Source organism: Triturus cristatus, chromosome 1_1, assembly GCF_964204655.1.
Source record: "Triturus cristatus chromosome 1_1, aTriCri1.1, whole genome shotgun sequence".
NCBI lineage: Eukaryota > Metazoa > Chordata > Amphibia > Caudata > Salamandridae > Triturus > Triturus cristatus.
Window position 1 is genome coordinate 17,936,152 of NC_140579.1, and position 72,089 is coordinate 18,008,240.

Below are 72,089 nucleotides of genomic sequence, written 5' to 3' on the forward strand. Positions count from 1 at the left end.
AGGGGATTGTTTAAAAGATATAGGGGTTTCTGAAGGGCAACCTTTCGTTCCTTCAGGCAGACCCAGCAGCAACAACAGCAGAGCTCTCTGTATAAGGGATACAGAGGCAGAATCACGGATCGCACACATGGCCATCAGCTCTCCTCAACCTCCTCTTCCTCTTCCTCAGCCCCTCCCACCACCACAAAGCAGCCCTAGATCCACCATTCTGGATCATGCTGGTTGTAGGAGAGTAGGATCTGCTATCCTATGGTCATCCCAAATTTTTGCTTTTTGCTTCACTGGTTTTTTTTTTTGTGGTTCAATTTTTTATTGAAATTTACAAAAGAATACACATAGTATAATAACTGTTTGCATTATCATACAATAAATATATAAGAAAATTGTTATATATAAGCATATAATAAAACTTTCTGAATAATTAATCATATTATATAATTTAATAAACACATAAACAGATCCATGCAAAAACAAATATTTGACTTTATATTGAGGCCATAAAAGATGGAATTACGGGAAGGGGGGGAGGAGAGAGAAAGGGAAGGCAAAGAAGGGAACACAAAAGAAAACGATAAAAAACAAGAAAAAGGAGGGAAAGGAAAATAGAAGAGGGGAAATAAAGGAGAAGAAAAAGAAAAGAGAGGTAAGGGGATAAAAAGAGGGATAAAGAGAGAAGAAAAAAAAAAAAAAAAAAAGGAGAAAGGACCTTGGACCGTAACAAAGATCAGGTAAATAATAAATTAACCAAATGGGTAATGCTGTTTGATGATGAGAGAATATATGTGTGGAGATAACTAGAAGTGTGTTCAACAGAAAGAATAGTATGTAGTATAAATGACAAAGGGAGAGGTAGGGAGGAAAGAGTGCCAAATATAAAAAATGGCACAAGGGACCTCAGGACTTTTAACCACGGGTCCAAACACTAATGGACTGCTGCCACGAGGAGGGGCCCCATCAGGAGAGTGAAACAGTGGTTGACAAATATAGATCCAAATATGTCCTTAAAACGTATATAATAACAGATATTCTTATTATGAATAAGAAATATAACAATATATTGTAATATTGTAACATTAAAAGCTATGGATGATCTCTTGAATTAAGGAGGATTACTATGCTTATAAATAAATAAATAATACATAGAGATAAAAAAGTAACACTACTAACAATTAAAATTAATTATTTGATTGAAAAGTATAATAATAACAATTTTAAAAAGCATTAATAAATTCAGAGAATATATACTATATGTATGGGAAAAGGTATACCAGTAAATTTGGATTTAAAAACAGTATTACTAACATTACGGAATCAATAAAAGAGAAGAACTAAACAATATAGACCTATCATTAATCATAAGGCTCACGTATCGAATGTGAAATGTAAAAGCAGGAAAATTATTATAATTCATTTAAAGACATATCAAAGTATTATTAAAGAACATAACTTCATAGTATAATTGTGAGACATATTATTGAACCATTAGAATATTGAATTGAAAATAAAAAATAAAATAAAGATGAAATAAGGGAAGAGGGTGTTGTAACCTTGTAGATAAATAGGTAATATGTGAGGAATTAAAAGATTGAGATAGTCAGCATGAAGAGTTGTAACAGTCACAATCCTAAAGTAAATTAATAAGTACCAAGAATGTCAATCAAATATGTGTAAAACAGTGAGAGGGATAGACCAAATGTTTAAAGGCAATATAATTAATATAATAAATGTGATGAAAAAAAAATGGAGAAAAAAGAAAGGAAGAGCAATAACAATAAAGAACAGTACAATAACTGTATTATTAAACAAACTGATGACGATATACCTTCTGTTCCCCATTTGTATCATGAGTTCTTTAAATTTGATCTAACACCTAAAAGAAAATGGGTGTGCAGACAAAGCTAAATCTGAACAAAAGTATATTTAAACATTAAATCATCCACATTCTGCGTCTTAAGAAGATTTTAATACTCATCTGTCCACAGGCGAGGTATCATCTTCGTTTCTCTTATGTTATGAGTTCATTAAGGATGATTAATCATCTAAAAGGATGCAAGTATGAGCATAGATTAATGGTGATCAAAATTGTAGAGAGGTACTGAATCACCCACATTCTGCATCCAAAGTAGATTTTAATGGCGATCGGGATTTATCTCTATGTTGTGCCTTAGTCAAGGTGGATACATTTTGAAGAGCAGCATTCTTGTCCTCATGACTACGAATAGTCCTTTCAAAATCCCTGCCTCTCTGTCGAGGACTGCTGACATTATGTCGTGGATTGCTTGATGCTTGAGGAAAAGAACTGTGATGTGATAGTTCTGGAGTGGTCTGCTGAGTTTCCATTTGTTGCGGTTTCCAATTGTCTAAAAATAGACGGAGATCCTCAGGGTTATAAAAGTCTTTGGATATTCCATCCTTAGAAATTCGGAAACGAGCAGGATCGAACAGACCATATTTAATGTCTAGTTGACGTAATTGAGGTCTAAATGAAAGGAAGGCCTTGCGTCTCTCGTTAGTTTCTCTGGAAAAATCAGCTGCAATACGGATTTCATACCCATTGTATGAGAACGGACCATGAGTACGTGCTGATAGTAATATTTGCCTTGTCTGCTCATGCCTTAAAAAACAAGCAATGAGGGGACGTGAGTTTGTTGCAGATTCCTTGCGTAATGGACCAATTCGATGTGCGCGCTGTATCTCCAATGGAGGGTCAAAAGCGATGTTCATAATTTTTGAAAGGATATTTTGTAGGAATGTTCTAGCATTTGAACCTTCAATCCTTTCTGGAAAACCGAAAAAGCGAACATTATCCCTCCTGCTTCGATCTTCCAAATCGATCGTCTTACTTCGTAGAAATAACAGCTCTTGATCTCTGTTTTGTATTGAGTCTAGGCGAGTTTCTACATTTATTAGTCTGTGATCAAGCTCCTCTGTCTTGGCGTGAAATCCTGCAATGTCTGCTCGTATTGTTTTAGTTTCTTCTGTTAATGAGGAAATATGGGAATCCATGCATTCAAGTCTATGACTGACTGCTGATATCTCTTTTAGAATGCGGTCCATAGTTTGCCCTTGCATTTTAATGTTAGTTTGTAGAGAATTGTCTGTTGTAGAGGAAGAGCTGTTGGCATCTGAATTTTGTGACTGCTTAACTACATCCGCAAAAAGAGGCTGTTTAGAGTGTTTATCTCCATACTTGGCAGTAGACATTTTGATTTCTGCTTTATAGAAAGATGGCAAAGCATACATGGCTGCCATGTTTTTAAATTCAGACCACACCGGGCCAAGAAAATATATCTCAAGTGCCAATGAGCAAATGTGTGTGACGCGCAGGCCCTAATGCGCCCAAAAACAAAATTCCCTCTGAAACAGCGCTTCGCAATAGCCAGAGTGAATTAGCAGGGTGCTGAAGTTAATATCAAACAAAGCACTCACCCACTGTAAAGCTGTTGTTTTTTGAAAATTTCGGTTTAATTTGTGTCCTCAAATCACTTCACAGCTGTCAGCTAATAAGCGTGTGTGGTGGACAGACCAAGGCGCATGAGGAAAAGCCAGGAAGCTCAGGTGTGACCAGTGGAACGTTGCGATCGGGAAGCTGTGGAACTCCAGGCTCAAGTTTGTAGGCAGGCTGACAGGACTAGAGTCTTTCAGCACATAAGTTAAAAAAGCAAGGCTTATTATACAAAGTTGCGTCCTGCACATATATCCAGAGAATTACCTTAAAGACAGTTGGTGCATTTAAACAGTTTAACTGTGTGCTGAACAACACTACAGCTCAGTCTCATAGGGCAGACTTCCCAACACCACATAAACTTCCACAAATCCTTATTGTAAATTAGTGAAAGCTGGAGAGGACACTTTTCCAAAAAAAACAGCGCATAAACTTCTCCAATGTCAATTATATTTCAGCTGGGATTGTTCACTTTGATAAAAGACACCACCATCTCTCTCATCAAGGAACTCCTGTCGACATATCAGACCCTTCACAGCAAAAAAGGACAAGCCCTGGTGTACAATGTTTCAGCCTGTGCGGATATTATTCACATTTTCCTCATGAAAGGGTAGAGCCTTTGTTCAATTACAGATCCTTATTGTAATTTAGTTAAAGATGAAGAGGACACTTTTCCAAAACAGCGCATAAACTTCTCCAATGTCAATTATATTTCAGCTGGGATTGTTCATTTTGATAAAAGACACCACCATCTCTCTCATCAAGGAACTCCTGTCGACATATCAGACCCTTCACAGCAAAAAAGGACAAGCCCTGGTGTACAATGTTTCAGCCCGTGCACAGATTATACACATTTTCCTCATGAAAGGGTAAAGCCTTTGTTCAATTTAATTACGTAACTCAGCACCACAAAACAGCCACATGTAATTCCTCAGAAGAATGCAAACTTCACATGCATAACTACAGCTGGAGCCCCTCTCAGCTTCTTGAGGTAATTATTTTAGTGAGCGAGTATATGAACTCCCAGTGAACTTTACCTTCATTGAAGTCAGCTGGAGTCCTGTTTCTCTTTCAAAAGTCTGTATTTCAAATCCAGTCAGCTTATTTCTTCCTCCAGAATTAGCAAAACTCTGTTTTCAAAATCCAGTCAGCTTTTTTCTCTTCCTTCAGAATTGCATTGCACATTCCACAGGTCATGAGCAGGGGCAGCTGGCTTCTGTCAGAGGCTGAAATGTTGGTGCCTTTCCACAGATCACGAGCAGGTGCAGCTGGCTTCTGTCAGAGGCTGAAGTGTTCCCGCCAAAATAACAGCACCACTTCTAAGAAACTCTGAGAGACTTCAAGCTTGTGAGCCTACCTGCAACACCAAGCTCAGAGTTTGAAGGTATCCTGCGTGCAGTGCTCAATTTTTTACAATTTAACTTCCCGATCTCTCTGTAATATACCTGGGCTGTGCGCCACATAATTCTGACACTGGCAATTGTGTCATGTTTTGTTGGCCCAGTATAGTCTAAATCTTGCAGATTAGCAAATTAAAAGTGGAGCTTTTTTTACCGGATGGAGAGGAACCAATCCTTGATCGTCTACTTTATTTTATGTGACTGAGGGATATTGGACATTTCCACTCCTTAAAGACCGCCATCTCTGCGGTTGTCCTGGTTTCGATGGGTGTTGTTATTGGAAGCGTCATAAGAGTGTGGGAGAGAGAAGATTGTGAGCTGGTTCCCAAGTGCTCTCCTTGGGTCTGAACCCTTTCCATTCTCCCAGGTAATATACTTGTCTCCTCATCAGTTTAGAGTCCAGTATTTGCTTTACCTCAAACTATAATTCTCCTTCTACTATTTTCAATTTTGGCAACTAGTTTGGACCCAAATTAACAAAATATTAAAAACTAATATATCCTTCTCTCTAACTAACATTTTTTTAGGCTCCTTGTCACCTCAGTGGCCCCAGGCACCCTCTAACTTAAAATTGATAGATCTATTACTAGCAGTAGCCTAACATTTAATAACCTCAAATTCGAAACAAGCAGACAGTCACCTCTAGAGCATGGTGGAATGCTGTATGTTTCCATCACAGGCTTGATACTAATTATGTCACCCCCATATCTTTATCTATTAAAAGAGATCTTTAATGGCTCCCTTTGACTACCTACTTAACCTGGTCCGCTTCGTCTACTATTCAACCTATAAATGCCTCGGATGAAGTCCGGAAACCACCATAAATGCACCATTTTGTCTTTTTCTTAAAATAATAAGTCATTATTATCTCTTACACATATGTGTTCTATATCATAGCATGTTATTTATTCCTAAACGTTTTTATGCTTACAGTGATTATCTCTATATACTGTTTTTCTTCTACTGTTATACAGTTATAACACATTTTTCATCCCCTTTTTCTCTCTCCCCTCCTCCCCCCTTTCCCTTTTCTTCTTCTTTTATTTTTCTTTTCTTCTTTAATTTCGCTCCTTTACTTCACACAGCATGTTTCATGATAGGCATTGTACTTTGTTTGTTTTAAATTTTTCTTTTTATAATATTTGTAATGAGATATATTATACTTATATATGCTGTTTTACTCCTTTGACTTTTTTGCTCAATAAACTCAAACTTAATAAAAGAGAAATCACAGCTGTGTTCAGGCAACTGTGTTCTTTGGTTGTCGGCATTGGCACCTTTTTTTTCCTTTTTATTTTTGAAAATCTTTTTATTAAACAATTGTCAGTTTCAAGAAAATACAGCATCGTCATCAATAACACCGTGTATATATCTTCTGCACCGTACTACTTCAACTTTAATCAATAATTATACTTGACAACCGGTGTGTTACCCTTATGTTTTCAATCCTTTGTACATCTCTTCCCCTCCCTCCACCCTCAATTAACTCTGTCAGCACCCAGTTGCCCCTGTAAGACTCCCATTGTTGCCATTTTTCCCCCCATTTCTTGGGGCATCCCCTACTTTCGTATATTGTCTTTTCTGTGGCCGAGCACCAGTCCATATCCGTTTTCCATTGTGTTGCCGTTGGTGCCTGTGCCGCCCCGCACGCTTTGGCGATATTTCGTTTGGCAACTATTGTAGCAACCAATAGCCATATTTTTTGGTATTTGGGCCACTGCTGCTCCCCCGAGACACAAAGTACATGCCAGCGGTCAGCATTGGCACCTTTGAAGAGTCAGAGGAGTTGGTATGTGTAAGGAAGATATTGCCCCACCTCCTCCCCCCTTCTCGTGCATTGTCATGCAGGAATGTCTGCTGGGCACCAGCCAGGTCTGTAGAAGAGTTTTGTGAACAGTGTAGTCGATGGCTCTCTGCTGCGAGAAGGGAATAATTACTTTTTTGGCTGCGTCGGTATTAACATACTGTGTCACTCAGCTTGAGTGATGCTGATGAGAAGTGATTCACAACTTTATTTTCTACTTTCTACAACAGTAAACCTTTGCTTCCATGTTTGACGAGTGTAGCCTGAAAGTTCACCTCCTTTAATAGTGTGTCCATTTTATTCTCGTAATCCGAGGCAGCAAACTTTCTGTAATTTAAATTGTACCACGCGGATCTAAAGTTATTGAAAGACGGCGGTATAATTATCCTGTTTTTTTGCTAAATTACCTTGCATTACAATAAGACAGAAATCGGAACACAAACGCATGCAGCCTGAAAATGCAATAACAGGTTGTTATGGCAACCAGCAGTGTACTTACTACATTGTATATTTACTGGAAAAAGAGCAAAAGTACTAACCAATGGAATGCGCAAGTACTTTGGCACAGCTCTGTCATCAGCTAGAAAACCTAACCATTTATAACAAGCATTTGCAATGCAATAGGTCTCGCATTTACGCGAGTTTGAGCTATTGGCATTGTAAATGACAATGCCTTTTATTTATGTTTCGGTTTTTAACCCCTTCGGCGCTTATGACGGAGCGGTTCCGTCATGCACGTCGGTTGGGCTGTGCTTATGACGGAACCGTTCCGTCATGGCCCCGCCCGCGCTCAGAACCTTCAGCACCGCGCGGAAATCCGCGCAGCGCTGAAGGGGTTAAATAGGAATCAGGATAGACTGAGACTAGGCGCTGGGGAGGTCCATTCTAACTGCAGCGTTAAGAACCTGAGTGACTAAAGGGACCCAAACCAAGTCCATCCGTGCCGGGTGCTTTGTACTTCGCTAGACAAACAAGGGCATCAGAAACTTCCTCAAGTGAGAAAACAATATGTGAGTCCTTGTTCGATAATCCTGGAACCAGCTCGGAGGCAGGAGTACAACCACCGCTATCAGCCCCTTTAAAATGCTTAACCCACACATCAGACAAAATGTTAAAGCATTCAGTGTGGCCGGCGTCATGCGCAAACAAACGACGATGTACGATTTCCCAGAAGAGAGTACTCTGGGAGAATGTACAGGCTGAGAGGAGTTGGTACCACACCTCCTCTTTCTGGGTTCTTTTTCTCTCCTTGATGGCTCTTTGATAGGCCTGTCAGCAGGCTGGAGCCTGGCTTCTGTCCTAGGGATGCAACCTTAAAGCCGTCTCAAAATCTCTGTTGACCTTGGAGCACCTGTCGTCAAACCACCTAGGGTAAAGGGGAGGAAGGCTTGAAGCGTTACTAGTCACTGTGGAGTTCACTTTACAAGGTTTGTAACTTTTGAGGTGGTCCTTAGGGAACAGGCACACTCCTGTCAGCCCCACAAACAAATAGGAATATACTTGTGGTGTCCCTGACCTCACTGGGGCACCGCAAGTAGAGAATACAAATTACAACTAGCCCCTCAAGGGCTTATTCGGCTCTCCAGGCCCCAGCTGATCCGATGTGGTTCTTTAATGCAGCCTCCATGGACAGAAACTGCTTTTTTTCATCTTTTTGTGCTTCATAGAGGGTGCTCTGGTCCCACCCACAGCATACATTTTTCATTGGGAGCTGCGGGAGGAGGACACCCCGGCCCCTTTATTACCTGTTGACTGCCCACATGCTGCGTAGGAGTTGACATCCTTCTCTGGTGTTCTACAAGTTTTTTCCCAAGACCACAGGGGGATGATTTTTTCCTCTTTCCTACCACCAAGTTTTTCGATGGTGGCAGATAGGCAAAAATGTATTACACTGTCCACTCCAAACAGGGCAGACATGCTTATGTCCTTCCTCTGACAGCTTTTACTTTGTTGCTCTCTCGGAGGAAGAATACATATGGTCTGCCCATCTCAACATGAGGTGAGCGGACTGAGGGATTTTCCGGCAGGGGACTCCAATTTACAATGGAGTACCCAGTCAGCCAAACTCTAATTGAGGTCCTAAGTGTTAAAAGCTTGCACACGCAAACAAGCACCAACCTGTTATGTCCTGGCCCAGCAAAAATGATGGTGTGAAGACAGTCTGACCACTTAATTTAGTGTTCTACACTGGGAACAGAATACACTGTTCATCTGTGAGCGCACCCAAGGGAATGCGGCTGTGGATAAAATAATAAACAAGCATTTACAATGCTATGGTCTCGGCAATATTATAGGTAGAGCTATTGGTATTGCTCATTATTTTTTTATCATTTTTGTATCCCTAAATAAATGGCATTGTCATTTCTATTGGCATTAGCTTTTTTTGCATATGTGATACCTATTGCATTAGCAGTGAGGTAGTGAGAGAGTGAGGTAGTGATCTTTTTAGAGAGAGAAGTAGTGAGATAGTGAGGTAGTGATATAGATAGAGGGGAGTAGTGATGTATAGAGAATTATGTAGTGAGAGAGAGTGAGGTAGATAGAGTGTGAGGTAGTGAAAGAGTGAGTGAGTTTGAGGTATTTTTTGACGTAGTGAGATAGAAACAGTGAGTGATGTTGTGAGGTAGTGAGAGAGAAAGATTGAGGTAGTGAAAGAGAGAGTGAGGTAATGAGGGATGTTGTGAGGTATTAAGATAGAAACAGAGTGTGATGTAGTGAAGAAGTGAGATAGAGTGAGGTAGTGAAAGAGTGAGTGTAAGTGACTTAGTGTATTTGAGAGAGAGAGAGAGAGTGAGGTAGTGAGATAGAGAGAGTGAATTGGTGATTTAGGAATGTTTGCGAACATTAGATATGGCAAACTGCATGGAAGGTAATCACAAACATGCTGCACGCGCTGAGCACCTTGGCAGCTCTAAAGTCATGACTCACACTGGCATACGGGCAACAACTTATTTTGGATGCAAACATCCGCCTACTTTAGTGCCCGCCAACACCAAACTCAAAAGACATCAGCAAATGTAACCTGGGCAAAGCCCTCACCACAGTGGGCTCTAGTTAGACAGATATACTACCAAAACAGAGGAAACGACTTATGTTTGGTCCTAAAATTAGACTTTGTCCAGTGCTAGTGAAAATCACACTGAGCACATCAACAAACTAAGCAGGTCACCCCCTTTCAGGCCCAGGTATTGCATTTACCATCTAAAAATGTAGGTCACAGATTATGACGTGATTCAAAATCAAATTTACTCCATGGAACACAAAAGACAACGAAAATCGATCCACAAACCCAGATTAAAAGTTGTGCTATCTTCTTAGACACACCGCAATCTTAAAATATATACCCCTCAATTACATGTACACCCTCAATACAGCCCCAACATTGCATGTGGTTGAAAAGGGGGTGGTCAATGGTAGTGAAAGATGAAAAACTTCAAAAGAAGAAATGTACAAGATGAGTTTCTACCCTAACCTTATAGCCCCCCTGCTCAACTCCCACACATACTCCCATGACTATACTGTCGTTAATACAATATCATACTAGGCAATGTATAACATTGGCGATTAAACCTACAATGCTGTAATCCCCCTTTCAGAGCACAAAAATGCATAACAAAATACGACCCAAAGTACGCCCGCTAAGTGTTAAATCCCCTTTGACTTCAGTTTTCTCAGTGAATAAATGCACGTTTGAGAACACTTGAGTTGTAAAAACACACACATATACGCTGAACTATACTGGAAATTACAGGACAGTCCCGTGTCGTAGTGTGGCCTGCAACATCACACACAGCTTCTATGACGCTACTTATATATATGTTTGTATACAGTACACCAACCTCAGGTATACACATACAAGAAGCAGAGCGGAGAGCTTTGATATGTTAAATCCCTCTCCCGCCGCAAACTGGGAGAGGACGGTGGGCCTCGACACAATCTGAGCACCCATCATACAGAATGCACAAGTTATTGGCAGGACGCATATATCGTGTACAATATCCAGACATATATATGGGAGTGCATATTTCTCGGAGACAAACGTCACTTCAGAATTTAAGACGGTGAAGCTATGCCAAGGCGCTGCTGGCGTGTATTTATGAGACGACAGCGTATGTAAATTGGATTTCTACTCGAAAGACGGTAGCTGGGAGGAGAAGGCGAGGGGGTGGGGGTGTAATTTGAGCATGGCGACCCTACAAACGGGATTCCTCTCCTAAGGACCGGTTGTTGTGACGTCGAGGAATGGTATGTAAATACGGGTTATCACGTGTCGCGATACACTTAAATAAAGGATTTTTGCTTAAAAGCAGAGAGGAACCCATTGCTTAAGAAGCTGCAACGCCTTTGTGCTCCTCCGTCACCGCGCTCAGAGGGCTGAACCCCCCCCCTCCTCCCCCACATCCAGCTCAGCACAGTATACACAAGTCCCCTCCACCGAGGGCATCTGAAGCTTTCAAGATGGCTCAGCGAAATAAATGCTTGCTACTGAAGTGTTCTGTGATCTCGGGTAAGAAGCCTGAATACTAGCAGGGCCAACTAGCCTTTCATTCTTATTAGGTTGGTAATTAGCAGTGTGAGAAATCTGTGTAATTTGTTTTGCAAAATTAGGTGAACATTTACAAAAATGCTGTAAAATGATGCAAAATGCAAACACAGCACAACAACGTAAGTGATGGAAAGAGCAGCCTCTCGTGTTTTCTTGCATTTGCCTGTGAGCTGATGTTGCATTTTTGCTGGGAATGGTGTGTAATTAAGCAAGGTGGCGTAATATAATTTCAGAAGTTTTTCGTAACAAGTTTAACATGAAGTTACCGAAAATATAGTCTCTTATGCAGCCTAGAGAAAGGTTCCCAGGAGCCTACTATCAATTGTGAGTTTCAGGGCGTGATAAAGGCTGAAGTGTGGTATAAAGCACTACCTAAAACCAATTTATCGCTCCACAGAGACTCTCCTGACAGGTATCCGTGTCCAAGGGCAGTGAGAGGTGATGGGGCAGTGCTGCAGCAGGGACCAGGTACTCTGAAGGCAGGGAGATGCCAATAGCTTCTTGGGCTCCTAGAAGTCGGCAATGTTGAGGTGTCGAGGATCACTCATGACGGGTTCGGAAGTCAGGTAGAGCTAGGATTAAGGATGATCTGTGCTGTCAGACTGTGTCCCCAGGACCTGCACGTCCCCTCTTTCCTACCAGTTTAAGCAGGTTCAGCCCTCCCAGGTTTTACCCAGTGCCCATGTTTTGTGGAAGTAACGCTGCACCGGTAATTGCCGATCCCACAGCAACATGTGGTGTTTACCGGGCGGTATTATCGCGCATCCGAATCAATAATGCCCAACGCGTGCATGGTGCAGCCTGCACGGAGCCTATAGGAATGAGAGGACTTTTATTCTCTTTACATCCGAAGGCTTTTCAAGGCTCGATGCTAGACAACGTCTCCAGCTGAATCCAGGGGAAACAGAGATTTGTGTTTTTTGGGAAAGCCCGAGATCTGCGGAGTCTGGATTGGTGGCCCCGGAGCTACGCAAGGCCCCCGCTCCCAGTGAGGAGGTAAACATCCTCACAGTTACGATAGACAAGGGAATCACTATAAAGGAGCAGATTCTCTATACCACCAGCACAACAACACGGCGCGGACGGATGGATCCTCACGGCCAGACGACAGCAAAAAAATGGCGGCTGGAAGCTTCGTAACTTTTTCGGATTCGGGGGCGTGTTCCTGCTGTTCTAAAAGGGCGTGGCTAAAAAGTGGAAAGAACAGCAAGGAACACGCCCCCGAATCCGAAAAAGACGGAGCCTATTTGGAGGGACGGCTCTCTCCTCCAATGGCGGGCCTCCGTTTAGGAAGCCAGCCAATGGAGGAAAAGCAAAAAGAGAGGCGGGCTAAATAGCCACTCTAGGAAACATTAAATCTTCCGACTTCCGGTTCTGCCTTCGGCAGACCGGTAGTCCTCGACCTAAAAACAGCCAACTGGTACTCTGCACACTGAATGGATCTCCTTCTGATGTGCCACCTGGATAGGTCTCTAGAAGCATCTTCAGAAAGGAGTCAGTCAAGCGGCACTTGTGGTGGTCTGTAAGAAAATAGCAGACAAGGTATGAGCAACACAATTATGTGCCTGCTTCCACTCACACACTGTCATTCACGTCACTGATATTCCACACTCACATATAGCCAATCACTCACATGTATTGTATGGCTGTTTAAATGGATTGCAGAGTTATGTTTCGCACTCTTTTTCCTGGGGCTCGTGATTGGCTCTAAGACCACTTTGACTTGGACGATTGTCTTAAAATTCACATTGCGCTCTTCATCATTCTTAGTCCAAAGTTTTGAGTCATAGTTCACTGGAGTGCTAAACCTGTGAATGCGCACTTAACCATTCAAGTTCAAAATTCTGATTCTCACCGCTCACTCGATCGCAATGTCTTTATGTCATTCAGTATGATTAGTTTGCGTACAACCACAAACCTTAGTTTACATGATTTTAGTATTCACCATCCTTAGTTTGCATGAGTTTGTTTTGCATGATTAAAATTAGTAATCACAATCCTGAGGTTGCATGATTAAATTTCTGGGTGCCATATCACAAAGGATCCGTTCACTCGAGCGCAGATCCCCTACGCGGTTTAGTGATTAATAATCAAGTCCTGTTATCATACGCATGTGGACTCATACACTGCGTTGCCACTTAGCTGACCATTGTTTCTGTTTCTTTTATTTTGCAGGTCCAGGTGGGGTCCGCCATGATGGTTGTGCCAGACGAAGAAGACTCAGCAATCAAGAAAGAAGCTCAGGAATACGAGGTAAGTTGCAATCTCCATGCTTTAGGGAATCCGCATGGGCTGCTCAGGAGAAGAACTGTCTTCTGTTGAAGCAAGATTGCCTAACAGTGTGGGGTTCCAAAGGTGTGGCTTATAAGTCCTTGTGTCCTAGATGGCCGCCAAGAAGTGGAAATCTCACCCGATCTCACTGTAAGCTTCAAAAAACATAGGGGCTTATTTATGAGAAGCTTGCACCACTGGAGCGTCACTTTCTTTACTCTTCTGTGGCGTATGCCTCTTGATTACATATATTAGGTGACACAAAGCCACTCTGCATGGCTTTGTATGGCTTCATGGATTTGGAGTAAGATAAAGCAACGCAAATAGATGCATTGCCTTACTCTGCATTTAGAATATGTTCCATGGGCATAGAGGTGGGTTTTCCCACGCAACACCCATGGATTTTGAGGCTGCCCCTGATTTAATTCATCACATAAACCTGGGGCAGCGCCGAAACTTTAAGCTTCCCCAGAGCAGATGTAAGGAGTAGAAATATTTTTATTTCTCCTTATTTTTTCCTCTATCCATGTGTGCGGCGTTCTGAAGCACACATGGAAAGAGGAAAACGCCTCTCTGGATTGTTTTTGTGCAGAAAGGTGCCCCTTCCTGCACGAAAACAATCCTGCCTGCAACAAAGGCACACTTGCACCATAGTGCAAGGATGTCCATGTTGCGCTAGGCAGCAAATCGTGCACCAGCGCAAGGGGAAAGGACAGGAATTTCATAAATACTGTGCATTTCTGCCTTTTCACAGTGGCGTAGGGCAGCACTGCAAGAAGTCTTGCTGCGCTGCTCTACACCAATTTCTCATAAATGAGGCCCATAGCCTCCCTGGGAAATGTAGCCCTTTACATGTGCGCTTTCCCATATATACAGCCTTGCATTAACCCAGAAATGGTATATACAGCTGGCCTTACTTCACACATACAATTGTGTATTACTTTCCCTGAGTGTTTATATTTTGCGTTTAGATAGCAACATTGTTAGACCTGGGTAGTCATAGTTGATGGACAGCTTATGTGTTACTGGTAATATGGTGAGAGAGTATGGACATGGTGCCAGACATAGGGACAGATGTTCTTATGCGTGTGTTCTGTGTGTGTGCCCTTGACATTTCCACTCCTTAAAGACCGCCATCTCTGCGGTTGTCCTGGTTTCGATGGGTGTTGTTATTGGAAGCGTCATAAGAGTGTGGGAGAGAGAAGATTGTGAGCTGGTTCCCAAGAGCTCTCCTTGGGTCTGAACCCTTTCCATTCTCCCAGGTAATATACTTGTCTCCTCATCAGTTTAGAGTCCAGTATTTGCTTTACCTCAAACTATAATTCTCTTTCTACCTCAACGGGTGTGGGAGGGCGTTTCAGTCGGGTACTGGGAGGATGGGGTGAAAGACAGACAAATGGAACACTGGATGTATGTGCCACTTGGCAGGTAAATTTAGGTGCATCGTTATAGAATTTATCACTTTAACTATGCTGTACGAGGCTATGTATTTGGATTTCAATATAAAGTTTCCTTTAAAGGCCAAGTGTCTTGTGGCTAGTCACACCACATTTCCAATTTCTTATGAGGACTCATGAGAGTGCTTCCGGTCAGCAACTGTTTACTGTTGTGCTGTTCTTTTTCTAGGTATCTTTTTGCCTTCTGTAAAATGTGACAAAGGTGTTTGTGGTGTTCTTGTATGGAACAATGAGTGGTTGTGGCTGTCCACTCGAGTGGCAATGTGTTTGGGTGAAACCCATACAGCAATTAAAGGGGGAGCTCCCTAGTGTGGTGTCGATCTGTGTTGTTGTAGGCAAATTCCATCAGCCATAGGAGTGTATTCCCCCTGTTGTGTTGCTAAATACCTAAGGCATTGCTCTAGTGTTTGGTTTAGTCGCTCGGTTTTCCTGTCAGTCTAAGTGTGGGAACTAGTAGAACAACCTGGCGTCAATATGCATGGATTCACAAAGTCTTTGCCAAAAATGTGATGTGAATTGTGAACCACGATCGTTTATAAGAATCACGGGAATGCCATGTATTCTCACTATGTGTTGTAGGAGCACATTGACTCACTCTGCTGCAGTTGGTAGTTTAGGTAAGGCAAGAAAGTGTCCCATCTTGGTCAAGTGATCTACCACCACAAGCATAACTGTATTACATTCACTAGGGGCCATCTCTATGATTAAGTCCATTGGGACGGTATGCTAGGGATTCGGGGCACCGGCATTGGTCATAGTAGGCCAACTGGTATTCTATAGGCTGCCTTCTCTTGGGTGTAGAAGGCTCACATCTCCACATACTGTTGCACATCTTGATGCAAAATAAACCACCACAGATTACGCCCTTGTGCCCTCCCAAGGTTGAGTCATGAACCCATTTCAACACCTGTTGTTGTAAGGTATTCCTACAAGGCCTTGTGTTGATACAAATATTCTCGCTCCTGGGTTCTGTTTTCGGGACCTTGTCGCACACATGCTTCAGTGTCTATGGCTTGTATATGGGTTTTAAAGGTTTTGAGGAAATTGTTCAAATGTTTTGCAAGAACCGTGGAGTATTCTTTGGGCTCGCTCTCTGATAATATTAATGAGGGCTCTTTTACTGTGTTTTTGACGTCACCACCTGGTGGTGATCATCTGGAGAGAGCTTACACTTTTCCATTTTGATGACCTGGTCGATATTTAATCAGGAAATCAAAGTTGGAGAAAAATAACAACTAACATTTACTGTTGTGGTGTAAGTGCCCTGGTGGACTTTAAAAAATTTAGGCTTTGGTGATTTGAGTAGATCTTTATTGTATGGCGAGCTCCCATTAGATAATGACACCATTCTTCAAATGCACACTTAATAGCTAGTAGCTCTTTGTCTGTGATACTGTAATTCACTTTACATGGTGTGAATTTACGGGAGTAATAGGCCACTCTGTGAAACTTCCCGGTCTCTGGGAATCTTTGCGATAGAACTTCTTGCATAGTGAAATGGGAGGTGTCAGTTGCCAGAACAAAAGAAAGATTTAGATCTGTTCTGGATGTCGTAAGATGGGTGCTTGGAGAAATTGCCGCTTCAATTGTTGAAAAGCTTGTTCAGTTTCTTTGGTCCACACAAATGGAACAGCTTTTCTTAGCAGATGATTTATGGGTTGCACTTTGGTGGAAAAGATTTTTTATAAAACATCTGTAAAAATTGGCAAACCCTAAAACATTCGGTAGCGTTTTGTTAGAGATAGGTGATTTCCATTGAGTGATTGCTGACACCTTATTGTACTCCATCTTAATTCCTCTTGGAATGATGATGTATCCAAGAAATTCAATCTCATTGACATGAAACAGGCATAGTTCTAGGTTTGTGTACAAACAATGTTCTTTTAGTCTGTCCAAATGGCAGAACATGGTCTTCCAGTATTCACCTTGTCTTACCCAAAGCTGTTGATACGCCCTACGGAGGTCCAGTTTCACGAAAAATGTTGCACCTTTCAATTGGTCCGATAGGACTGGGATAAGAGGTAATGGGTGTCTGTTTTTGACTGTTACTCGCTTAACAGCTCTGTAGTCTATGCAAGGTCTTATTTCTCCTCCCTTCTTAGGCACAAAGAAAAGAGGGGAGGGCACTGGGGACTGCGAGGGACAAATAAATCCTGAGGCCAGGTTATTATAAATGTGTTCGCGCAGGTGCTGTGTCTCTGGTTTCATCAGAGCATATATCCGACTGCATGGAATGGCAGCTCTGGGGATCAAGTCAATCTTAGAGTCATACTCTCTGTGTGGAGGGAGTTGCCTTTACTTCTGCTTATGAAAGACTGATTGGTACTGGTGATAGTCTTCTGGTAAGGTTACAATGCAACATATCTGAGGTTCTAAACTGCTATAAGTCAGGTTTTTGGTGGGGTTATTTGAAGCTGTATGTGAGAACATTTGATCTTTAGTGCAGTGCTTATGACAGAATGAGGAATCCATGAATGCAGAGCAGGTAGCCCAGTGAACCGTGGGGTTATGTAGCGTACACCATGGCCTATCCAGAATTAACTTGAACTGAGGTGTGCCAATTAGGTCAAAGCACACTGATTCAAAGTTGCCTACGGCCAGGTGAGTTATTAGGGTGTCCGTATGATACGGCACTGGGCCGGAGGTGAACGGTGTGCTGCCTACATCAGTTATGGAGATTCTTTTGTTAATACAAGGTATGTTTATTTCTTAAATAACCAGAGGACCCCGAGTCTAACAAGGCCGGAATCATCATTTGATGTCCATCTGGCAACCACAGATTTACGTCCAGGTTTATATTCACCACTAAAGCTTGTAGCATGTTAACAAGTACTAATAACATCTCCATTTCTTTTTCACCCGAACAAGGTACCTCGGTTCTTTTCGGGGTATCTAGTTCTCCGACTACATATTCTCTTCGGAACCTGTGTGGATCACTGCCTGGCTTTTGTCAGGCGTCAGCTTATCCATAGTAGATTTAGCTCAAGCTCAGCACTATTTAATGAAATGTCCACTCTTGCCACAGTAGATGCAGAGCTTCTGTTTTCTTTGTTTCTCACGTTCTTTGGAAGACAAAAACACTTGAATGCCATTTACTTGCATGGATTAAACCCCAGCCGTGTTCTTAGACACTTCTTTGCTTGTGGTTTTTGGACAAACCATGATTAGTTTTGAGTATCCCGGAGTTTTATCACCTCATTTCTCTAGGCGTCTGTGGCCTAGCTATACTGTTAGTTCAATCAACTCCTCACAGAAACTTGTTAGGTTTACCACTTGAGCTAGCACATCTTTCAATTCACTGTGCAAGCCTTGATTGAACAAGGATGTTTGTTTGTCTGTGGGCCATTCTGTTTCGACTATTAGTCAATTAAATGTGGAGATATATGTCAACAAATCTGGCAAACAATAATTTAGTGTAATTTATTTGCGGTCCAAAGAGAGGAGTTGGGTCTTTCTATTGAATAGTTTCCTCAGTTCCATACAAAATGCTGAGAAATCATAGAGTAATGGATCATTTTGTTCAATCAATAGGGCTGACCAGCTAGCTGCATTGCCAGCCAAATAGGAAAGAGCGTATGCGGTCTTGGTTTGCTCATCTGGTAAAGTAGCTGGCTTACAGAGACAGTGTGGTCTACACTTATTGAAAAAAACACTGAGGGCCTCGTGTGCCGCCGTTGCATCACTTTTTTTGGATGCAGTAGCTGCACTTCATTTGCCCCATATTTACAGAGTGGCGCATATAGGCAGATGCGTCACTTTGTAGACCCCTGTGTGACATTATACCTGCAACAGGAATAATGTGTGCAGGGTGGGCGTTCCGACTCAGGAAAGCCATGTAGATCTGATGCAGTGAACTTTATGAGATTTCACTGCGTCAGTTCTACGACTGCACTGCATCAAAATCCTATGCCTGCTCAGGCCTGGCGTTAGGAATAATGCAGTACATTAGGTATAGGTCTTCCCCATGCATCTTATGACGCTACTCCAGCAATGTGTGACTTTTGCACTGACAGATGCGTCAAAATTTCTGACGCATCTGTTAATCCTTGTGCCAAGGAGCACCGTATTGTAAATACCGCCCATCCATGGTGACGCAGGGATTTTCCTCAAAGGTGCAGAGAAACTGACGCATCCATTTTGCACTCCTTCTACCACCCCAGAGTTAGAATGACCTATTTATCGAAGACATGAATTTGTAGAGATAGTACGTGCACTGCAAATGCTTGTGTTCATATGTTAAAACTGATTTACGTCAGGTTGATCCGTGCTCGCAGGGTGTCACTTCTCTGAACAAGGAAGTGCGTAGAATCAAAAGGTGAGTAGCAAACCCTCGAAGGTTGGGTGTGTCCCCTGGGCACTGGAGTATCGATTTTTGTAATAGTTTCTCAAGTTCATTTCAATAAAGTTTCTTGACGATTTGTCAATGGTTTGAGTTTCATTTATTTATATCATGAAATTCTTTGTCATTTCAATGATGCATCGCATTTACCAATGTCACAATGTTACATGTCCCAATGCATTTCGGCGTTATGCCTTCTTCCGGGGAATATCTAAAAATAAATGTTACAGAGGACTATATTATATGCGTCTTTCTATTGTCTCTCAAAAGCATGTTTAAAAACGTTGGTTTGACTTTTCTGTGTGTTGTAGTGCTTATCTGATGCGCGCGTTGTGACTATCTATTGATCGTGTGATGATATTGCAAAAATATCGACATGAAGTCGGGAAACGATTGTAGATATGCAGTGAAAAAACTTAAAATAAACTCAAAAAGCCAAACGTGTTTGTGTGTGGTTGAAGTTTGGTTTTTAAATTCCTCTGAGGGCACGACCTAATTCAGTTGTGCGTGCGCCATAGAGTGCCTCGCTTTCTTGCCGCTTACAGAAAAAAAGTCTACGGAGTTGCGTGCTCTAAAATTACTTACTATTGTGCCATGAATTGTCAGCGCGTTCGGTTAGCCGCCCCGCCTGATGTCTTCGCGAGTGTGTGAACGCTGTGTCAGTTACCGATATATGTGAAAGTTGCCTATTAGAGATCAACATAGGACTGTTTGCTATCAAACGATAGTGAAGAAAGACTATGCGCGCAAAATGTTCATTCATTGATATCAATGAATGAACATTTTGCGCGCGTAGACTTTTTTCTGTAAGCGGCAAGAAAGCGAGGCACTCTATGGCGCACGCACAACTGAATTAGGTCGCGCCCTCAGAGGAATTTAAAAACCAAACTTCAACCACACACAACCACGTTTGGCTTTTTGAGTTTATTTTAGGTTTTTTCACTGCATATCTACAATCGTTTCCCGACTTCATGTCGATATTTTTGCAATATCATCACACGATCAATAGATAAGTCACAACGCGCGCATCAGATAAGCACTACAACACACAGAAAAGTCAAACCAACGTTTTTAAACATGCTTTTGAGAGACAATAGAAAGACGCATATAATATAGTCCTCTGTATCATTTATTTTTAGATATTCCCCGGAAGAAGGCATAACGCCGAAATGCATTGGGACATGTAACAATGTGACATTGGTAAATTCGATGCATCATTGAAATGACAAAGAATTTCATGATATAAATAAATGAAACTCAAACCATTGACAAATCGTCAAGAAACTTTATTGAAATGAACTTGAGAAACTATTACAAAAATCGATACTCCAGTGCCCAGGGGACACACCCAACCTTCGAGGGTTTGCTACTCACCTTTTGATTCTACGCACTTCCTTGTTCAGAGAAGTGACACCCTGCGAGCACGGATCAACCTGACGTAAATCAGTTTTAACATATGAACACAAGCATTTGCAGTGCACGTACTATCTCTACAAATTCATACATTACATTCTGAACCAAAGTACGGAGCACGCTATCGAACAACATGGCCTATGAACAGATATCAAACTTAACGGACCTTAGAGCGGAAACGTTCGCATTTACCGATGATGCTGCCGACAAGATATATGCACTGATACAGGAAGAGACCACAGAAGTCACACCAAAGAGAACCAAAGAGCAAAATATAGGCCAACTATTGTATCTCTCAAAAAAAGAAATCAGAGACTACACGCAAGCACCATGATTAAATATCACAAAGCCCAAAGAATACCTAGAGGACTAAGAATCCCATTGAAACCATTATTATGCAAAAACACTCAACAATTTAAGGACCGTTGGTTCGCAATATTGAATAAATGTTCCTTGGACTTAATCCTTCTAATTATCGAAGAACTATCAAACATCCTAGAGGAACTCACAAAGGAAATAGAAACGATTAAATCAGAACTACAAACGACTACACCTCCAGAAGATTGGAACAAAGTACTAGAAGATATCAATATGCAATTATCAAAACATACCCAAGAAATCAACGAAAGGAAAATAAGAAAATTTAGAAGAGACACCATCGATTATAAGTTGGGAGAAGTGTACACCTGGGCTGACATATACGCCCAACGAAGACAGAATAAACCATACAATTTGCATACTGACACGTCTTCATCAGAAAGCGATGGTTCAAACCAACATAGAAGAATACCAACACCAACTACCCGAATCACTAATCACTACTCCAAATGAAACAACGGAAACAACCACATCGGCTTCTTTTTTAGAAGGAGGCACTACCAACGGAGAAGACTCAGGAGGAGTCAAAGAACCAGAAAAAACCAAGGATTTACCACAAACACGCTTGACAACGCAGAAACAGAACAAGCAAAAGAAAGGGGGACACAGAATGACCTAGTAATCAACATTTCAGATTACCATTTATCCAATATTGAATCAAAAGTATTGCAAAAAGGCACTTCTTTTGTACCGACGTCGTATACCAACAGCCTGGAAATAGAAATCAGTTTCTTTAAATTGATGAGAAAACTTCGATTAAGACACTATTTTGAAAATGTAGCAGAATTTACCACCTCTTCTGACGAAGATCCTCTTAAAGGCTTAAAAACCAAAAGTACCTATATGGCACCCATAAGCCACAAAAGCTTGGACACGTTTGAAACCCTTGTGAAACAGGACCTACAGAAATTAAACTATCACAAACGACGTAAATTCAAAAACCTTACACAAAAGGAATGGGGGATACTAAAATCCCTCGCAAACAGAACAAACATCACGTGTCAAAAAGCAGACAAGGGCGGAACATTGGTTATTCTTAATACCAACTTCTATGAAGAACAAGTGGAAATCCACCTATCAGATGAACATACCTATATGAAATTGGATCTCAACCCTACAGAACAAATCTATGAAGTTTTAAAAAGCATTGTTCAAAAAGCCAATGAAATGGGCACCATCAATGAAAAAGTAAAGAAATACTTAATTCAAAGCAATCCAAAAAGCCCTACCATATATATGGTACCAAAAATACATAAGAATTTGACAAAGCCACCATTTTGACCTATAGTGTCTACCAGAAACAGTCTCCACGAACCAGTTGGTAAATATTTGGATAAATATCTACAACCAAGTGTCACCAAATTATCAACTCATATCAAAGACACAACGGATTTCCTCAATAAATTTCAAAAAGTCACGAAACACAAGAACAAATCCATCTTAATGTGCACTATAGATGTTAAATCCCTCTACACATCTATCCCACACCAATTAGGTTTGGAAGCAGTAGAACAAGCACTCCTTCAAAGTGAATACAGTACGGATTTACAAGTTTTCTTGATGGAACTGATGTTTTTCACACTACAACATAGCTATTTCAAATGGAAGACAAACTGGTTTTTGCAGAAGACTGGTACATCAATGGGAAATTGTGCCGCTCCCACTTACGCTAATATTTTCATGGGAATGTTCGAAGAAAAATTCATCTTAACTAACCCAACATGGCAAACTCATCTAAAAATGTTCGTACGATTCATAGACAACATTTTCATACTATGGAACGGATCAATATCAATACTCACTAAGCTACTGGATGAACTGAATGACATAGATCAAAGAATTCAATTTACCTTTGATATTCAAACAGACACTATCAACTTTCTGGATGTAAAAATTATACAGACTAACGAAGGATTTCATACAGATCTTTTCAGAAAACCAACTGACAAAAACAACATGTTATCTTACGACAGCTTTCACCCGAGTTCTCTAAAAAACAACATGCCTTTCACGCAAATACTCAGAGTTATCAGGATAGTATCTGATCCCAATACCAGGATGACACGAATTAATGAAATGCTTAAACGTTTTCGAAATAGAGGATACCCAGAATTCATTTTGCAACAGGCAGAAAATAGAAGCAACACTATCAACAGGATTACAGCATTATCAGCCACAAAAAAACCTATTGACAATCGCACCACCATAGTCTCCAAGTACTCGACTATGAGTAAATGCTTTAAAAATATCATCAAAAGACATTGGCCAATACTTAAAGAGGAACCCGATTTTAAGAATATCTTTGAACAAGAACCCATCTTCGCGTACACTAGAGCTAAAAACTTGGGGGAAATCATCAAAACCCCACCAGATCAGAACTCACAAATTCAATACAAAAGGAACAACAGCATGTTGGAATTGCAACAATTGCAATAACATCATCCCGGGCTCTAACAGCACACACCCCATGAAAGGGTATATTATTAACCTCAAAGTAACGGCCACATGTGATACTGCGAACACGATATACCAACTAAAATGCCCATGCGGTAAAACTTATGTGGGACAAACAGAAAGGAAAATTAAAACCCGCATTAATGAACATAAAAGCAACATCAGAACTCAGAATCTCAAATCTACAGTGGCGACTCACTTTTTAGAAGCAGGACACAACATCAGCCAACTGAAATTCAATATTTTGGAAATTATTGTAAAAGTGGAAGGCAAAGACAATCATAAAACTCTATTACAACGAGAAAATTATTGGATTCGAACATTAAATTCGATGAAACCACATGGAATGAATGACCGGATGGAATTTACATGTTATCTCTGATTGATTGAACCTATTAATTGAATTTATTAACACCATTATAGGTTTATTGTTTTTCTGTTTTATTTGTTTATCAATGAATGAACATTTTGCGCGCATAGTCTTTCTTCACTATCATTTGATAGCAAACAGTTCTATGTTGATCTCTAATAGGCAACTTTCACATATATCGGTAACTGACACAGCGTTCACACACTCGCGAAGACATCAGGCGGGGCGGCTAACCGAACGCGCTGACAATTCATGGCATAATAGTAAGTAATTTTAGAGCACGCAACTCCGTAGACTTTTTTCTGTAAGCGGCAAGAAAGCGAGGCACTCTATGGCGCACGCACAACTGAATTAGGTCGTGCCCTCAGAGGAATTTAAAAACCAAACTTCAACCACACACAAACACGTTTGGCTTTTTGAGTTTATTTTAAGTTTTTTCACTGCATATCTACAATCGTTTCCCGACTTCATGTCGATATTTTTGCAATATCATCACACGATCAATAGATAGTCACAACGCGCGCATCAGATAAGCACTACAACACACAGAAAAGTCAAACCAACGTTTTTAAACATGCTTTTGACAGACAATAGAAAGACGCATATAATATAGTCCTCTGTATCATTCATTTTTAGATATTCCCCGGAAGAAGGCATAACGCCGAAATGCATTGGGACATGTAACATTGTGACATTGGTAAATGCGATGCATCATTGAAATGACAAAGAATTTCATGATATAAATAAATGAAACTCAAACCATTGACAAATCGTCAAGAAACTTTATTGAAATGAACTTGAGAAACTATTACAAAAATCGATACTCCAGTGCCCAGGGGACACACCCAACCTTCGAGGGTTTGCTACTCACCTTTTTTTTTCTATTTATCGAAGACCTCATGGAAATCTTTAAAGCAAATGTCTCCCCCCACTCCAATGATATATTCCTTTGTGACTTCAATCTTCACTGGAATGACCTCAATGACATTCAGGTCAAGATCCTTAAAGACTTCTTAGCCAACCAATCACTCTCACAAGTCTGCACTCTACCAACTCACTTGAAATGTTCCACGTTGGACTGGATCATCTCAAAGGAAATGACGGTCAGGCTAACCTCAGTTGCTCCTTGCAACTGGTCAGACCACCACGCTATTACCTTCCGAATACAGGGTGTACATAAGGAAAGATCAGTGCAATCAGTGATACCAAAAATGTGGCTCAGGGACACAAAACACCTAGACTATGAGAAGCTGGCAGCTCGATGCGAGAGGATCTCCCCCTCCCCCTAAGCTATCTAATGTTTGCGATCTTACTGAGCACTACAACTCAACAATGTCGGATATAATTGACTTAAACCAACAAAAGGACACTGTTCCTAAAGCAGGGTGCATAAAGTAACCCATACTTAAGGGTGCAAAAAGTCACCCGTGCATTTAAAAAGAAATGTGAACAGAGAAACCCTAGTTAAAGAGTACCCACAGGTAAGGGGAGAACACTTGTTGTCCTCTAATGCCCTCACACACCCGAGAGGTGTCATGCTTCATCATCGGGCAGTTGCTTCTCGTAGGGCTAGCGCTGCAATTCCCTACAGGCTCCCCGAAGGGTCACTTTATCGGAGATCTTTTATAGGACTGCCGGATTGTGCATGAGGGTGTGTGGGGAGTGGATCCAATGAGGGTAAAAAGAAGAATGTGTGCGTGCAAACAAATGATGAGATTAAAAAAGGGTCAACTGCTTTAGGAACAGTGTCCTTTTGTTGGTTTAAATTTATGCATTAGGAGCATGGACACTGGATCTTTAATGGCTCCTAGGTCCCCCCTCTTTGTGTGGATATAATTGACTCTCTTCCTCAGGCTAAACTAAAAAGAATTCAGGTTAAAGACAAAAATCCCTGGTTTAATGCGGCTCTAAACAAGGAAAGGAGAATTCTCCACCTAACAGAAAAGAAATGGAGACAACACCCCTCCTCCCCCCAGCTTAAACTCCTCAGAAAGACCAGAAATGCGTACAAGAGCATTCGCAAATCAAAAAAATAATTCTTTAGACTGGAACTGGAGAACGCTGAAAATAGACCTTGCAAGCTCTTTGAAATGGTAAAACAACAATTAAACAAACTGGCAAAAAGCGCTCAAGAAGTAACTAAATCCCTAATAAAGTGTGATGTGTTCTCCTCCTTTGCAACCAAAATCAATTCCCTGGAAAATGTGCTGAATTCCGCCGCTAGCGCCCATTCTCTTCCTCTAGCGACACAAACCAACGTCTCTACTCACCTCGGCCAGTCAGCACCCAAAATCCAAGCTCACTGGTCTACCTTCGACCTATACAATGACCATATCATGTCAAAAATCCTAGCATTCATTACTCTGAACAACCACTTCTATGACCAGCTCCCCTCCAACTGCTTGTCCGCAACCAATCAATTTATCATACCGATTTGGACCAGAATAATTAATGGGTCTCTAACTCAAGGGTCCATACCCGACTCTCTAAAAGCTGGGCAAGTCATCCCCATCTTTAAAAAAAACACTCTGAACCCTGCTGAACTGGACACTTTGACGTATATCCAATATTCCGCTTCTAGCTAAAATTCTCAAGAAATGCGAGCAACAACAACTTAGCCAACACGTCGCCAAATTCAAACTGCTAGACGTATGCCAATCAGGCTTCAGGCCAGATCACAGCACTAAAACTACTATTCTCCACATAGTAGATGACGCCCTTGTAGCCCTAGACCAAGACAAAAAGTGTCTCTTAATTATTCTGGACCTATCATCGGCGTTCGACACAGTTAACCATGAGAAGTTACTAGAACGTCTTGAAAATAGGATGGGATTTGGGGGAACCGCTCCCAAAGATTCTTAGTTAATCGAAAGCTATCAACTCCTTCTCCAATCACAATCTGAGTTCCCCAAGGTTCAACTCTCTCCCATATGCTTTTTAACCTCTGTCTGGAACCGTTAGCCGAAATTCTGCGTATTGCTAACATCTCTTTCCACATGTATGCAGATGACACACAGATCTACATCAAAATCTCATCCCTAGAAGAGATCAAAATCAATGAGGCTCTAAAGCTAACTGTGCAATGGCGTGCTAGCAACCAGCTCAAGCTGAATGTGCAAAAAACTGAATTCTTGCTAATCTCACCTCCTAAAAGTTCAACTGACATACTGGAATGGACCAACTCGATCACTGCGCTGAACTGCACCCCGACCATAGTGGACTCAGGCAAATCACTAGGAATCACACTGGACAAGAATTTGAATAGGAGAGCCCACATCAACACACTGGCCAAAAATGCAAGGTTTCACCTGAGCTACCTGCGAAAATTAAAACCATTCCTAGATTCTTCGGACCTTAAAATGGCAGTTCAGGCACTAGTTATTTCTAGGATCGAGTATAGATGCTCAACCCTCCCGGGCCTACCCAAGATCTCAACAGCTCCCCTAAAAGCTTGTCTCAACGCAGCCGCAAGACTCTTAACAGGTTCAAAACAATTCGACCACATCTCTCCGCACCAGCGCGGAACTGGCTTCCGTATGAAGCCAGAATACAACTCAAATTGGCCTGTGTCACACACAAAGTGTTACACTTTAACTCTCCAGTATAGTTCATCCAGAAAATTTGGGTCACCAGAGGAGATAGGCACTCACGGTGTGCCAGAGCTTTTGTTCTGAAACCTCCTGTAATAAATTTCTAGATAAAAGGAGGAGGATGTGTAGTAAACATGTGCTCCTCTCAAGAGGATGTGGTCCGTCGGCTTATACTGCCGACTTTGATGCAGGAAACCAGGGTTTGAGCCTCGAGGTCGTGTGCACATCCTTTGATTCTAGGCAAATCACTTAATCTCCCCGTGCCTGAATATGTAATGTAAATACGGTGCTCATGTACAGCGCTCCAATACCGTCGGGTCGAGTTCGCGCTATATAAAAGATGCAAAAAAAAATAAAAAATGGCCACCTGCGGTCATTAGACCTTCCTCTATCTTCCCACTTACTAAGCATCCCAGAATTCCTGTTTACATTCTACGTTGTACTTGAATGTTCCACACTTGTCAGTTGATTGTCTGGTCAGCTGGCGAGGTGTAGTGCTCTGCTGTATCTCAAGTTTGTTTGTACAGTATTGTTTGCTACCTCTTGTATTTTGTTTGCTTTTGATAAATTCACAACTGACACCATTGCCTCATGTAACGTAATGTTTGTTTTAGTGTCTGCCATTCATTGCAGTATTTTACCTCTACTTGTACTTTGTATGCTTTTGTAACTTGCTCACTTGTAATTTTCTCCTCATGTAACGCTATTGTTCCTATTGTGAAGCGCTCCGACACCTTCGGGTAAAGTCCGCGCTATATAAAAATGCATAAAATAAAAATAAATAAAAATTAAGATACATAATATACCTATCTTACAACTGCCAAGAAGTCTCCTGCTACTTGCATCCAGGGGGCATATTGTCAAGAAACAGGCGTTAAAATTATCGCCGCTTTAGTGGCAGAAAACTGCCGCTAAAGCGGCGATAATGGGCTTGATAATATGCCCTTGAGAATTTCCATAGAAGCCCATGTTCTGGTGTCAACATGGGCTTCTATTGGAATTCTCTGCGGCATATTATCAAGCCCATTATCGCCGCTTTAGCAGCAGTTTTCTGCCGCTAAAGCGCCGATAATTTTAACGCTGTGCTTGATAATATGCCCCCAAATTTCTTCACAACATTTTGGCGACGATTTAGCAACGTTTTGGCTGACCAGACCAAGGAGGAAACACAGCCCAGCACGAGCAACACCTCGAACAAAGGACCCAAGACTGCGTGCCATTTAACTGCGGAAAGAAGTAAGAAGTAAAGAAACCTGTTCAACACCAGAAAATAAGAACAAACCTGCCGCAAGTAACTAAAAACAAAACAAGAAGAAGAATTGGAAGAAATCTTCCGCAAGTAATTTTCTAAAACAAACTAAACGAAGGAAAAACTAACCAGGAGGACTTTGACACTGCTTCATGTGTGGTTAGTTGTCCAATGCCTAATCACAGGTGAGAAATCCTGCCCGGCGCTGCCGCTACCGTTGTTGGTCATAGAGCTCCTTCTGCTGCGCAGTTATTTTCTCACTTATGACGTAGTAGAATTTTCGTGGGTACTCGCGTAAAGACGGCGACACTCTTCCACGAGCCAAGCGTCTTTGCGTTGTCCTGGCTACCACCCCTGATCTGAGAAGGGCCTTCTGCGCGTCAGCGCGCAACGTCACGTAACGTCGAGCAGCCATCTTGTACCTTTGTTTCTATGGTTACGGGGACAAAACGCAACGTTACCGAAGTGCGGTGCATAGAGCTGTGTTCCAACGACAGGTAGAGCTGAGAGGATTGCATCTACTCCCCACGAGCGCTGAGGAGCCTAGTTTCAAGCCTGCCCTCAACGTGAGGTCAAGGTAGGAAACACGCACACTGGCTGAAGGTCAGATGATGAGAGAAGTGGACGGAGTGCTCATGTGATTTGCGCCTGTGTTTTGTTTAAGAAGGATACGTGCTGGAGATCATATACATAGGGGAGTACCCCACTCTCTTTTTACAGTCAAACATTAAGCATTGGTAGTTTCACGCTGTATGAAGATATACCAATTCCACACAATTTTCAACAAAATACCATCCAAGTGTGTATACCAGAACTACGAAAGGCCAAAGGCAAACGTGAACTCTTTGACAACAGTGACACCTAGTGGATTTTTGCGTAATCATAACAGATCTAGGGAAAGAAGTCAAGAAACGTGTCAGAGAGCCCAGAACATATAAAAACAAGCATTTACAATGCAATGGTCTCGGCATTTACAGGTATTTAAGTATATAAATAACGAGCCCCACCAGGAGCAGCCTGTATGCTGCTCAGCCCATAGACCAACTGACTCAAACCATTCCAACATTCTAACTTCAACATTCTAACACCACACACATCCTGGCTGAGCAGCATACTACACATTGTTAAAGTTAGAGCTATTGGCATTGCTCATGATATTATTTTTGTTTATGTTTTATTTTTTAAAACATTTAACCCCTTCGCTGCGGCGGGAATTCCGCCGCAGCGCTGGGGGGGGGGGGGTGGGGGGGCAGCGCGGTGGCGCTGTGCTCATGACGGAGCCACTCCGTCATGAGCCACGGTTGAGCTGTGCTCATGACGGAGTGGTTCCGTCATGACTCCGCCCATGGCGCTAATCGCCCGCACAGGCGGGGAATTAGCGCCGCGTGGGCGGAGCGGCCGCCAACGGCCGCGGCATGACGGAACCACTCCGTCATGAGCACACGGCAACCGTGGCTCATGACGGAATGGCTCCGTCATGAGCAGGGGAGGGGTTAAAGAAACGGCATTGTTATTTACAATGTCAATAGCTTAATGACTCTCAAATGCGAGACCTATTGCATTTGCACCCACACACAGAGCCACACACACAAATAGAGCCACCCACACATACAGAGCCACCCACAGAGAGCCACTCACATAGAGAAACCCACACACAAATAGAGCCACCTACACACACACACACACAGTTATTAAAAGGTGTTTATTATGGCGTGACAATCGTCTGCTCTAAATACACAAACACAACCGGTATAGCCATTCACCGCAAAGCACGCATATACACACATCCTTACGAACACACTAATATGCATAGATGAGTGCCCACACAAACACAATGCCCACACTCTGGAAACTCATACGAATGAAGAGGCACACACAAACATCTCCTTACCACTTCCTCCTTTGCTTGCCCGTCTATTTTATTTATTTATTTTATTTATTTAGCAATTTGTATAGCGCCTGGTGACCCGAGGGCATCCCCGCGCTGTTAATATTGAGTCCTGCTGAGGGGGAGAGAGGAGGGGGGTTTATTTAGGGAACAGAAGGGTTTTAAGTTTTTTCTACTGTATATAAAATGCGTGCAGAGTGAGCGGGTTTGGAAAACATGTAAGATAATTAACCCTTCTTGTCCTCTTCAATCATGAATTCAATTCAACTTATGTTTTCTCAATGCAATACTTCATCCAGTCTTCAGATTTCTTTGAAGGGTGAGGAGCCTGGAGGTGGGTTTGTTAAATGCTTTCAGCCGTCAGAGGTGTGCCTACAGTTTCTGTGAGGGATTGCTCCAACCCTCCTATGCCTAAAAAGTGTGTAAAGTGTTCAACCTCCCCATATGTGTGCATGATAACAGAGTAATGCTCCCTTTCTTTCTCCCACAGGGTGCTGACAACGTGAGGGGGATGTTTCACCCATCTATCCCCAAAATATGTACATGTAGGGTGCATCAATAAGGAAGAGGGGTGTTTTAGTAAAAAACCCTCTTCCTTACCGATGCACCCTATATGTACATATTTTGGGGATGCACAAAGCAGGTTAGCTCTTTTCTTCACAGAGGTGTGCATACAGTGTGTGTCTATATTTAAAGCTTTTTATATAGCGCGTACTAGACTCAAAATCAAAGAGCTTTACATAATACCACATAAAAAGATCATAACACAATAAGATGATTAGAGGGGGGAGGGCATAACTGTGAAATAGGAAAAAGGTAATAATTGACAATCCAATAGAAGTCACCTTGAAATCTTCCCACCTTAATGTGCTAGCCATCCCTGTTTTCACACCCTAAACGAATCTGTCTGTAATGGGGGCCAACATCTGAATCCTCTCCCTGTCCCTTTCAGATTTACCAAGAGTTAAACGGATTTCAGGAAACGTCCCAAAACGTGGCTTGTTTCTCTGTCTGATTCCTGTAGGCGTTCGACCGACGGAGTTTTAGGTTCAGCTTTCTCTCCTCGGTTCTTCATACTACATTCTTATGTGTTAGGTGGTGGTTTACTGTGTTTGTTGCTGTCCAAGCGCCAGGATGCTCAGTCATGAGTGACAGTGCGCTATAAATAGCTCCTAGTATATCATATCATCGGCGCTGTCCGTTCTCCTGTGGCCTCAGGCCACCATGGAGTCCATGCCCCATCTCCCAGCACACGGACACTGGACCCAGTCTGGTGCCTGGGATTATTGTAAAGGAGAGATCTGAGGTTCCATAAAGTACCCACCTGGACCCGATAGAGGGTTACCAGTCGTAAGTCATGTGTTCCTCGTGCATTCGTAGGTGGGAGTTACACAGACCCTAGTTTAGGTTTTTTCTAACCTCTGTATATTGCTCCCTACGTCAGCAGCCCAGTCCAAATGTGTGCAGATGTATGTAAAGCCTGTGACGTAGGTGCACTAGTGGAGTAACGCAGGGCACTGCGGAGCAGGAACATCTTCCCCCCCCTCCCTCCCACCAACCTTTCCGGGAGCTCCAAAACCTTTCAGGGGACCCCCATCCAGGCCAAGGCCAACGAACATATGTGCAGTCTCGGAGATTCCGGGGTCCCTCATCACTTCTGCAGGGCAACCCCCATCATTTTGCCTTACGCCACTGAGGTGACCTTTGACCTTCCGTTGACCGCACGAGTAACAACACTGGTACTGCGCCACGCTCTTAAATGAGCTGGCGCATAGAAGCCGCCTTACACGGCTTGGCGCTGGCGCTCAGTGCAAATAGCAGAGATTGACTGAGATGCTGGAATCTTCCGAGCAGCGAGTTGAACATTTTACAGCTCGGCTCCTTCCGCTCACACTGATCAGCCAGGCACCGGGGCGTGTATGTCTTGCATTACATATTTGTTCAATATATTTTATTAAATGGCGCAAAAGAATATTTCGGGAAGTGTTCCGTTTTAATTTGGAGAACACATCTTCTCCGTCTGTTAGCAAAAGCCTGGTAACTTTGTTTTAATGTTCATTGTTTTATTAATTTGTCAGTCGAGAGAGTGGGGTAGACCTGGAATTTCTTCCAGCACACGCCGTCTCCAGAGGGCGGCCTGGCCGCGCGCCTTGATCCTTGCTGGTAGCTGGCCCCGCCGCAGTTTCCCGGCCTATCTGGCTGTGGGCCGGACCAATGTTCCCTAATAATCCTGTCATTATAGGCTCCTGATTTTAGCATCTAAGGGAGCTGGGGCGCGTTGGAGTGAAGGGGCTCACTTAGCCCCTGGTGGGCGGACTTCCAAGCAGAGTCCCAGCCGCTGGGCTCTTCCGATTGGAGCAGGGTCAAGACTGATTTGCATATGAATGGGTTTTAAGTGAAAATGAAATGCATGGGGGACAAGAGTGTGACGAGTAGGAATGCTAGCAAGGGTTTAGACGGATTACAAGCCTTCTTCAATCCCATCTCATGTTGTGTCTTTGATGTACCGGCCGAAGTGGCAAGGGTATGCCATGGGTTCTGTGCTCAAGCGCTTCGACGCCATGTCAGGGGTAGTAAGCGCTATATAAATGCAATTACAATACAATTGTGCCGCTGGAACCAAGCTACACACAGCAGGCGAGCCCCAATCAGAGCTGCTGGACTGTTCTCACTCGAGCAGGGTGATTTGCATATGGCTGGTCATCTAAGATGGCATGCTGGGTAAAAGACCCCAGATGAACATTGGCCCGATCCGCTCAACATATAAGCATGGATAAATTCAGACATGTAACCATGCCACGTCTATCTTTTCTGTCTAGCCTGAAAGTATAGAGGATGTGGCGTAACAGCTAGAGCTGCCAACTTTGAAACTGGATTCGAGTCTGGCATTAGGCTCAACATCTTGTGATTCTGGCCAAATCACTCAATCTCCCCGGTGCCTACCAAAATGAATGTGACCTTCTATAATGTAACTAGTGCAAATGTATAGCGCTCTTGTACTTTCGGCTGGAGTTCCTGCTATATACAATAGCATAAAGAAATAAGAAAGAAAAACGCCACTCACAGTAGGGAGTTTCAGATTAAAGATAAGGGTAGATATCTGTTAGGCTGCACTGAAGGGGTGGTGAATAGCTGTTAGGCTTTATTGAGAGGACAGGGGCTGGATTAGACTGAGTTTGCACTAGTGGCTGATGCTGGACCTAGGAGGCTGCACTACACTGCGAGGCTGGGCTCGTGGTGGAGGGGAAGTTGCACAGTGTGGACAAATGGACAAATGGGCACTTTATTCTCTGAGGAGGGGGCAACCATCGCTACGGAGGAGTGTGGCTGAAGTGTAGCATGGGTGTGCATCGAGAGGCTGGACTGGTGGTGGATTGAGCAGGGGCCTGTGATGGACTATGAGACAGGGGTAGACAGGAGTGGGGGATTGGAAATAGTTGGAAGGACAGGGCTGGAGAGGTGAGGCTGGGTCTCCATCGACTGAGCCGGCGTGGCTTGTTCTGAAGAGCCCCTGGCCGGCCTAGAATCTAGATTGCCTCGCCGCCTGAGGTTAAGGCTGCCTGGCCTCCAGGCTCTGGTCCTCGACTCGTTCCTCTCTTCCGCTCCCGCCGGCTCCCGTGGCGCACGCTGATGACGTCGCAGAGTCCTTGGAGACGACGGTTGCTAGGGGCGGTTAGCGGCTGCACTCTGTGCTGAAGTTTGAAGGCGGCTTCTGCCCTCGCCCTCCCCACCCAGACACCGGCCCCATGGACGTCTGCACCCGACCCCTGCAGGTGCCCCCGGAGCTGGGGGTGTACGCCGAGCAGCACCGGGTCTTCGACATCATACAGGTGCGGTGTGAGGGGGCGTGGAGGCTGAAGCGAAGGACAGGGGATGGGAAATACTTGAGCTGAAACCTGACCGAGATCCCTGGGGGTGTGGGGGGGGGGGCGGGGGCGATAGACACTGCGGGGGGAGAAGGTGGGCGTGGGGAAGTGGAATTGGAACCAAGAGGCGCTGCGCAAGTTCGGCTCCCAGAGCCTGCAGCGGGCCCTAGACCGGCCCGAAGCAATGCAGAGCGACGGCGAGGAGGGGAAGACCTACCTGGGCACGCATTTTCGTCAACACGGAATACAGCCCTGCATCCAACCACGCAAGTCTACAGCGTGTCTTGCTCACGCTGCCTGCACGCGCCAGTAGGCTCTCTGATTGGTTGACAAGGTCCACCAATCACAGTGCTTATTTGGTAGTTGCCAACCAATCAGAGAGCCGACTGGCGCATGTGGGCAGCGTGAGCACGACATGCTGTCTTGTGTGCGTTTATTAAAAAAAACGCCCAGAGAAAGATTCGAAAAAAACACGCCCCCGAATCGCAAAGAGACGGGGCTAGTTTGGAGAGACAAACATCTTCTCCAATGGCTGACCTGCATTTCAGAGGCCAGCCAATGAGAAGAGGAGAGAAGAGGGGCGGGTTCAAGCCCCTCTTCTCCAGGTCATTAAATCTCGCCAGTGAGACTGCGCAAGCGCAGCCTTCGCTAGCCGAGACCTAATAAACTGTGTATTGTGAAAGCAATAATTCTATTCGTCACTATGCCTATGCCGTCTAGTACCAACTGATAATTAAAATTACATGCAGACACTTCGACCAGCAAAGCCCATCACAATTTTTAGCACGCCACTTATAACTACAACTCTGAATTACTCACACGTAAACTGATTGTAAACCGAGAACCAAGAGTGTACAACACCGTGCATAAGGTGTAGCGGTCATGTTAACATGATTTGGAAAGTTTAAGGTACAAAAGCTGTAACAGAACTTTGGGGCATATCAGCAACAACCGGCAATAATTATCGCTCAGTGCACTTAGCGCTAGGATAATTATCGCTGGCTAGCATGGATTTTTATCACTGATATAGCGTGCTATTAGCAACGCTTATCTCAAAAGCAATAAGAATCCTAGCACTAACTGCCTAACGTGAGATTATCGCTGGAAACCCAGCGATAATCTCACGAAGTGTGGCGTGTGGCGTGTGGCGTTAGCTTGCTGATAGGGACTCACAAAATTAGCCATGATATCCACCTTCCATAGGATATCATGGCTAAGTCAGTCCTGAAGCAGGTTATCGCTACTTTTCTTGCCGCTATGCTTCATAGCGTGGGGCTTGGTGATAGGAGAAATGTCGCTTAGCGACATTTCTTCTGTCATGTTAGGTCAGGAACGCCCACTTTGCATCTCACTAGAGATGCAAAGCTGGGCGTTAGAAATTCCCACGCTAAAGCAAGGTTTCACACGTTAGCGTGACCTTGCTAATTAGGCGATAAAATTATCGCCGCAACGATAATTTTTTATCGCCTGCTTGTAAATATGCCCCTTTGAGTCTAATATTTGAGACAGAAAGTACGCTTTCAAACTCCTCACCCACGCCTACAAAGCACTCAACAACATCATACCCAAATACCTCAACGACAGAGTATCCTTCCAAGCACCCAACCGATACCTCCGCTCTGCCGACCTCGCCCTGGCAGAAGTCCCCCGCATCCGCAGAAACAAAACCGGAGGTACAGCCTTTTCCTACATCGCAGCTAAGACCTGGAACGAGCTCCCGGTGAACAACAGATGCTCCCAGACCCTGCACACTTTCAGGATGGACCTCAAGACCTCTTCGACTGATCCGGAGCCGCCTACCCCCCTAAGCGCCTTGAGACCCTCACAGGTGATTAGCGCGGTATATAAATCCCTGATTGATTGTATGGTGATGCAACCGCCCATTGAGAAATTAAGGTTTTGAAACATCCCTGCACCATGCAGAGCCTGCCACACTGTGCAGGGATGTTTAGGGGAGCACCATAGGTGCCCCAGGCCCCATTATGGAGGGTAAGAGGGGAAGGGGGCCATGCTAGGGGCCCCCAATGTTGCTTTCCGACAGCCTTTACATGTCAGAAAGGTTGACATGGAATATTGTCGGAAACCAACATCATAATCCCAACGGTGGTGCCACCATCATTATAAGATTATGCGGTCTGTCGGACGGACCGATGGGCTCTAGGAGCCCATTGGAACCACGTTGGCATCCCCCGCAGGTTTACCTCCGACCGCCGTCATCCTAATATGGCGGTCAGACTGTAAACCTACCATGTCGGGCGGGAAGCTCTGCCCGACATCATAATTTGGCCCTAAGTCTTAAAACACCATAAATGAATTCCCCTAGAACTTGCATGTGCCAAATATTTCTTGATGTTCTTTATAAAGTATATTATTGTAAAGTTAATGCACCTACTGCTATATTTCTACAGGTTAACAATGGTCAACAGTTTTTGCTACGAAAATACATTAGTTAGTTTTCCTTTAATTCTCCAAGTTTATTATCTTATTAATTTGACTAGTAAAGATCTTTAACATTAACAATACATCATACATCCCTGATAATAATGTAAGAAAATGAATCATTGGCGCAAAACCTAAGTAGCACTCAAATTACAGATTCTCTCAACCTGTAGTTCAAAACCTTTTGACTTCAGTGGACCCCCACATACTCTTTTTTTTTGTTTTTTTGAAAACCTTTATTGACATTTCAAGCAATTACACATATGGGCCTACAACCCCCGGGGCCGGCCGCTAAACAATCAGAATAACAGCAAGCAGGTCTATCACAGTCAGTACCTCGGGGAGCAAAATCTCGACACTAGCATACTCCCAGTCTCTGAACAGCCCAGGTAGGAGACCAGGATAATAAAGGTTTGCATTTTATAATAGAAAAGGATGGAAGGATCAGGTGCCAAACAGTTTCCCAGCAGCGAAAAATGGCAGGCAGAACGATGAACGTAAACAATACACAGCAGTCTATCTAAGCAATGGCGCTGAAACAGTAAGTTCAGGATGTGGAGGAATGACACGGCCATTTGCGCCTGCAACCCCCTGCCCCAAGACCCAGGAAACTCCACGGAAATTATGGCACTCCGGAAACAGCAGTGATTAACAACAAAGGAGTACTACCATGCTGAACCCAGAAAAAGACAAAGAAGAGTAAGAGAAGAAAAGGAGGCCATAGAAAAAAGAGGTGAAAGACTAAAGGATCCCCCCCCCAACCCCCCACCCTGCACCTCTGCAGATGAGTACGGCCCCCCCCCCCCAGCAGTGTGCCTGTCGCCCCGGAACCAGACCCGAAATATAGAAGAACAGAGAAAAGAAGTGGGAAAGGAGCCCCCACCAGACGGGGGGGTAGAGAGAGTATTAATAAACTGGAGGAGGGCCTGCAAAACACGCCCCCGGCTCCTCCCTCCCGCACCACACGGTTTCCCATAAAGCATACAATAAAGAACACAAAATCGACCCTGTCAAAGAGGAGTAAGGAGCATTACGCACTTGGTACACTAACACTTACGCCGTGAGAGCACACAACTCCCGAGCCCGCCCGCCTAGTAGGTGACCACCTCGGAAGGGTCAGCATCATCCTTGGCCACTCTTTGCAAACCCACCCATGCATACCCCTCGTCCCAGTGCCATGTCCAATGTTACCAGAAAGAGAAGTGTCCAATAAAACTCAGGAAGCGACACACACCGGTAGGGTAGAGGGCTCTGAAGATCGACACAGTCAGCTCTAGGGAGGATCGTCTTTCCCGATGCCGAGCCAGGATTTACGCTGCACACCAGGCCCAGGAAGGCGGAATCAGCCAGGGCGGGCGACCGTTGCTTGGACGTCGCCTGGGTCGTCGGAGACCGCGCACGGGACAAGGCCACCCCCCCCCCCCCGCTCAGGTCCGAAACCTCCGGAACAGACCAAATCCACAGCCAGCTGATCGCACGTTAATATACTGTCCGGAGAGTCCAGGTGTGCACTATGCACAGGGGCGGCCACGACACTGTCCCCCCGTGCGCGGCGTGAGAAGTCCCAGTGTACCTGGGGATAGGCAGGCGGCAACTGTTCCGACGCTGATGTCACTCCATCGAGCTTGCTCCCCAACACCCAGGCTCCGTGAATCAGGGTGGAGTGAAGGGCACCGAGAGCCTCGAGAAGGTCACCGTACCCCAGTACAGCTCACGGCTCTCACTCCGCTACGCTCCTCAGAGTCACACCCTCCCAATCCTGCTGCAACCCAGTGTACAGGATGGTGGACTCTGGCATACCAAAATGGCCGCTGGGTAGATCCATCCCAGATCGGGACCGGGGCTCAGACACAAGCGCCTCGGGTTCCATGGCACTGGTAACTGGGTTCCGAGGGCAGGCAAGCAATGTGTCCGGTGTGTGGTCACGGGCCACAGTCGTCCCCACCACGGACCAGCGCCCGCGAAAATCCGGGAGCAGCCCGCAAGAATCGGGACAAGTTACGGGCGGCGTCCGGGCAGCTCACCGGCGAAGGCTGAAGCAATCACCGGAGAGTCCTGTAGTTGCCACCTCAGGCACGCACTCGTTCAGCTACGCTTAGTGGTAGGAGCGACCACGGCGAAGCGCAGTCCGACATTCTCACCACTCCGGCAGTCCGACCCCACCCAGTCACCAAAGGCCGTTGTTGTTGCACTGCCGCCCGGCCACGGCGTTCACTCGAGATCCTGGCTCCGGGGCTGCACAGGCCGCAAACTTCAGACGGACATTTCTCCGGTGGTACCGCTGCCAGAAACTTCGGGGTCACACGGCCGGTTGCCGCTCGCGTTCACCAACACGGGTAGATAGCGCAGGCTAAGGATCTCGTGCAGGATATCTGTGCGGGGTGCGGAGGTTCACGGAGCCGGGAGCCTACGCTGCCGTCCCGGTCGCCATCTTGGCTCCTCCCCCCCCCACATACTCTTTAATGAAATTTTGGGACCACAACTGAGTTATTACTGGAATCCCTGTACACTGGACTAAGCAATTTTGCTGATTTGGACCGCAAAACAATACACAAAAATACAGAAATAAGTATTCATCAAATATACACATGATTAAATATTTTATTGAATTCAGAAACAAATATAAAAAAATCATGATTTTTCATTTTAATGGGAAGTTTGGAGATTGCCTAAATTCATTGGAGGCCATCGCCAATACTTTATTCTGTTTGATGCACTTGCGGAGATTGCCTAAATTCATTGGAGGCCATCGCCAATACTTTATTCTGTTTGATGCACTTGCGGAGATTGCCTAAATTCATTGGAGGCCATCGCCAATACTTTATTCTGTTTGATGCACTTGCGGAGATTGCCTAAATTCATTGGAGGCCATCGCCGATACTTTATTCTGTTTGATGCACTTGCACTGCTCCCAAAATTATTCGTTAGACACTAACACACTTTTTAGCTTCCAACTTCACATTTCTTCACATTAACATGTATGCGTTTCCATTTTCCATTTTGCTTGTTCATTTATAAACACTTTATTAATCAGCTAGTATTATTTCATTTTCTGAGTAGGTTTCGTGCAGTTCTGAGGGGTTTCCTGAACCACATGTTGAGAGCCATTGCTCTAAACCTTTCTAGAAAGTCTTAAAAGTAATCAAATGAAAGCCTTAATAAGCAAATTCAACCACTCCACAGTCTGTGAACTAAACTCAGCTTTATCATGTAATGCTACCCCAAGACATACCCTTAATATCTTTACACAATAATATAAAGCCCCTTTCTTCTATACACCAGTTTCCAATATCACAATATCAGAGCATGTTCCCAGGTTCCAGTCAGGACAAACGTTCACCTTGCACAGCCTGTTCTTCATCCTTGGTAGACTTGGTATCACCTTCTGAGTTTAAACCTACTACTGCAAGGACCATGCTTTCCAATGCATGGTGTCCACTTGCACAGCTGAGAAGGTGAAACTATTTCTTAGGAAGCAAGACACTCAATCTATTGGCTAACTCTCACTGCACCTTTATTTGTAAGCTAACATTTTGTTTCCTGTTTATTAATGCACTTACTTTAAAAACATGTTATTCTATTCAAATCACTGCTTTTTGGTGAAGTCTTTTCATTCTGCGGTTTATTCTTTGAGGTTCACAGGACCTCCAGCTGTAGAGTTAGTGCTGGACAGAGGGTCACTTTTTTGCTAGAGCATGTGGTGGTAACAATGATATAGGATTGCCTAATGTTGACTGTACATGCATTGGCATCTGTGAAAAGAAATGGCGTCAACTTCTAGCTTTGGTGGGCATCATTTATCGATGTGCACACCCAGATGTAATGATTCTGCATCATGGAGGGAACGCTTTAGGCACAGTTCACAGTGTTGTTTTATTTTTCAAAAGCAAACAAATCTTCCGAAAGTGAATGAGGCTAGAGACCGTTTGGGGCCGAAGTTTAAATCCAGTGCTTACCTCCAGATTTCCCGGGTTTGGAGCTCTTCATGTTCGAATCTCCCTCCTGCCGCCGCGCTTGTAGTCCTCGCGGTCGCTGTGGGGAGGGAGCGAGTGAACTACAAATCCCAGGCTCCCGGGTTGCCCACCACCGGAAGCTGCTCCAACAACTTTCGCGCCCGGAGGCGCTTCATAACCGACTCCACTCCCGGCGGAGCGGGTGCTAGAGACCGTTTGGGGCCGAAGTTTAAATCCAGTGCTTACCTCCAGATTTCCCGGGTTTGGCGCTCTTGCTGCTCGAATCTCCCTCCCGCCGCCGCGCTTGTAGTCCTCGCGGTCGCTGTGTGGAGGGAGCGAGTGAACTACAAATCCCAGGCTCCCGGGTTTCCTACCACCGGAAGCTGCTCCAACACCTTTCGCGCCCGGAGGCGCTTCATAACCGACTCCACTCCCGGCGGAGCGGGTGCTAGAGACCGTTTGGGGCCGAAGTTTAAATCCAGTGCTTACCTCCAGATTTCCCGGGTTTGACGCTCTTGCTGCTCGAATCTCCCTCCCGCCGCCGCGCTTGTAGTCCTCGCGGTCGCTGTGGGGAGGGAGCGAGTGAACTACAAATCCCAGGCTCCCGGGTTGCCCACCACCGGAAGCTGCTCCAACACCTTTCGCGCCCGGAGGCGCTTCATAACCGACTCCACTCCCGGCGGAGCGGGTGCTAGAGACCGTTTGGGGCCGAAGTTTAAATCCAGTGCTTACCTCCAGGTTTCCCGGGTTTGGCGCTCTTGCTGCTCGAATCTCCCTCCCGCCGCCACGCTTGTAGTCCTCGCGGTCGCTGTCGGGAGGGAGCGAGTGAATTACAAATCCCAGGCTCCCGGGCTGCCCATCACCGGAAGCTGCTCCAACAACTTTCGCGCCCGGAGGCGCTTCATAACCGACTCCACTCCTGGCGGAGCGGGTGCTACAGACCGTTTGGGGCCGAAGTTTAAATCCAGTGCTTACCTCCAGATTTCCCGGGTTTGGCGCTCTTGCAGCTCGAATCTCCCTCCTGCCGCCGCGCTTGTAGTCCTCGCGGTCGCTGTGGGGAGGGAGCGAGTGAACTACAAATCCCAGGCTCCCGGGTTGCCCACCACCGGAAGCTGCTCCAACAACTTTCGCGTCCGGAGGCGCTTCATAACCGACTTCACTCCCGGCGGAGCGGGTGCTAGAGACCGTTTGGGGCCGAAGTTTAAATCCAGTGCTTACCTCCAGATTTCCCGGGTTTGGCGCTCTTGCTGCTCGAATCTCCCTCCCGCCGCCGCGCTTGTAGTCCTCGCGGTCGCTGTGGGGAGGGAGCGAGTGAACTACAAATCTCAGGCTCCCGGGTTGCCCACCACCGGAAGCTGCTCCAACACCTTTCGCGCCCGGAGGCGCTTCATAACCGACTCCACTCCCCGCGTCGCGGGACCGCGCGCGGGCTGCGCCGGGCTATGCCCGGGCAAAGTGCGGGCCGTCTGTGGCCGTCAGAGGCAGGGCTGGGCCACCCCCCTTATTGCCCGAAGAAAGACACATAGATTTGCGGCGTTGCCAATCGGCCGGCCAGCGAGGACTGTGCTCCCCAGTAGTTCTTGAGACAGGTCGTTGTTGGTGTTGTGCGTCAGGAGGCCAGGAGGCGCTTAAGGCCACGCCTGTAGCCGTAAGGGGCCGAAGAGGTTAGGCTGGGTCTGCTTTCTAACCTATAAGCTCATTTAGGATTAGTGTGAAGTGGAGGTGTGTTGTTCTTTGCATGTTCCTGTCTTTCCGTCAGTTGTTACATAGCAAGTCTCGAGTATTGCTCCTGTTCATTATTACCCATGGCTAAAAGTAACAGTAAGTGCTCTGCAACGGGGGGTACGGGGACATTAGACGCTTTTTTGAAAAAAGCTGAAACTGTCGTTTCCAGGGAAATTGAAATGGTGGAAAGGAGGTTATCTTTGGAGCCATTATCCCAGTCTAATCTCGTTAAACAATCTGGTGATCCTACCTTAGGTTTAGGTGCCTTACAGCCTGTATGTCATATTTCGGTTAGAGCCCAGCCCTGTTATTTCTCCCACTTCTTTGATTACCTCTAGTCTTCTTCCTTCACCGCCAGTTACACGTACCAGGCAGCTTCAGGCCCTTCCTGTCGCTGCTACTAAAATAGCTAAGGGGAAAAGAAAAGCTAATAATGCCCCAAAAGGAAGTCGGCAACAAGCTAAACAACCCAGGAACAAAGATTCCGTACATGGGTTGGACTGTCAGGAAGGTAGTGTGGCCGCCCAGGTCACGGTTGACAAGAGTCATGGGTGTAACGAGAGTATTGATCAGAGGGAAGTAGTTACTACGGGAATTAAGACGACTGAATTATTGAAGCTTATGGATGAGCGATTGAGAGCGATTATACTGCCAGTTATGGATAGACTCAACAAGATTGACGACAGACTCGCTTTCATCGAACGTCACATAGCGGGTCAGGATGTATCGATGCCAAGGCAAAATCCACCCGAGACGCACTCTTTAAATGTAGTAGCAACTAGAGTTTCCGAGCCAGTCGAGTCCATGACGACTCCTATTGTAGGCCCCATAAATCCTCCTCAACCTGCTTTAGGAGCTAACGGTGGTGTTAGTTCGGGGCTTAGGGGCACGTCAGGGAGAGTAAGTTCTCTTGCTGAGTATCCATCAAGGGAACGACCTTTGCATTTGCCGCCGGAGGCCTGCCCTTACACTGTAATTTTGGCAAACGTTCCGAAAACTGGTGATGGTAGGGAAGAGCATTGGTCTTCCTTAAAAAATAAAGCCCTCCACTTCTTGGCTGGTAATACAGTATTGGGGAGCCACCTCTTTGAAAGTTTTAAAATGGTAAGAAGGGTTCCATGGGTGGGGAAGACCAACAAGTCATTGAAGGGTGACTGTGTTGTAGTGAGCTTTAGCTCTCCTGACTTAGTAGTTAACATCTTAAGGCAGGCAGGGTCGATCAGATTACATCAGGACTATGTTAATGTTCTCCCGTTGTTTTTTTTTTATCCACCTCACATTTTGGGGTCTACTGGAAACAGCGGGTATATCCCTCAGTTTGTCCCTGCGAGTAGGACATTGGCATTTAGTAACAGATATGAGGTCCTTAGCACTTTAGATGTCAATGATTGACTCAGTGCTGTTAGTGTTCAGGCCCATAATAATGAACCTAGATCGTTTTTTCCTAATGACTCTGGGTCTCCATTTTCAATGGTGTTGGCTGGGAAAGACAGTATTGACCTTAACGGCTTTGGCGACAGAAGTTTACCCCCAAAGGCAGCTTATGGTGAAGGAATTAGCCAGATAACCTCCGTGGAGGCCCAAGCGGATGGGAGAGAAATAGTTCCTCCCATCATAACCGGTAATTTGACTGCCACGGTACCTGTAAATAGTGAGGTTGTTGATTTTCAACTCCTTTCATTGAATTCGGAGAATATCGTGACAAAAGAGATGGGGCATGGGAGGGCAACCCCAATAACAAACAAAATTAGGACTTTATCATGGAATATTGCCGGTTTGCGATCTAAAAGAGGTGATATTAATTGGAAGGCTTTTCTTTCTACCCACCATATAATTGCCCTCCAAGAAACGTGAGAGGCTAAAGACCACTATTATTTGGACGGGTATCAGTCCTTTAATAAAAACGCTGTGCCTTCCACTATGGGGAGATCCCGGGGGGGTCTTTTGTTATTATTTAGCCTCAAGTTACTGTATAGTATAGAATTGTTAGCAACCAGTTCTCCAAATATTTTGGCGGCTAAACTTGAAGGTGCCAATTTGCCGTCATTATTAGTGGTGAATTTTTATAACTCATTTACTAGGTCTGATGAACTGGAGCACCTAAAAGCACTGTTTACATTCATGGACGAGTTTGATGCAAGTAATGTTACACCTTATTTTCTTTTACTTTTTGGCGATTTTAATATTCATGTATGTCATCTCAATTGTTTTGAAAATATTAATTATGATCTTTGCCCTCAAGAGGTAACTCATTTTGAACACTCTAAGGGAGGGATGTACCTTGAGAGTATTGTATCTGCCCTTCACTTATTTGCTCCTGTACAAGATTCTTTGTCTCCTGTCCCTACGTTCACTGGACAGGGCCATCATAGCACGATTGATTATATTTTTGTATCTTGTCTTCTGAAGGATCTTATAGGTGCCTTTTGTGTTACTCAAAATGCTTTAAGTGATCACAATCCTCTCACCATGGAAATTAATATTAAGGCGTTGATGAGGGCTAATCCACCGCCTACGATTTCTAACTTAAACCTAGTTTCTAAAAATCAGGGAAGACGTTTGAGATGGGATGTTATCACCCCGGCCGATTTCCTTGAGAATTTGTACAATAGTAATTTCGTGGATTTATGTATATGTTTGTCAATAGAGTCGCAACCAGTGGAAATCCTTGGTGCTTTCGAGAGAATTACAAAACAGGTAGTGGGTAATTTAACCTGCCACGGGAGACCAAGGCCTAAGAAATATAAAAATTGGTTTGATCATGCCTGCTCTAGTGCTCATTCCGCACTCCTGTCGGCATTGAAAGAAAGTGGAAAAGACTCGAGTAAGATCGTAGAGGAAAGAAGGTCCTATAAAAAAGCATTAAAGGCAAGGAAAATCCAGTTAAGAAATATGGCATGGGATGAATTATCAGAAGCAAGTGTTTTGAAAAATAGCATCCAATTCTGGAAGGTGATTAATTGTCCACTTTTTGACGAGCCGGAGAGACTGTCTTATCCCACCAGATAGATGGGTGGCCCACTTTAGTGGTCTTTATTCTGAAATTCGACAACTTAACCCAGTAAATTACGGGGATATTAAACAGGCCTCAAAAATTCATTTTAAGGACGACGAAGTCCTGGAGGCCATTGAGACAATGTCAAAAGGTAAAGCACCAGGTCCGGACGGTGTCCCCGTGGACCTTTATAGGGCAGATTCAAGGTACTGGGCAAAGATTTTAACTTCTGCTTTTAATGCAGTATCAAAGGCGGGTGCTCCTATGTCATGGGGCAAAGCAGTTATAGTACCATTATTCAAAAAAGGATCAAGAGAAGATCTGGCATGCTACCGGCCCATCTCTCTCTTGAAATCTGCCATGAAGATAATGGGTAAAGTAGTTCTTGTTAGATTAACAAATTGGTTGGAAGATAAATCCATAATTTCTGATTTACAATATGGGTTTAGACAAGGAAAGGGCACTGTGGGTCAATGCCTCAATTTACATCTTATCATTGGGAAGTACACGGTCGCTAAACAGGGGGACTTACACCTAGCATTTATGGATTTGTCCACTGCTTTCGATCTTGTAAATCGTCAAAAATTATGGGCCTCCCTAGTGGTATTGGGGCTTGACCCGGGGTTGATATCCTTCCTGGCGCTTATCCACGAGGACACTACTGCTGTCGTCCGCTACAATGAAGACGGGAGTCTGTCAGAAGCTTGGCAGGTAAAGCGAGGGGTAAGACAGGGGTGCATTCCGGCCCCCCTGCTTTTCTCGCTTTACATTAATAACCTGGGTGAGGCTTTAATTTCGACCAGCAAGGATATTCCCAGAGCCGGCCCAAAATTGATTCCCGCTTTATTGTATGCCAACAACACGGTTCTGCTGGCAAGAACCGCGAGATGCCTACAAGCCCTTTTAAACGGATTTAATGATTTTATGGTCTCTTTGTACTTATCAATAAATTTTTAAAAATCACATTCCATGTCAATCGGTTGTGGGAGGGCGAAAAAGGCTAAATTCTACTGTAATGGGCAGGAGCTCACAAAAGTGCAGACCTTCCCATATCTGGGAATTGTCTTTGATGACAGGAGAACTTGGGTCATGCAACGCGCCCAGAAAAAGAACATTCTTGCTAGGGCGACAGGAGCGCTGTTGGGCTTTGCAAAACGTTTGGGATGTAAACCCCTACCCGCTCTTATGAAGATATATAGAGCTAAGTGTGTTCCCATGGCCCTATGTGGCAGCGAGGTATGGGGTTATAAGGCTTCGACAGAGATCCAATCAGTAGAAAATGCCTTTTTTCGGAAAATGCTGTCACTCCCCCCCATCTGCTCCTATTTTTAATATTCATGAAGATCTGGGGGTAGGTTATCTTATCGATCAAATATCTGTGGCTCCATTACTAGGTTGGTTGAGAGTTTGGGCACAGCAACCTCCGAACCTAAATCAACTTATTATCCAAGATTGTTTGTCTCTTGACAAAGCCATGTCTATCCCATGGTTTCCATATATTAAAACTAACTTGGAGTCACTTGGCTGCCTCGAATTGTTTGATAAACCAAGCGCGTTGAGTAAAGTAGAAATAAAGGCCTTTAAGACTCAGTTCTTGAGTCGAGTGATGTTACTGAGGGAAGGAGGGGAACTGGGAAAGCCGGCAGTCAGGAGGTTTGTCATGCTAAGTATAGGTAGAGAGATCCAGCCATACCTGACCTACATAAACAAACCATTCCATCTGTTTTTGTTAATAAGGTTCAAGCATGGCATGCTTCCCTGGCTTTTGGCTTACCCTAAGGGTTTTTTTAAAGAGGGAACCCTGGGGCCTTGTCCTTGTGATAACACCTCAGAACAAAACACGCTGCATTTGGTATTCTTTTGTAAATTTTACGCTTTGCAGCGAAATAAATTTATTTTTCCTATTTTCAAGAACCGTAATTTTGAGCAAGTGAGGCCCGCACTGGTTTATCTGCAAATGCTAGGGTCACCACTGGTTTGTTTCGGGGTAGCCAGCTACATTACAGGGGCTATTAGGTGTAGAAACAGAGCGCAGTCCTTTTAGTAACGTCCCCATATTTTATTAGCATTGTTTTAATAGTTGGAGAACGTGGATTAATGAATTAGTAATGGTTTTATGGGATCTGTAAAAACTGCAGATTTACTTGGATGATATACTTTTTATTGTGACTATGCGCCAATTGTATTGTATCATTTATTATTCATGAAATGTTGTTAATTGTGTTTAATCTGTATTGTGTTAGTGGATTTATTAGATTTTTACAACTGCAACTAATTGCACTATGAAATATCGTCCTGTGCTTTGATGGTTTTAAAATTTTTAACCGAATAAAGCAATTGTTGAATTGTTGATTGAATGCATCTCTTCTCTGTGTCCAGCGTTTGTATAGGCTGACGTCTATAATCCCAAAAGTAGATATACTCTGACCAGTTTAGCCTAAAAATAAACAAACCCCGGAAACCTTTCAACAAAATGCTTTCAGCATACATCCAGTAGCATGGCAGAGGATCCGGCTACAATGACATCGAGTTCCACATGCCTGGAATTTCCAGAAGGGATGAAATATATTTCACAGCAGAAAGAATCAGGATCATCTTCAGCAACCTGAAGAATAAATCGAATTCTGCCTATAGTTCTGCACAAAACACATCATGAGCACAAAGGCTCTTCTCAGAGCCACCTTTACTTTATAAATGAATTTAAAAAAAAAAAAAAACTATTTTTACTATTTATAGGTTCAGCAGATACTCCATGGTTCCGATACAAAACCTCATGGATTTCTTCTACCTCCATTGTTAGTTATGCAGACGATCCATTAATCCTATAAATTGAATAAAGTAGTGTATGATTAATTCCATACGCAGGAAGGGATAGGCACACTGTGTGGTCTCGGGCAAGGCCCTTCACTCTACCATCAATGAATGACCCTAGCTGCAGTGAGGATATAGCTGATTCTCGCTGCGTTTGGCTTTTGACCATGCACAGCTGGGGTCGGTCACATGGCCTAGCTACAGCTTCCCACCAGGCTTTGAGCTCCACCCTCCCCAGATGTCTGACCCCTTCTGTGCATGGCGTTTGGATGTGAACAGCAGGATCAGCTGCAGTAGCTGACATTCAATCAAGCCCTGCACTCCACCCTTTATGGCTGATCTCTGCTGTAGTGGGATGGGCCTGTATTTTGAGGAGGTGGACTTGACATGCCCAGAGTGGCACCGATGGCCACAGATTTGGTATTTTCAAGATGGCACTTATACCTCCACAGCCTCAAAAAGTAGGTCATTGATTATTGCCCCCATTTTGGGTGTTTTAAGTTCACGGCATCAACATAGCATTCAAAATGATGCTCAAAATAAGTCTGTGGCCTGGGCAGCACGGACAGATATTTGTAAACATTTGTTGGTGTCTAGGGAGACCAGGACTCAGTAAGGCCTGGAGGGTCAGGGTGTAGTCACAGCGACTCCTTATGTGGCCCTGCAAAGCTTTTTCTAAAGATGCAGGGATCGTGCCCTGTGTTGTGTAATGGAGCCACAAGACAAAAGGTTCTCTTGCGACCAAGCAGTCAATGCTCAGGTCCACTGGATTCATATTGAGGCAACGGATTCTAAATGGATGACAGGAGAAAGAAGATCCTTGCTCAAAGGGATCTGTTCATTTTTTGAACACTTGGGTCTGCAGATGGTACTTGAACTTAATTGAGGTTGGTAAAAACCCCTTTTCCAATGCAAATTTCTCAAACTACGTAATGGATTTACACAACATCAAGCAAAAGCTCTTACCTGCGTAAAGTTTTAGTTTAATGCCAATTTCAGTGTAATCTCGCTCAGTATTTTTTCTGTAGAGGAGAGCAAAGATTTCGAAGGGCTCTTTTTTCAACTCCCTCCCCTCCTCGACCACCCATCTCCCACCTGGACAGATCTGCACAAATCATACTGAAACCAATTAGATGAACTTTGTATTATTTTTTAAAGTTTTATACAGATTCATCCAATCTCATGTTTACTTATTAGCAAAGCAATACAGTTGCTATCACCAACTATGTAATAGTATATTCCTATCAAGAGTTACACACACAGAAAAAAGATTTTTCTAAAGCTTATTCACCACCCCTCAATTTAGCATGTTCATAACTGTTGTGAATTCCCTTCCTAACTTCTGTTTTCTGTTTTTTTTTATCCCTAGTTAATTAATGCAAAGGATGGAAGTGTGTATTTGACAACAGGGTGAACCAGAGTTTATGTGAACTGTTCCAATGTCCTGTCCTCAACACGAAGGTGGATTGGTCAAAGTTAAAGAAGTCTGAAGTTTAATTCAAGAAGAAACCAAGTCTAAATCTACCTTTAAATCCCTAAAGGACTATGGGACCCTCTGGGAAGTGTAGTCCATGGAAGCTACACACTTGGAACCCTTTTGTGTTAAACTTGTGATTCTGTTTTATTCATGGTGGTTTCTTCATTTGAAAATGTCGCCAGTAGGGTGTTTAGTATAAAGGGAGTCTAAACATCCTGCTGGCGCATCAGTACCTTATTTCCTGTCTCCTTCGCTGTGACAGGAGAGGAGTCTATTCAGGGCTCCAATACTTTAGTCTGTTAAGAGGCTAGGGCCTAAGAATGTACTCCCTGACCTTCAACCTTCCCCTTGTTTTCTCTTCTTTCTCTTTGAACTCAATGTCAGTCGCTGATAGCGTGAGGCAGTCAAAATATGTGAATTATTTTCTTTATCTGCAGACAACCACACATTATAATTGAGACTTTCATTGACTGTTTTCAACAAACATTGTAGTTTCATTAAAAAAAAATACCCTTTGAATGAGAATGGCGCCAAAACAAACATGTAATAAAAAAAGCATTGGCATAGCCAATAGGTCTCGCCTTTAGGAACTTATAAGTGATTCGCCATGCAGCACACTATTGTTTATGCACCAACATGAACAGCTGTTATCTCCAGCACTTGAAGCATCTCTCTAGCCTTCTGTATACTGGAGCGCCTCTTCTGCTTCAGAGAAAGTGACTATCTGTCAACACATACTGCGCGTAGCATGGATGGCTTCATTCACTTTTCAAAATTTGTTTTCAATTATTTCCTTCCATCATTCTTTATATAAATATATAAGTGTTGAGGTTCTGGAGGGAGGAACCCTGAAGCTGCGATACTCCAAGGGGAAAAGGAGAATAAAATTTTAAAAAATCAAGTTATTTGGGACCCATTCCTATCGTCTCTGGTGACCCACTAAATGAAAATGGATAGAGAGAAGGAGGCGGGCGAAGAGATGGGTGTCTGGGCTTCTGCGCCAAAGTCCATATTTCTTGGTTGGGTGGGTGGGGGGGGTGGGTGATGGGGGAGGGAAAGTTCAGTAGTAATCACGCACCACAAGAAGTGAGGGTAAAGCTAGAGACAATGCAGCCACTGCGAAAGTTGAGGAGAGGGAGCGTCTCTGTTTCTATCTGCGTCATTATGGGCACCCCTTTCAAAGTGGAGAAGTGTGGCTCAATGGTTAGAGCGGCAGACCCTGATGCAGAGGTCTGGCCCGGGACCAGGGTTCAATTCCCACCTCGGCGGGTCTTGGGCTCAATTTCCTCGGACCTGATAATTCTCGCCTCGGTGCCTGTTCTAATCATGGGTCCCACTCTGCAACTCTGGGCATTAGCTTGCTTAATCTCCACAACGGCCCCAACAGCACTGGGATGCCTGGTTTCACCTTGGGGGTGCCCAGGAGTGGACATTTAACAGGGAAAAGCCAGGAAGGGTTCCACAGCGGTATGAGTACAGCGCCAGGAAACCCCGGTTCGGGGTATAAGTGCGCTGTACAAATTCATTTAATTTCATTTCAAAGGAGTAGAGCTGAAGCCCGCTTAAAGCTCCCTGTCTCATTCTATGATCACAATAGTAGTGGGGGGGGGGGGGAAGAGTACGTCGCGTACACATTACCCCTAAATACCAACCACGCACTGCTTCTTGGTGGGAGAGGGGTGGGTGGCCTTGGAAGTGCGAATACCCTCCTAAAAACTGTAAACAGAGTGATACCGAGCCGAATCATGTCCCCAATGATAAACAAATTGCACTAATGATTAGGCCCTAAAAATAGGCAATGATATGGACACCATTTTTTTTTTAACCCCCTGAAATGATCATTTGCGTTTTAAGCCCCATTGCTTTAATTATTTTGCTTTTGTCGTACCCTAGCACCATGTTTAACAAGTGACAAGTCTAACCCCGGACAGTCTTTTCGAGGGCATTACCCTGCTGAGCTTTTACAGACTGTTTTGTTATAATGCGTTGTGCGGCAGGGCAACAGTCACAATCCAAAACACCCCGTAAATAGCAAAGCAATACCTTCAGGTGTTTCAAATACCCAGGTATGAAAGGTACACACACCTCTACTGTTTTAATGCACAACAATCACACATCAGTGGAATAAGTCACACCTGAAGCTAAAATTGGAGAGAAGAAAAATCAAGGGAGGAAAAGATACAAAAAAGATAATTCTGCTTTGAACCTTCCCAGGTCGATAAAATAAATAAAAGAATAACAATTATAATGGAAAATTAAAACATGCAAGAAAAGAGACGAGTGAAAAAATGCAAACAGCATGCGCTGAGAGAAACGGACTTAGGGCCTGGGACGACATTGATACAGACAGACAAAGACCGTATGGAATAACGAGAAAACAATGGGTAGAGTGAAGCTAATTAAGTGAGAGATGGTTAAAGTGAGAGAAATAGAGCAATACTGAATGGAACAGGGTGACACTACGAGAGACAGGCAACACCTATAAATCCGCAAGTTGTATACATTTTAAAATGATTAATTCGTAGATCATGCACGTTTTACAGAATTATGGAGCTGCATATTTGGGAATTAAGGTAGCCGTAGACCTGAGAGTCAGATTGCGAGAAGTAAGAAGTGACCAGGGTTGTGGGTGGAATAAAGTAGAGCCGCAGAAGGCACGGACAACGGGAGGGAGGGTGAAGGGGGGAAGAAGGCACGACAACGGGAATCCAGGCTGTTTCAAAAGTGAAAGCCGGCGAAGCCGATAAATGTAAGCTAAGCACGTCGTCCACCTAATGGAGAAACTAAATAAATAAAATAGTACATTTCCTGTGTAACAACCAAGTAAAGCGGCCAGTAGCCATGGGAGGATACAAATGACGACATGGCTGTACAAAGGAGGGACTTACAAGCCACATAATGAATCAGAAGACAGCATTTATAACCGGCAAACACACAAGCCAATGAAAAATAAGGGCGGGGGAGCGGGCGGAGCTTTTCTCCGTACTGAACTACCACAGCTCTTCGCGGAGCAGCGCTTGCTCGCTGGCTCACTCTCAAGCTAAAAAGACACAAACCTCATAAATGCATTATTAATACAACAGTTAAAGTGAAGTTGTGATTACAAAATCTAATAAAAAAACTGGTCCTTAAATATAGTTAACAATACAGAGTATGGGAAAACCTGAAGGGAAAAAGTAAAAGGATCTTAATAAACAATTGAATATGTGCCCGCGGGCACTTAGCTACTAGTCATATGTTGTTTTCAGTGATGTGCGGCCATTTATAAAGGACACTGGAACAACAGCTTCTTTATTGAAGGTTTCATCAAAATGACATTGTGGTGGCTGCAGCTGCAGGCCTTGGGTGTAGTACCTGAAAGGTATTGTTTTAGAGTTTTTCTAAGGACAAAGCTGGTGTTTTCTACTGTTTTGTTGAATATTGTCTCATGTTTGTCGTTGATTTTTATGCAATTTGTAGTCCTTATTAAGTCCTTTCCTAAGATCAGTCTTCAATAAAAAAAGTATTTACCAAACATCTGGTGTTTCCAGCAGGTGCCTGTGTCACCCACAGAGCTTTTCAATCTGAAAATCAGAACGATCTCTCCCATAAATTGAACATCTCAGATGGAGGGGTATTTAAGGAGGGCAAACACCCTCCTACTGCTCAATAGATTTGGGATTACAGCTCCCATCACACCCTACGTCTGTGTATTTAACCGGAAACAAATGAAATTGAAGTATTTTGACCCTGAAGAAAAGGATCTCTGTCCTCCAGGTGTGTTTGCTTCTGTGACCATATTATAGATTGGAGGCCAATGAAAACTCCTTATATATGCGCTCTGGGTGCAGGAAAGGAGACACCTCTATTGATTTTCTAAGGCGGTTGTTAATGTTGAGTATTTATCTAAGAGAACTTTAGTGCTTGGGACCCTGTGGGATCGAAGTCACATCCTCGCCACTTCTGTCTGATTTACTGATTTGAATTCCAGCAGGATCCAGTGGATCCCGCAGGGGGTGCATGGCGGCAGGCTGACGCCGGTCGCAGGTGCTCCCGGGGGAGGATGAGGGAATCAAAGACGATCGAGGTGAAAAGCAGCACGCTGAAGGCTCCGACATTTCGGGTTCTAGGCGTCATGAAGTGAAGGAGTTTGTGGACTCAGTGGCTTCAGCGGTCCCAGTGGGGAAGGTACTGGAGGCAAGGAGGAGTGAGAGACAAGACTGGAGCAGGTATAAGGTACAACAGGGGTTGATGGAAAACAATCTTCCCATACAGGTACCATTTCTCCCAGTGAGTGAAGAGCCTGGGGCAGAGTGTGCTGGAGGAAACTCTGCAGGCCACTAGGGAGAGGGTTAAGATGAATACTTCCTTGGATAGAGAGTACAAACCCCTCTGCGTCCAGCGCCGGAGAATAAAGGATTAAGTGGGAAGGTAAAGACCAGACAATGCGTGGGGCTGTAGCATCATCACCTGTAAAAAAGGTGCTAAAGGGGGCAGGGAAACCAAAGAGGTGCGGGCCTATGGAAGGTCGTTAACCCCCAAAACCTCCCCCCTCCCTCAGGTCATACTTTAAAATCCTGGAGCATGTTACTGCTGCTGCCCAGGTGAGGGAGAATCATGCAACCCCTCCCCCCTTCCCCCAGGGGGAGCCGCTGATGCTTGAAGATCATTTTTCTCCACCGGCAGACGAGGTAGGAGTAGCCCAAAACGCCCAAGATGTACAAGAGGGTCTAAATGTACATGGTGGAGGGGCGTCAGATCAAAGTTCAAAGCAGACCCAAGACAAAAATGGGACCTTTGAGATTGATAACCTGTGCCAAGCGGAGTCTTCCCCAGGCAATCAGGTTGAGAAACTGCTTCTCAACTTGAGGTAAGACCTTCTTACGAAGTTCGAGATTTCAGAGGGTAACCAAAGCGGCATTCAGGAAAAGTGTGGGATCCTGGAAGAAAAATTAGATGGTATTACTCTACGTACTACAGTCCTGGAAAGTGAGGTAAAATCCCTGTCAGTTGCTTTATCTGCGAATACAACAGATATTGCGGAGCTTAAAGCACCAAATAGGCAGCTACAGGAGGATATGGAGGGGCTGGAAATACAGACTAGGCGTAATAACCTGAGACATCTCAATATCTCAGAAGGCTCTGAAAAGAGTGACATAAAAGGCTTTATATGTACACTCTTGCGCGAAGGTTTGTTTCAGGACAGGCCTGACATTGACTTTGATAAAGAGATTCAAAGAGTCCATAGAGAGCCACACAGGTTAAATCCCGCCAGGAAAACACCCAGGAAAATTTTGATAAATTTTCTGACGTATGCTGTTAAGGAGTTAGTCGTGGGGCGTGCTTTGAAGGAACGTTCACTGAATTTTGGGGACTTTAGTTATCAAGTTCGATCGGACATTGGGAAGAGGACCACGCAGAGGCAAGGGGAACTGGACTCTAGGATGAGTGACTTACGGAGTAAGGGCGCCCAGGTCCAGATCAAGTTCCCCGCGACGCTGAAGATAATGTGGCGCAGTAAAATGCACAATATTAGTAACCCGGAAGAGGTGGATGCTTCTTTGCCCCAGATGGAGGGATCAGAACAGGAGAGGCCTGGAGGGTTTTGTTTGTGCTTTGCTGAGTTGAAGTCGTATAAAAAGCAGCAAAATAATCTTATCACATAGTTAGGTTTCCTTTTCTTTTTTTTTTTTAATGTGGATAGTTGGATTTCCTCTTCACCTGGGAGGTCGCGAAGGGCGGGTCGTATCGCCCAGGGGTGGGAAGGGGGTGTCCCCGAAGGATGCACAGGGTGGTGGGAGCATGGGGCAAAAAAAAGAAAAATATGTCCTAGATGTTTATATGACCATTGTACAGCTGTTTTAGGATGGCATCAGACAAGGAGTCCTTATTATGATATAACGTGGAAGAAGTTTCAGAGGAGTGATTTTCAAGATGAGTAAACTGGGGAGGAGGAGCCTAGCGCGCAACCAAGATGGCCGCATAGGTGCGAGGCTCCCGAGGACCTCCGCGACCTCCTGCATAAATCCTGACTATATCCTGTCCTAGCCGAGGGGACTGTGTTTGTGAGCCCGAGCTGAAGTGCCACCCGTTTTCCGTTTCCGAATCGGACCTCGGACACCGGCGGGAGCACCGATTGAGGTTTGCGGCCTTCTCCACGCCGGCCCCCCGGATTGGAGTGGTGGGGCGATCCGGAGACAAAGTGAACAACAGCGGCGGGCGAGGCTGGGCGACTCGCGTACCCCCGCACTTTCACTTTCGCTTTTGCGCCCTCCTTGCTGCCAGGCGAGGTAGGGTTGCGGGGCGGTGTGCGGTGGTGTGGCCTCGTTGGGGTGCCCTGCCGGCCCGCCAGCTGTGATCCGCCCTGCGGAGCTGTGGTCGCCCCCCCCCCGGAGCCCGTGAACTGGTTTGTCGGCCCCTTTCAAGGAGATTGGCACGATTTGGGGACTGGAACCATGTCCACAAAGCAAGATGGCGACCGGGCAAAGGTGAAATCGACCCGCCGTGGCACAGCCCAACAGTCCAACAACATGGACCGCTACACCCTCCAGAAGGGATCTCCAGAGGCGCCGCGCGGGTCCCCTGCGGGCCCGACTGATGCTCCTGCTGTGCCCGCGGATCTGACCCTCCGAGACGTCATGGGCGCCATCGCCGAGATGAAGGCCTCGGTGGACCAGCGCTTCGACACTCTGGCGCAGAAGATTGACTCGGTCCTCGTGGATGTGGGCCTGGTGAGGGCCGATCTGTCTAAGACGAATGACCGGGTCGATACTTTGGCCCACACTACCTCGGGCCTTACAACGGACGTGGCGGCCCTCCAAAAGGAGGTGCGCCGGCTTGGCCAGGCGAGCGCCCTGATGGATCGTCGACTGGAGGATTCCGAGGGTCGGGCCCGGAGGAACAATGTCCGCATTATCGGGGTGCCGGAGGGACGTGAGGAGGAGGCGGCGGATCTGTTTGTGGAGGACCTGATCCTCACCCATCTCCGGCCCCGGGGGCTGAGTAAACTCTTTGCGGTGGAGCGTGCCCACAGGGTCCCCGGAGGAAGACCTAAGGCCGGAGCCCCTCCGAGGCCTCTCATCGCCCGGATTTTCAACTTTCGGGACAGAGACGCTATCCTGCAGACTTCTAGGCTACAAGGACCGGTCAGACTCGACAATATGGACGTAAACTTCTATCCTGATTTTACTCCGGCGGTCCAGAAGCAGAGACTGAGTTTTCTCGGAGTCAAACGTCGCCTACGGGACCTGAACATCAAGTATGCGATGCTTTTTCCAGCGAAGTTGAGGGTAGAGGTGGATGGCCGCACGCACTTTTTTGATCGTCCCGAGGCGGCCGGGGACTGGTTGGACACGTTGCCCGGGGATCGGGGCCGGGGGGGTGGGGGGGGCGCGGTTGGCGGGGAGGGCTCGCCGGATCAGGACTGAGGGACTAATAGTAGGCCTTGCTCTGGACAACATTACTGTCACCATTGTCTGATTGTGTAAGTTCCCCTCCTGTGGAGGTCGTATGGGGTCTCTTGGGGGCTTTCCCTCCTCCTCTGGGGGACTAGTTAGTTTTCTCATTTATGGGGCGACAGGCACACTGCACTTTGGGGGGGCTGTCTGGGCTCATGCAGGGGTGCAGGGAGGGGGGAGTTTTGTTGGGATGGGTGGGTTGGGGTGGGGTGTTGTTCGTTTTTTCCGCAAGGCAAACCCTTTACCGTATTGGTGTTTTTGTGGTGCTCTCGGGGGGACGAATGATGGCTTCTGTGTGGGATGGGGGGTAGGGACCTGACTTTGTTGTCGTGGAACGTTAATGGACTGGGGGATAGGATTAAGCGAGGTGTGGTCCTGCAGTATCTGAAACGAATTTCGCCAGATGTGGTCTTTCTGCAGGAGACACACCTTATTGGTAATTCCTTTTGTGCCATGAATCGGCGTGGCTATCGTCTGGTGGCCCACTCGGGCTTCACGTCTGGCTCGCGGGGGGTGGGCATCATGGTTAAGAACTCGCTCCCGCTGGAAATAGATGAGGTGCGCCATGATGAGAGGGGACCCTACACTGCCTTGGTGGGGAGAATGGAGGGCAAAGTAGTTGTCTTGGTTTCAGTGTACGTCCCACCGGGGTTACAGTCTACCACTTTTGCGGACCTGGGGCGCCTCCTCCTTGACCTTCCGGGGGGGCTTCTGGTGGTTGGGGGGGACTTCAATGCTGTGGCTTCTGGGACTATGGATCGTTACCCCCCTAGGGACCTCCCCCGGGCGCAGGCGTGGCTGTCCGGCCTCTTAGATACACTGGGATTGGTGGACTGCTGGCGTTTAAAACATCCCACGCAGCTGCAGTACACTTTCCATTCGGGTGCCCATGGTAGCCTCTCGCGGCTTGATCATATCCTTGTCCCTGCCGCCTATGCTGGGAGAGTGGGAGAGGTGCGCCATTTGGCGCGGGGTATTTCCGATCACTCCCCGCTCCTGTTGCACTTTGATGTCTTCCCGAGGGGGGAGGGAAGGGTAGCTCCAATCAATGCCTGGTACCTGCGCGACCCCACTATTCGTGCTGACTTGATTAAATCCTTGCAGCGGTATTTTGAGGAGAATGTGGGGTCTGTCCCTTCGGCTATCTCCCTGTGGGAAGCCTTCAAGACAGTTCTTAGAGGGGAGGCCCTCTCCTTCATATCCCATGCCCGGAGGCGCGAGCAAGAGGAGGTGACCCGGGTGGAGGCCGAAATTACTGAACTAGAGGGTGATCTGGGGAGTGGGGTGACGGATGCGGCACTGCATGCTCTACACTTTAAGCAGGCGGCCTATAGGGCCCTAGTCACGGAGGCAGCCAGGGGCCTTAGTAGAGAGAAACAGGGGCGACTGTATGATGTGGGCGATAAGGCTGGTAAATTGATTGCGTGGTTGGATAAAAAGGAGAGAGCGAGTCGTGTGGTCCTGTTGTAAATTGAAACGACGATGTGATTAAGCATTTACTAAAGACATTAATTCCCCTTTCCTAGATTGTGTTTTCTCTGTTATGTTGACCGAAGTTCGGACTCCATTTTGTATTGTCATGCTTCCACGTGTTCCCCACGAGAAGAGTCCAACCTCTGTGTTAGTTGCTCTTGTAATCTGCCTAGTAACAGTCTATAAATAGCTCCTCTGTCCATTTGGCACATGCCCAGACTTGACCACATCTGTTATCAGTTAGCCTTGCTTGACCATGTTTTCGCGGGCTCAAGGAGTGTGTTAGCTCCGCCCACATATTGATTCAGTATCGAAAATGACCATAAATGGTAATGTTCTTCGGTCTCATGTTGTATCCACCCACTTATGAGCCCCTCTATTGTGTATAAAAGGGGACCATGTACGTAAGTTCTTTGTGCTACTCTATGCAATACTGAAGAGTGTTGTGTGGATTGTAGGACCACCCTTAAGGGTTAATAAATGCTGTCTTTGTACTTTGCAGTTTCCGTGCCAACTTCCTTATAGATTCCATTACAGGAGAGCGAACCCTTGTGTCCTGCGGGCCTAGCTGGGGCCTGTATTCATCAATTGGCGCCCGTCACGTGGGGCTCATCGGCGACTCGGATGCTCAAAGGACTGGTCGCGACGAAGGTGAGGAATTTGGCCGGGGACGTGATCACTGCCAGCGGCGTCTTAGCCCTGGCATCCCGAGGTTTTTCTTCCTTCCCTTCCGAGCTGACCGTCTGGGTGGCGCCGGTCCTCGACTGAGACCTCTTCTGTCGGTCTTGCCGTGAAAGCCGTTTGGGCGATTGTGGAGCTTGGCAGTTGGAATCTGGACTCTTGATTGGTAAGAACCGGTGTACGGTACTTGCTCCGAGTTTTTGAAGCCTGATCTGGCTATTTGAGTTTGATTTGTGATGACTAGTCATATTTTGTATTTGTCTTTGTGAATATATATGCGTTGCAACACATATAGGCAGGTAATGTGGAGAGATTTCTCCGGAGCTGTGTAACTTTGAACGGCGCAACGATTAAGTGCCATTTTTCTATAATATTGCATATTTTGCATTATTTCTGAGCATGCCTGCTTTCAGCGCACTCCGTAAGTGGTGTTGCTGTTTTGGAAACCGGTTGAACCTCGAGGAATCTGCTCCAGCTCCCCCAGAGGGGACTCCTAATAGGGATATGTATGTGAAGCATGGTCTTTCTTCCATAATGTACAGCACAGTATGGAGGAAATATACTAAGAAAGATCCTGAGTTACGATGGCCTTTGTATGGATCGTTTGATATACGTAAGATTGAGTATGTGGAACAGTGTATGTGTAAGCGGCGTGCTCGTCAGGATATGTTTGAGTGTGTACGGTTGTGGGTGAAGGAGGTGCGTGAGCGAGAGAAGCGCGAGAAAGCGCTGTTTGATAAGGAACAACGGAAGAATGATCATGTGCGAGCCCAGGAAGCGAAGCGTCGGGAAGACAGAGAACAGACAGAGAGACAAGAGAAAGAGCGTAGGCTGCAAGTTTCGGGTCAATATGCTGTTCGGCAGCCACTTTATCCTGTCCTTAATAATCTTGATGATGATTTTTATTTACTAGATCGCTCTCCGCCCCCTTATGTCGGCGCATCTGCTCCGAGGCCGCAAGATTCTGTCCCGGGTCCGGGTAAGGTAGATACGCGGTCCATGTTATCGGCTGAGCATATGGCTGAGCTTCGGCAAATTTCCTTCCGTGCACTTAAGGGTAAGGTGTCCGTGGATGAATTGTTCCATACTTGGGGGTCGTGGCAGGATAGAGAGAGATTGTATTTTTTGAGTCATTTCGCTGAGGAAGTGATTGCTGCTTTTCGGAAATATTCTAGTGTCTTTGAGCCTGAAGAAGTGACATCGGATGCTAAAGCATTGCATGATGGTGTTTTTTCTCCCTCTAAGGCTCCTGATACGGCTCGGCGGCTATTCGCTTTGCGGGACGCGGTGCTGGCCCATAAAGGAAAAGCGCGCCCACGAGCAGGGGAGGAGACGCAGTCGGATTCGTGTACCGCAGAAGGCCACTCATCCACCTCTCAATCAGATAAGAGCGATCTAGTGCATGCTAAGCCAATGCGCGAGGCGGCGCCTTTGTATGTTCCTCCTAAAGGAGCGGGGACTAGCTCGGACATTACCTCCGCCGATGCTAAGGGATATTTTGTGTATAATTGGGTTTACACTCCATGGCATAGGGCTGATGTTATGGCATTGAAGAATGCGCTGCCCGACCCCCGCAAGAATCCAGCGGCCTTCTATGAAGAAGTCGAGGGGGCCTTGAATTCTTGCGTTATGACTTTAGCAGATATAGATTTGTTCTTTGGGCTTATTCTACCACCAGATATGTGGCGATCTGTGCGAAAGGTAGATGATGTTGCCACTTTTAAGGCTCGATGGTCTGAACTGGAGGATGAGGATAGGGAGAGGAAGCCTGCGCAGAAACCGCCCCAGAATATTTTAGATCTCCCTGCTGCTATTGTGGCTAAGCTGAAGACAATTATCCCCCCTAAAAAGATTGACTGGAATATGTTAGCTGCATGTAAACAGAAAGTTGACGAGTCAGTTGCGGACTTCTTTACGCGCTTTGAGGAGACGTTTCATGATTTTAGTGGACAGTCGCTTACTGACGATACGGGACGCCACCTTTTTGCGGATAAATATGTGGCTAATCTGCTGCCGGCAGTTGCGGCCCGTCTAAAAGCGAGTGAAAGTTCTTGGTCCTCCGCTACACCGACGGCCCTCCTGACTATCGCCCAGTATTATGAGCGTCAGGAGCAAGAAGCAAAGGGCCAGGAGGAAAAGAAATCGAAAGATTTGAAAACAAAGGTGATGTTGGCACAAGTCTATGGCCCGCCTCGACGGGGTAGTAATAGAGGTAGGGGAGGATCTTATGGTCCTCCCTCGGGCCGATCTGATTTGAATAGGAACCAATGTGCGTATTGTAAGCAATCGGGTCATTGGGCTAGGGACTGCCCGGTGTTGCATGCATCGCGTCAGGGGCATACCCACGGTGGCCCGCGAGGTAGAGGGGGTTTCTCGAACTTTCGAGGGAACTCTAACGAACAGGCTCGTTTTGACTCTGCTGGGCAGCACCGAGATAGATCAAATGTTTTCGATCGCCAGCATCAGTATCAAGCGTCAGGGATTGACCGGTCGGGGTACCATGACTCTCAGCATGCATAGGAATGCGTTGGATGGGGGTTAGAATCAGTTGAGGTGCCGGTCGATCAGAAGGGCCCTTATGTATCGGCTGAAGTTTTGGGCTCTACTGATCAGTTCCTAGTGGATACAGGAGCGTCACGTAGTGCGCTATCTAAGCAATTGGTTCCGGGGGCTCCCCCATCCGGCTTAATGGTCACATCGGTAGGGTTTGACGGTACACTCTCCCGAAGCCCTCTTTCACAGCCCCTCATGTTTAAGGTTGATTCTTTTTCTGCACCCTGTCCGTTTCTGCTTGCCCCGTACACACCGGACAACATTATGGGTCTTGATATGTTAAAACATTTTAGGGCTACGATCCGCTGCTCCCCTGCTGGTGTACGGGTAATATTGAATGACAATTACCCCCGATCAGAACGGATGTGTACGATGTCAGAGGATGCGCTGTTAGCTACCCTCCCTCGTGCTTTGTGGGCAACTTCGGATACTGATGTGGGACAAATGGTGATTCCACCGGTCCACATTAGCGTCCAGGAGGGGGCGGTGTTACCACGCCTCCCACAGTACCGTATTTCCCAGGAGGGGGAGGAGGCTCTTATACAGATAGTGCAGGATTTGATAGCGGTAGGGGTAGTGGAGGAAGTCCCCTACAACATTTGTAACAGTCCGATTCTTCCCATACTGAAAAAGGATACGGATGCCAGAGTTTATCGGTTTATAATTGATTTGAGAGAAGTGAACAAGATCGTGATACCTCAATACCCAGTGGTTTCCGATATCACGACGTTGCTTACCTTGGTCCCGCCTACGGCGACCATGTTCTCAGTGATTGATTTGAAGAATGCCTTCTTTTCCATTCCCATTCACCCTGATAGCCGATATCTTTTTGGGTTTACATTAAATAATAGATCTTATCGTTTTTGTAGGATTCCCCAGGGCTACACAGAAAGCCCTAGCATTTACAGTCAGGCTTTGAAACGACAATTGGATTCCTTTGTTCTGCTCGAGGGGGTCGCCCTCATTCAATATGTTGATGACATCTTGCTGGCGGCTGACACCCTGGAGTTGTGTGAAAAAAGTACGTTATCCTTACTTTCTTTTTTAGCGTCCCACAATCATAAGGTATCTAGGAAGAAATTGCAATTCTGTAGACCAAAGGTGACTTATTTGGGTCACCTTTTGTCTAAGGAGGGACGTGCACTCACACCGGATCGTATCCAAGTAATTTTGGATACACCGAGACCGTCCACACAGAAGGATGTGCGTGCATTTTTGGGCCTCGTTTCTTTTTGTAGACAGTGGATATTGGGGTTTTCGCACATAGCTAAGCCATTGTTAGCCCTCTTGACAAAGGACACGCCTATCCCAATCCCTTGGTCAGATGAGTGTGATACTGCTTTTCAGCAACTCCGGCAGGCCCTTTGTTCAGCACCAGTGTTAGGGACCCCTGATTATGCAAAACCCTTTTCGTTGTATGTGCATGAGAAAGATGGATGTGCATTGTCAGTTTTAGTGCAGATGCACGGCGATAAGCAGCGCCCTTGTGCATATTTTTCGGCTGTACTTGATCCTGTCGCCCGAGCATTACCAGGGTGTTTTCGCTCGGTTGCGGCGACAGCTGTGTCAATACGCCAAAGCGAGGGAATTGTGTTATCTCATAAGCTGTTGGTATTAGTCCCCCATGCTGTCGATGCCCTGCTCAATCAAACGAAGACGCAGCATTTGACCAGCGCCCGTTTAACGGGATATGAGTTGACGCTTTTGGCTCCTCATATTACGTTGAAAAGGTGCGTAACGTTAAACCCGGCAACATTGTTGCCATACCCCGAAACCCAGCCTGAGGCGCGGAAAGCGCATGATTGTATTCTCGTGACTGAGGAACAAACAAAGGGTCGTATTGATCTCCAGGATACGCCCTTTCTAGATGTAGATGGAGAACTGTGGGTGGATGGATCCTGTCTGAAGCTACCAGATGGTACGACTTCAGCAGCATATGCAATTACCACATTACAAACGATAGTGGAGACAGCACGCATACCACAGAAATCAGCTCAAGCAGCGGAACTGATAGCATTAACACGAGCATGTGAGCTCAGTACAGGACTATGTGTGAATGTTTATACAGATAGCCGCTATGCCTTCGGAGTAGCGCATGACTTCGGCCTACTCTGGAAGGAGAGAGGGTTTTTAACGTCACATGGAGTACAGATAATGCATGGAGAGTTAGTTCATAATCTTTTAACTGCACTGACATACCCAAAGAAAATTGCCATCGTTAAGTGTAGCGCCCATAGGAAAGTAGTTGATAAAGTTGGAGAAGGGAATGCGTTAGCAGACCGAGTAGCACGGGAGACTGCGATGCAGCCCGGTACTACTGCCATGTATGTAGTAAAGTCACAGGTGGAAACATGGCATGATGCGAAGGAGGAAGTGCGAGAAATGCAAAGGACCGCTTCTGACAAAGAGCGGGAACAATGGGCTAGAGAGGGAGAATTGGACGATGAGGGTTGCTGGAGAAATAAGCAGATGGATAGATGGAAATTACCCACGGCTTTTGTACAACCTATGGTTCAGATGGCACATGGGCTAGCACATGTTGGAGCTTCCGCAATTGTGAAATTGCTTACCCAAGTCTGGGAGCATCCAGAGATTGCTAGCACAGCGAAGAGGGTGGTGCAGACTTGTATGATCTGCCTGAGGTATAACCCAGGAAAGGGTACTCGAACTCCAGCAGGAGGGTTTGTGACACCCACTGCACCCTTTGAGGTTCTGCAGATGGATTACATCCAGCTGGAGCGCTGTAATAATCTGAAGTATGTTCTAGTAGTGGTTTGCGCCTTCAGCAAATGGGTTGAAGCGTACCCTACGAAAGACAATACTGCAATGACTACTGCGAAGCTGCTGCTGAAGGAGTTTTTCCCCCGATATGGCGTTTGTAGACTTCTGTGGAGTGATAACGGCCCTCACTTTGTAGCGGATGTTATAAAGTATGTCTTGAAGGGCCTAGGCATCACTCAGAAGTTCCACGCCGTGTTTCACCCTCAGTCTGCAGGCCTAGTTGAGAAGTATAATGGTACACTGAAGCTTAAGATCGCCAAAATTCAAGCTTCGACGTCTTTGACTTGGCCAGACGCTCTGCCACTGGCGTTATTGTCAACTAGATCGGTACCGCACTCTCGAACTGGCCTTACACCATATGAGATTGTTTTCGGACGCCCAATGAATATTTGGGGTCCACCAAGACCTAAGGCTGTGTATGATGTACCTTGTGTAATGATGAGCGATTATCTGGCACAGTTAACGGATAACTTGGTTTCTATCCATCAACAGGTCCGAGAGGCGCTCCTTGATCGGTCTACCGGTGAAGGACATGGTCTCCGGCCTGGGGACCACGTGATGGTGAAAATATTTGACAGAACAAACAGCTTGGAACCGAGATGGGTGGGCCCTGAGCAGGTCCTCCTCGCAACGAGGACGGCTGTGCGAGTCTCCAACAGAAAGAATTGGATCCACTCCCTGCACTGTAGGAAGGTGCCGTCCGGATTGGTGGAACCTGCCGTGCTGACCGATCAACGAGAAATCTTGGCTGCAGAGACAGGCCGTGCTGCGGAGCCAAACGCCACTGAGGAGCTCTTTCCGGACCATGCGACTCCTGGAGGAAGGCGATATCATCTTCGACCAAGGAAGTGAGTTTTCCAGTACCGGGACATACTGTCAGAACGGCCCTTGGGTTAGTGAAACGGAGAGCCGATGAGGCAAGGGGGGGGGATCAGCCCTGCATTAGTGTAGCGACACCCGTCTTGGCCCGCTGGTGAAGAAATCAACCGCTGCCCAAGGGGAAGAGTTCTGACAGACTTTTAGTTTCAGGAAGATATTGGGTTTTATTTCCACTTTGATATGGAGAAAAAGAAAATCCTTTGTGCATTAGGGTTCATGTTGACAGTAGCCATTGTTGGGATAACCACATGGTTCGTGGAGGATGTAACTCCCGCTCGGAAGATTCTTGTGTTAACAACTCCGGTGCCTGAGGAGCACTACTTTTATACTTTACCATATCAAGAGTTGAAGCATCGACAGTCTTACTTGAATAACACTTTCATCCAGATGCTGCATCATACCCACGTTGCTACGAATGCTACGAACTGTTGGATATGTGGGATGATGCCAGCTCATCAGAAGAAAGGAGGAACGCCATTTATACCACTTCCTTTCTCTCATAATGGCTCTTGTAGAGCATGGTATACTTTGCTTTTTGCCACTCGGAAACCGACAGTGGGACGATTGCTTTTTAGACTTAATAAAGAATGCCATCAAGACAAAAATGGGTATCCACAAGCGAATGGGACAATTTGGGAGTGGGAAGAGTACCGACCAGACAATGAATCCATTCCCTACATCTTCACGAACACAAGAGACACTGTGGGAAAGGAGAAATTTGTGATTCAAGTAGCACAAGCTCAAGCGGACCTGTGTGTCCAGAGTGTGGGTTTTATCCCTGTTGGTGTTAGTGATTGTATTACTGTTCTGAATATTGATGGGTTGAACAATAGTACCTTCTTAGCCTCCCATAATACGTACTTTGTGTGTGGAAATAAAGGTTATTACCGTCTGCCGGCTGGGTGGTCTGGGGTATGCTATGTATCATTTCTATTACCTCCTGTATTCCTAGCACCCGCATCTTATCATAAGGATCTGAAATTATTGAATAATGTGACTGTAAATAGGTATAAACGTACTTTATCAATTGATGATGTGGATCAGACTGATACCAGTCTGCAACAGTATATTGATTTTAACTTAGGACTGTTTTTCTTTGTTGGAGCTGCCCTGAACAGTAGGAAGAGCCGAAGATTAACAAGAGTGGTAGAAGCTGTGACAAATCAGACTGCTGCTGCTCTTGGGAATCTTACGGAGGAATTGCAAATTACTAGAATTGTTGCATTGCAGAATCGTATGGTATTAGACGTTATGCTAGCTGACAGAGGAGGAGCATGTAAAATTATTGGAAGTAGCTGTTGTGTGTTTATCCCTGATCATACGCCATCAGTTTATAATGCCATCAATAAACTGCATAAAATTGCAGCTGAGATCCATACAGAAAACGGCACTTGGTCCTTTTCTGGATGGTTTTGGGCGTTAATTACTGCCTGGGGATGGAAGGTTCTAACTGGTCTCTGCATTATTGTAGCGGTTCTGTTTTCGTGCTGTATCTGCGTTCAATGTGGTCCCTTGCTCTGCTCATTATGTGTATCATTCTGTATCCCTGATAAGAAAACTATTGCCGATGTTGCTCACCAAAAACGTTTAGCTAAGGAAGTTGAAGAAATGATGACAATTGACATACATGATGATTATCCTAACAAACCGGATGTCTTCAGTAAATGCTGAAAGGGTCGTCTGTTGTAAATTGAAACGACGATGTGATTAAGCATTTACTAAAGACATTAATTCCCCTTTCCTAGATCGTGTTTTCTCTGTTATGTTGACCGAAGTTCGGATTCCATTTTGTATTGTCATGCTTCCACGTGTTCCCCACGAGAAGAGTCCAACCTCTGTGTTAGTTGCTCTTGTAATCTGCCTAGTAACAGTCTATAAATAGCTCCTCTGTCCATTTGGCACATGCCCAGACTTGACCACATCTGTTATCAGTTAGCCTTGCTTGACCATGTTTTCGCGGGCTCAAGGAGTGTGTTAGCTCCGCCCACATATCGATTCAGTATCGAAAATGACCATAAATGGTAATGTTCTTCGGTCTCATGTTGTATCCACCCACTTATGAGCCCCTCTATTGTGTATAAAAGGGGACCATGTACGTAAGTTCTTTGTGCTACTCTATGCAATACTGAAGAGTGTTGTGTGGATTGTAGGACCACCCTTAAGGGTTAATAAATGCTGTCTTTGTACTTTGCAGTTTCCGTGCCAACTTCCTTATAGATTCCATTACAGGAGAGCGAACCCTTGTGTCCTGCGGGCCTAGCTGGGGCCTGTATTCATCAGTCCCGCTGATTGAGAGGACGGATGGTGTACGTGTCACCGAGCCAGAAGACATTGTCTCTTGCTTCGCGGACTATTTCCGCGAGGTGTATTCCCCGGTCTCTCCCTGCTCGGAGGCGGATTCCCATGCCCTGCTTCGGGATATCGCGCTGCCCTCCCTTTCGGTGGAGGACAGGGAGTCGTTGGATGCTGCTCCCACCTCGGACGAAATTGCCCTCGCCATACGCTCGGTCGCATCTGGCAAGGCCATGGGCCCGAACGGCATCCCTATCGAGTTGTATAAGCTGCGACCGGATGTACTGGCACCCCACCTCCACGCGATGTTCCTGGCGGCCCACTCGCGGGGCTCCCTCCCGCCGGACCAGCGTCTGGCTACAATTGTGGTGATCCACAAGGAGGGGAGACCCCGAGACCGGGTTACATCCTATCGGCCTATCTCGCTCTTGAACGCGGAGCCCAAAATCCTCGCCAAGGTGCTCGCCAACCGGCTGGTCGGCGTGGTGGGCGATCTGGTCCACCAAGACCAGTCCGGCTTTATTCCCCATCGCAACACGGCCCTTAATCTACGGCGCTTGCACGGGGTGCTCGCGCGTGTACCGTTTGTGCGGGAGCCGGCCATCTTGGCGTCCTTAGACGCCACCATGGCGTTTGATACGCTCGAATGGCCATACATTTGGGCGATGCTGGGGAAATTTGGATTTGGGCCGGGGTTCATCAGCTGGGTCAAATTGTTGTATTCGGGCCCATTGGCGCAGGTGGTAGTGAATGGACGAGTCTCAGCCCCATTCGCGCTGGGACGGGGCACGCGACAGGGTTGCCCCTTGTCGCCGCTCCTGTTTGCATTGGCCTTGGAACCCCTGGCGGAGTGGCTGCGGTGGCACCCTTCCATCCGTGGTCTCCGTTGGACCCCCGAGTATGAGGACCGCGTGTCCCTCTATGCTGACGATATCCTTTTGTACCTAGCCTCCCCGCGCAAATCGCTGATTGTCCTGGTTGATGTCCTGCGCTCCTTTGGCCGTAATTCAGGCCTCGTCATCAACTGGGCTAAATCATGTGTCTATGTGCTTTCCGGGGAGGCTCCCGTTCTCCCGCGGGGCTGTCCGATCCAGATTGCCTCGCAGGGATTTCGGTACCTGGGTGTCTATATCACGCTGGACCCGGAGGCCCGCTACGAGCGGAACTTGCTTCCCCCCCTCCAGCGCTTGAAGGAAGAGGTCGTGCGCTGGCGGCGTCTGCCGCTTTCGCCTCTCGGCCGGGCGGCATTGTTTAAGATGATGTCGTTGCCGCGCTTCCTGTACGCTCTCCAGAATACTATGGACTTCGTCCCGGCGCGCTACTTCCGCGAGGTGGAGAGTCTGCAGCGCCGGCTTTTCTGGGACGGGAGGCCGCGTATAGCCCTGGCGAAGTTGACGCTCCCGTGGTACGACGGGGGGATTGCCCTCCCGGACATTAAGCGGTATTACTGGGCCTCCCAGCTAGCTGCAATTAATCACGGCCTCTACGGGCCCGCTTTAAACCCGGCATTTGAAATGGACAAGATGTTCCTGCCCGGTGGCGATTACAATCGAGCGCTCTACTCTGGCGCGCCCGATCCCCGCTTGACGGGCCCCACGCGTGTCATGGTGCGAGTGTGGCACGCGGCCAATGCAGCTATGGGGTGGAAGGACCGTTTGACCCGGGCGTCACCGTTGTATGCGCCGCAGCGGTTGGGTTCCCTGTGGACCTCGAAGGGCTTCGAGAAGTGGGACACGATAGGCATCAGTAAAGTGGGGGATCTCTGGACGAGGGGGGGATTCAAAACATTCGAGACGCTGCAGACGGAGTTTCAGCTGCAGGGCAGTGAATACTTTCGGTACTTGCAGGTCCGTCACGCACTGGGCTCCGTCTTCCCAGACGTCGCCTCCATCCCGGAGTCTTCCCCCCTGGAGGATAGAGTGCTAGACGGCCACGTTCCGGACAGCACGATCTCCCTCATTTACAAGAAATTGATCAATGACCGCTTGGGCTTGCTGACTGGCCTCCGCGAGGCTTGGGTTGCCGATGGGCTGGAGTTGGACGACGAGGACTGGATTTCCGCGGTGGCCTCTCCGAAGGAGGTGGCCATACCGGCTCGCCTTCGCTTCGTCCAGCTTAAGATACTCCACCGGGTTTACATGACGGGGCCAAGGCTTCTGCGCATGGGCTATACCGAGGATGGGTTATGTAAGCGTGGGTGTGGTGCTTTGGCGACCTTTTTGCATATTCTGTGGGAATGCCCGAAGGTGGAGCGATTCTGGCGTGGTGTGCATGAGGTCCTGCGAGTGGTTACGCATGTCGCGCTGTTGCCTGAAGCGAGGAGATGCTTGCTGAATGTGTGGGAACCAAATGATTACTCGGTTCCGCAGACGCGATGGGTGACTCTGGGATATATGGTGGCTAAGCGTGACATCGCTCAGCTGTGGGGAGCCCAGAAGCCCCCGGCGGTGTCAGCCTGGACAGAACACATGGATTGGTGCATGTTCCGAGAGAAGGTGGTGTATGTGGCGAGGGGTAAGCCTGGGGCGTGGGTGAAAGTATGGGGCCCCTGGAACGCCTACCGCGGGGGTATTTGCGAGCCACCATTGCTGCCTGCTGTCTCACCAGCTCCGTCCCCCTAGTTGACCCCCTCCCCCGGCCCCGGGCACAGGGTTCCCCCAGTCCTTGATCTGCTCCCCTTCCCCTCTTTAGATTCCTGTGTATGGTTGGGGTCCCCGATTTGAGGTGCACGTGCTGTTACTTTTTGACTGCAGGTTGCCTTGCGGGTGTGGGTTTTTTTTTTTGTGTTGTTGTGTTCGTATAAACTGAAACCGTATTGTGGGCTCAGAGTCATGTGGCCCACGTCCTTGATACCTCCTGATCTACTTCTCTGCTACGCCAAGTGCCTTTTTTGTACGTATGTCACATGCTCCTGTCATTCTAGCGGCCGGCCGGAAGGTTGTAGGCCCATACTTGTATATACTTGAAATTGCAATAAACGGTTTCAAAAAAAAAAAAAAAAAGAAAAAAAAAAAAGATGAGTAAACTGAATTTAGTATACTTCTTATCTTGGAATGTCAATGGCTTGAGGTCCAGGAAGGAGATGGCGCGGGTGACTGAATTTCTTAAGTACAGTGAGGCGAATATCTTTTTCCTTCAAGAAACTCACTTGGAAAAGGAGGTATATAGGTCATCCTTTAACAAATTGGGGTGGGTCCAGGAAATAGTCTGTTCGGACCAGAGAGGTTGCACCAGAGGTGTACCTTAATTATCAGAAATAATTCTGGTTTAAGGCTAGTAAAATACGAATCGGACCTTTCAGGGAGATGGTTGGTGGCTCATCTGATGTTACAGGGGACTGCATTAGTATGTGCTATATATTATGGCCCAAATAATGATGCACCAGAAGCCCTAATGAAACCGGAATCATGCCTTTTGGAGGCCACTGCCCCAATAATATTAGGCGGGGACTTTAACATTGTTCAAAATAAAGATCTAGATAGAACCTCAAAAACTAAATATGTTAGTCCCCCTAGAACATCTGCAACTTTGAAAAATATGATGCTGGAGTTTAACTTGGTTGACGTTCGGCGTAGTAAGTAGGGGCAGTTGAGGGACTTTACTTTCTATAGCAAAAAATATAGACATCATTCCCGCATTGATTATTTTTTGGTGGACCAGGAGTTATTAGGGGATGTGGAAGAGGTTAAACATGTTCCTGCCATCCTCTCTGATCATTCAGCAGTCTTTATGTCTCTAAATTACCATAAATAAACTGGTCTGAAAAGGTGGACCTTGGATAGGACCATTCTATTAGATGTGGGGGTGGTATCAAGTATTATAGATGAAACTGTTGTCTTTTTTCAGACTAATAGAGGTTCAGCAAAATATTTGAATAGTGTGGGACACATTTAAAGCGTATTTAAGGGCAATACTTAGTTCTATTATGGTAGGTAAGAGGCCTGCCCTGAAACAGGATTAATTAATCAGATTAAGAGTAAGGAAAGTGATCTTCAGAAGGCCTCATTGGAGGACATGGCTAGCGTTTCTGCCCTTAGTAAAGAATTAGAGCTCTTACAAGCAGAATACCAAGGGCAAGTGGATAAAAGACTTTTTGACAGGTGGAAAGTAAGTAAGCTACAGCA

General features: G+C 45.8%; 1 long non-coding RNA gene across 1 annotated transcript; it reads left to right on the top strand.

Moving 5' to 3' along the window:
* Positions 1–29,155: 29,155 nt before the first annotated feature.
* LOC146869155 (uncharacterized) lies at positions 29,156–50,771 on the top strand. The gene is made up of 2 exons (XR_014976825.1): positions 29,156–29,293; positions 49,763–50,771. It is a non-coding gene; the product is annotated as an uncharacterized LOC146869155 (long non-coding RNA).
* The last annotated feature ends 21,318 nt before the right edge of the window (positions 50,772–72,089 follow it).